The sequence below is a fragment of the Python bivittatus genome, unplaced genomic scaffold (genome assembly GCF_059951505.1).
Source record: "Python bivittatus isolate LINGU-HERP-01145 unplaced genomic scaffold, Pbiv_v1 ctg000810_np1212, whole genome shotgun sequence".
NCBI lineage: Eukaryota > Metazoa > Chordata > Lepidosauria > Squamata > Pythonidae > Python > Python bivittatus.
Genome location: NW_028277111.1, coordinates 2677044 through 2747258, shown reverse-complemented (window position 1 = coordinate 2747258; position 70215 = coordinate 2677044). Strand labels below are relative to the sequence as shown.

The 70215-nt window shown below is 45.9% G+C and overlaps 3 protein-coding genes and 1 long non-coding RNA gene across 14 annotated transcripts in view; 2 read left to right on the top strand and 2 right to left on the bottom strand.

Moving 5' to 3' along the window:
• Positions 1 to 12995: 12995 nt before the first annotated feature.
• LOC103054471 (class I histocompatibility antigen, F10 alpha chain-like) lies at positions 12996 to 29985 on the top strand. The gene is made up of 5 exons (XM_088129318.1): positions 12996 to 13233; positions 18122 to 18397; positions 19322 to 19603; positions 29285 to 29377; positions 29924 to 29985. The coding sequence occupies exons 1-5, from the start codon at positions 12996 to 12998 to the stop codon at positions 29983 to 29985; spliced, it is 951 nt and encodes a 316-aa protein (XP_087985444.1).
• A 3550-nt stretch (positions 29986 to 33535) lies between these two features.
• Positions 33536 to 42690, bottom strand: LOC148213933 (uncharacterized). Its single transcript, XR_015793664.1, has 3 exons — positions 42537 to 42690; positions 41685 to 41844; positions 33536 to 38006 (listed from the first exon to the last, which is right to left on the bottom strand). It is a non-coding gene; the product is annotated as an uncharacterized LOC148213933 (long non-coding RNA).
• A 5389-nt stretch (positions 42691 to 48079) lies between these two features.
• LOC103049931 (uncharacterized) lies at positions 48080 to 58636 on the top strand. Of its 5 annotated transcripts, none has more exons than XM_088129495.1 (7): positions 48080 to 48623; positions 48702 to 49173; positions 49413 to 49494; positions 49660 to 49742; positions 54595 to 54733; positions 55472 to 55726; positions 55832 to 58636. In XM_088129495.1, exons 2-7 carry the CDS (start codon positions 48772 to 48774, stop codon positions 57040 to 57042), a joined length of 2172 nt encoding a protein of 723 aa, XP_087985621.1. In that variant the 5' UTR covers positions 48080 to 48623; positions 48702 to 48771; the 3' UTR covers positions 57043 to 58636. The 5 variants fall into 5 exon arrangements, with proteins under 5 accessions (XP_087985621.1, XP_087985623.1, XP_087985620.1 ...); XM_088129496.1 differs by having other exon boundaries at positions 48084 to 48199; XM_088129497.1 differs by having other exon boundaries at positions 48080 to 49173; positions 55475 to 55726.
• A 6869-nt stretch (positions 58637 to 65505) lies between these two features.
• LOC148213932 (uncharacterized) overlaps positions 65506 to 70215 on the bottom strand; it is an 8585-nt gene continuing 3875 nt past the window's right edge. For 3 of the 7 annotated variants that reach the window (XM_088129622.1, XM_088129621.1, XM_088129623.1), the window contains exons 3-4: positions 70127 to 70215; positions 66003 to 68728 (exon numbers count right to left, since the gene is read on the bottom strand). The exon at positions 70127 to 70215 is cut by the window's right edge and continues 38 nt beyond it. In XM_088129622.1, the coding sequence (XP_087985748.1) occupies positions 67398 to 68728; positions 70127 to 70215 (1420 nt within the window). In that variant the 3' untranslated portion in view covers positions 66003 to 67397. Of the gene's footprint in view, positions 68729 to 70126 lie in introns of all 7 variants that reach the window. The other 4 variants (XM_088129620.1, XM_088129619.1, XM_088129626.1 and 1 more) reach the window with 4 other exon arrangements.

Genomic DNA, 70215 nt, shown 5'->3' with positions numbered 1-70215 from the left:
CAAGGTTGCCACTAACCTGGTGTGAGAAGGTTGTGCAAAGGTACCTCCCACTGGCCCTGTTAAATCTGCTGTGTGAACCCGGCCTCCGTGGGCCTGGAGAATCCCTGGATAACGAAATGCCAGCTGCTTCCAGAACCAGGATGTTGGAAGGAGCCAAATGTGAGACAGACCGAAGCCTCTCAGGGCTCTGCCCAAGCACTGGGGGCCTCTTTCTCCAGGCACAGCCCCCACATGAAGCTGCCTCATCTGGGGAGACCCTTGGCCCCTCTGCCTGCCCCCCCCCCAGCCCCTCCAGGCACCTTCCCAAGAATGCCCAGAATTTCCAGCTTGAGCCTGAAATAAATTTCACCAGCCTTTCTCTCCAGCAGTTGATGACTTCAACTCCCATCATCCTAGGAAGGGCCATGCTGGCTAGGAATTATGGGATATGGCAAGGTGTCTGGTGAACATGTTCATGTCCTTAAAGACTACAGTACCATGTTTATTAAGGCATCTCCTCTGACGCTGTGGTTGCTGGTAAGAACCAGGTCTATCTTTCTGCAAACCAACAGCCTGTGGTTGAGTTCCACCTCTGCAGGGCAGGGGTCCAAATATTCTCCTTCCGTTCCTCTCACAACAACCCTCTAAGGTAGGCCAGCTGGGTGACAGCGGCTAAAGCCTTCCCAGGGACAGAACAGCCAAGAAAGAGTCGCTCCTCCGTCCCGCGCTGGAGAGTTTCCCATCGGCCGTGGCTCTGGCTGCATCCCCTTCCCTCTCTCCGCCGCCCCATGAAAGAACCTGAAAGAACCTCGGAGTCAGGCTCTCTGACTGTGAGAGAGACAGAGAGAGAGAGGCTTTATTTTGGGACGCTGTAAATTTAGTTTACTGAAACCAGGGGAAGTGTTGGGCTCTTTTGGGACACACCTAAACGGATGCCTTCTTTTCCTCCCCACCTCCCAGTCGAAGATTTTGTCATCTTGCTTAGCTTTCAACAATGTCAGCTTCCAGCCAAGTTGGCACATCAACTAATCACACTTCTCCAATTACACGCTAGAGTCACGCGCCCAACAGAGAGAGAGAGAGAGAGAGAGAGAGAGAGAGAGAGAAAGGGAGGGAGGGAGGGAGGGAGAACCTCTCCCAGGGCTGCTTCCTCTCAACTTGCTCGTTTGAGGTCCGTGTAGATGAATATCGTGCAATGATGGAAAGACTATTTCAACATTGCAGAACTCTCAGCGTGTTTGCAAGACTGCAGTTCTTGACTTAATCTGCCACAAGGGCCAAGCACAGCCTGTATTTTGGGAATTTGTAAGTTTAGTTTCCTCAAACTAGGGGAATTGTTGGGCTCTTTTGGACACACCTGAACGGGCTCCCTTCTTCTTCCTCCCCACCTCCCAGTCGAAGATTTTGCCATCTTGGTTCGCTTTCTGCAGGGTCAACTTCCAGACCTGTTGGCACTACAAAACTCCCAGAATTCCCAGCAGCCCTGGCCTTTGGCTATGCTGACCGGGATTTCTGGGAGTCGCAGTCCCAACCCCCCTGACCAAGTCTGATTTGGATTTAGGCAGGAAAGACACCAAACACCATTTTCTGTATTCACTGCTTGGAGTGGTCTTGTCCAAATTATTCCCTCCCCTGGAAGTTATTTGCCCTCAAAAATGCTGTTTCCAAAAATATAACTTTGGCGGGCATTTACAAGATAGGGGATTTCTGTCTGTTTGTTTGTTAGTTCTGAATCCCTGGAAGGGCTGTGAAGACATTCCAGATTTCGAATCGGATTCCCGTGGCTTCTCTTTTAAAAACATTGTGGCCACTTGAAACCCTTGTGAACTGAAACCAGCAATTTCCACAGAGGTTGGTTCAAAGTTGCAAGATGGACTTGACTGAAACTGGAGTCACGCCTTCAGGGAGCAAAGCAACTTGTTTTCTGGGATTCTGTTGCTTTCCAAAGCCATTTAAAAGAGCCATAACATCCACTGTGAAAAACATGTTTTCCTTTTCTTTCCCTCCTGAACTCCTCTTTCTCCATTTCTCATCCAGCAGGAGGCAGCTTCTGCTCCCTGGTGTCAGCAAGCAGGGCTGGGTCTGGTTGATACTTGGATAGGAGACCACCTGGGAATCCTGAGGTGGTAAGCTGAATTGGGAAATCATCAAAACCTCCCACAGAAGCTCAGGCCAAGTTGCCATGGAAACTGCAGGGACACATCTGCCTGGTCAGCAGGAGTCCAGCTGGACTTGAGCGTATCTTTAATGTTGATCCTCTTCCCCAAGGCAGCTTCCTTCAAACACAGAAAGAGACTGCAGGGTGCCTTTCAAAGGAACAATTAATATCCTTAAGATAATCTAAGTATAATGCTCTGGACAAATGCACTGAGAGAGATCCGTGACTGTGAAGAAGTTCAACTTCTCATTCAAACAGGGCTTTTGGGTGTTGCCATGGACCTTGATGCTCAAAAACAGAGTAGCGAGCTGCATATAATTCTTGCAGAGGCTCTCATGTCTTAATGCTGCTGCCCCTCTTTTCCCCCCACAGACCCCGATGACACGTTTGGGGATGCCCTGAGCACCGTGGGAGCCACAGAGAAGGTCTTGGAGTACCTTTGCCAGGAGCCGTCCGTCTGCACAGGAGGGACGCTGTCTCCGGAATCCATCCGCGGACACATCTGCTTCCCAAACGTTTCCTCCTGCTATCCCTCTTGCCCCAACATCCAGGCCTTGAAGGTACCCTGTGTGGAGCTGAAAAGCTCGCGGGCTGCTTTATATGGTACCCTAACAGCACATCATTGCTAAGGCTTTAACTAACTTGGTTAAGTGGGTTGTGCTTTGTACAAACCTAACCAGAACCTTTTCTCCTTCATGAACATTTCTAGAATGTTGAGTCTTAAAAGGCCTTTAAAAAAGAAAGCGCATTTCTGTACTGAACTGGACTCAGAGCGTAGGATCTGCACCTGTGTTGATGAACGTTGCATATTCCTGCCTCATTTGCGAGCATTTGCATCCCTTTGCCTAGAAGGTCTCCTTTGAGCTGCGCCCAGGAGAAGCGACGGCGCTGGTGGGCCTGAACGGCAGCGGGAAGAGCAGCTGCGTCGCCCTCCTGGAGCACTTCTATGAGCCCCAGTCCGGGGAGGTCCTGCTGGACGGAGTCCCAGTCGGGGATTATGGGTACAAGCATCTCCACAGGGAGGTGAGGGAGGGAGCAGCCTGGTGGGGAGCAGCGGGGGAGGGGCGGGCACCCTCCAACTTTCTCCTCTTCTGGACTGAAGCCTTTGGGGCTCTTGGTGCCAGAAGGGCAGTGACGGTCTTCACAGAAGGGGGCTCGTTCAGCAAGGAGGAGAGCGTGGTTGGGAGATGGAGGGGGCTCTGCTGCCGCTCTCCCCCCCCACCCGGAGAGCTGTTCCAGGAGCAGGTCAAGGTGATGGTCAGTGTGGGTGGGCACAGGAATCTGGGTCTTCCTGTTCCAAGTCCAGCACTTTCACCATTGCTTCTCCCTGGCTCTTGGACTGAAGAAGTAGGACTGGTGTGGTACCTTGAGCATCCAGAGGAAATGCAGTGAAGAACATTATTCTGTAGCCGTTTTCTTCGTGCCCAATTTGTTACGTGCATCTGATTCCAGTTCAGACTGTAGCTGGTGACTGTCTGAAGACCAGCTTTACTGAAGGGCCATCTGCATGCAACTGAATTTCCTTGGAACCCTTTCTTACATCCCTCCCCACCCAGTCAGATCAAAAGGTGGATCCTCTCAGTATCTATCCTTGTATTATTTCAGATTGCTGTTAATTAAGGTGAAGAATGTGATATTCCATGTTGTGGCAATGCCTCTTGTGTTCTGACTCTGGAAGCAAACCTGGTTTTATGTTTCTATGATGTGGGTTTGGTTTGACTTGATCTCACAAGCTGTCTCGGTTGGACCTTGCTAAGGAACCAGCCTACAGACCCCAACCTGAGTTCTGGATTCTCCCCTTCTTAATCGTAGACCAGGCCCAAGAGAGTCTAGAAAGACCAGGAAGACCAGCTGTGCAGGACATGGGAGGGGGTGATCCATGGGGCTGTTTTGATGAAGGGGAAACCTATCCTGACCAGCTCCTTCCAGGCCTGCATAACGGGCCGGTTACTGCCGGGGTTCACTTATTTGGGGGGTTTCACTTATCATGACGTGTGAATGAAGCTGACATGATTTATTCATCAAATTATACTTAAAGCGCATCACAGTTTACCACATTTCTGTTCCATCTTGGAGAAATGTTAACTAAAAAGGTTGGGGGGGGGGGGCTCCTGAGCTGAGCTGGCTTTGTCTGCCTGTCTGTGAGAAATTGTTGGAGAGGGTCAAAAGAAGGAGAGACTTTCCCATGAAAAGGGGCTCCGTTTCATCTCCTCTGCTCAGGGGGGTCCTTTTGCGGTTTCCAGGGCAGAGCAGCTGAAGAGCCAAAGTGGAGGGGGGGGGCTGGGCCCTCTGGATTTGCCAGCAATAATAACAGTTTATCAAATTTCTATGCTGCCTGACTCCCAGCCACTCAGATGGCACAAAAGAACTGGGGGAGCTGATGATCTCCTGGCACAGGGCTTCTCAGCCTTGGCCACTTTAAGATGTCTGGAGTTCAGCTCCCAGAATTCCCCATTGCCAAGGGTGAGAAACACCCTGTTAGGAGAGAAGACCTTCAAAATGCTCTCAGAGAGACGAATAGCCTGAAAATAACACAGCAAGGACTTTTCTGCTCTCACAAGCACCTTCCATGGTTACTGCCCCTTGAAGAGCTGCCTGCCAGGGAGACAGTTTTAACTCAGGTTAAACTTTTGATGGGCTGGAGCATCTTAACCCAGAGCAACTCCCTTTTCTTCTTGTGGATAAACTCGCTAGAAGTTTTACATACCAGCCTTATTTGGCTAGAGAAAGATAGAAGGGAAGAATTATTGACTGCTGTTTGCCTATTGCTTGCTAATGATCACGTGCTTTTTTCACACATGTATAAAGGCTATACTAATTTACGTATTGTTGGCCACAAAAGAGTGTCAGGTTTGTCCACCCGACTCATTGAGACGGGGAATCCTTTATTCTTTTTATTGAAGCGCTTCAGCAAAATGGGTCCCATCTCTCCAAGGAGAGGAACCCTGAGCAAAGGGTTACATCATCTTTGTACTTTTCAAAAATAGGGAAGTAAGCATGTAAAAAAACATGATTGGTCACATTGTTCCGCAGAGGCACTTGATTCCATGTTACCTACTAACATCTCATAATAAGTTTAGGATGTTGAATGTTTTCCAAAGTTTGCACCTGAGGGGTGTGCGTTGTGCTATGTTCATTAGCTTTTGGTTACACGAGGGTCGTAGGGGGTCTCATAACTGGGTCACTCGGCGGTCTCCGAATCCCTCAGAAGCAGCCCTCTCCCCCTTTTGAAGGGGCGGCTTCTCTCCTTGCTGCCAGACATGTGCTGCGCAACCCACATCCTCTTGAAGCTCAACCACAAGCGTTTTGCAGGGTGCTCTGGTAAATATGCACTCGAACAATTCGGTGCTCTCCCCCTTCCTATTTAACATCTACGTGAGGCTGCTGGATGAGCTCACCTGTCGCCATGGGGCGAGGCACCATCAGTATGCTCGTGATACCCAATTATATTCTCTGCCCCTGGCGAATCAAGCGATGCTGTGAATGTCTTATCCCGGTGCCTGGAGGCTGTGAGGGGCTGGATGGGGAACCAGGCAAGACTGAGTGGCGGTGGGTTTGGGGGCCTTCTGGTGCTAGAGCTTTGCCGTCTTTGGTACTGAATGGAGTTGCACTGCCCCAGACAGACCCTGTGCGCAGTTGGGGGTCCTCCTGGACTCACAATTCCTGCTCAAAGAGCAGGTGGCAGTTGTGGCTAGGACGGCCTTTGCACAGCTTCATGTTGCATGCCAGTTGTGCCCATTCCTAGATCAGAGGGACCAAATCACTATCACTCCTGCCTTGGTCACCCCTGATTTGGATTTCTGTAATGCGGTCTACATGGGGCTGCTCTCAAAGAGTATCCGGAAGCTTCAGCTGGTGCAAAATGCAGTGGCATGGGCAGTTATGTGTGCCACAGGGTGGTACACGTTACACCTCTGCTTCGCGAGCTGCACTGGGTGCCAGTTTGCTTCCAGGCCTAATTCAAGGTGCTGGTTTTGGCCTTTAGAGCCCTTCATGGCATGGGGCCGGGTTACATGAGGGACCGCCTCTCCCCCATCACATCTGCCTGCCCCATCAGATCTGGCAGGGAAGGCATGCTGCGGATCCCGTCTGCAAGAGAATTGCATTTAGGGGGTCCCAGGAGGAGGGCCTTCTCTGCCGTGGCACCCACCTTGTGGAATCTCCTCCCCCCAGAAGTGCGATTAGCTCCATCCCTCTTAACGTTCTGCAAGTCCCTGAAGACCTGGCTCTGTGATCAGGCCTGGGGCTCCCAGGGGACCAGGGAGATTTTTCGATGGTTCCCTTATTAATTTTATCCCCTCCTGTTTTGTGTGTTTTTATAGTTTTTTAATATGTAGTTGTATTTTATGTATTTATTTTTTTAAATTGTTATACCTTGTGTGAGATAAATATGACAGACAGACAGAGGACTGAGTATTAAAGACAGATTTCCAGGGCAACAGCAACTTGCAAGACCCAGAAGGACAGAGTTAAGCCAAAGCAGTGGCCTGCTGTTGGGGAAGTTGCGTGCTGCAGCAAAGCCCCGTGTGCAGAATTGCTACGCTGTGATGTGTCCAGTTCTTGGAAAGTAAAGAATACTCACAAGCCCCCGCCCCCCCATGCAGAATCCCTGCAAGGGGGTTTTCCGACGGAACTTTCGCTTCCCTTTTCCAGCCTCTCTGGCAGGCGGTGCCTGGACATCTGCCCAGCAACCACTGACGACACCGGAGTGCTTTTTTTCTACTGGCCAATCGCTCTGAATTGCTGTGTTGTGGATCACCCGCCGCTCCCCCTCCAGGTCCTGCTACTTTCAGAGCGGGCCCCAAAGCGCGGATGGGGCTCTGCTGCCGCTCGTTCAGTGGATTACGCCTCCTTAGACTACATACCAAGATTAAAAAGGGACGTGTTGAAGACTGCACGAGTTGAGGAATGTTGGACCTGCTCAATGAGGGTTTGGGTTTTTGTTTTTTTTTAAGAGTAATGTCAGTGACTGTTAACGAACTTTGTATAGAAACTCCTGACTCCTTATGGCGCGTCCTTTGAGGTCCTGCTCTGCAGCACACCTCCAGCCCCTTAACAGGAGGGATGAATCAATCACGGCCCCTGTTTTAGCCCTGACGCATCTGGAACCGGAAAGGTCTTGCTAAGCTGTGGCACGCTTAACCATGCTCCACAGCAGGGGTCCCCAACCCCCGGGCCGTGGAGCAGGAGGGAGCGGCGGGCGAGCGAAGCTTCATCTGCATTTGCAGCCGCTGCTCGTCGCTCGCGCTCCCGCCTGAGCTCCGCCTCCTGTCAGATCAGCGGCGGCATTAGATCCCCCGAGGAGCGCGAGCCCCACTGCGAACTGCGCGTGCGAGGGATCGGAGTTGCGCGCTCAGAATCCGACGCTTCTTTTACTCCGCGCGTGGCCCGCCCGTGGTCTGGTTGCCGCTCGCGTCCGCGCCTCTTTCCCGCACTGCGCGCTTGTCCCCGCCACAGTTTTGGCGGCCTCACAAGCTTTTCTTCTCTTTTTCGGCCGTTCAGTCGTGTCCGATTCTCCGGAGACTGCCTGGACAAGTCCCCGCAGTTTCCCGGCGAGGCTCTTTCGGAAGCGCTTCGGCCTTGCCTCCCTCCGAGCGCTGAGCCCAGCTGGCGGTCGCAGGGGAGTCGCGTCTGGCGGGACTGGCAACCGATTCCTACCCCGGGCAAGGCGCCACCAGTGTTTCCTCCCACCGAAATATAAATAAGAATAATAGCAATAAGAATAGCAATAATAGTAATGGAAATAATAACAATAACAATAACAGAAATAAAGTGCACAGTAAATGTAATACACGTGAATCATCCCGAAGCCATCCCCCCCCCCCCCCCGGGTCTGTGGAAAAACTGTCTTCCACGAAACTGGTCCCTGGTGCCAAAAAGGGTGGGGACCGCTGCTCTACAGCACAAACGTGTTCGCACGCCATCCTATGCCTAAACAGGGCTGATAAACCAGCATGGCTGGGTCCGCGCAGCACTAAACCACAAGCCAACACAGCAATGGCTCCGTTGCAACTGGGAGCTGTCTGCGGTGGGTGACTGGAGCGTGCAGCTCAGTGGGTATTGCCTGGTCCATGGGAGAAATGCGTATCGGTCTTCGAGGACCAGCTGCCCCCTCTGAACCAGGACCTTCTTCCCCAGGATCTCCTGGTAGTCTCCCGACCCTGCCGGGGGCGTGGCTGGGAGGTGGGAAGGGGAGGAGCTCCGTGCCCGAACCCCCGGATTCGCCGCTACGAAACTGAAGTCGGCCGCCGCCACTGTGAGCTCTGCCTGTCCTAGTCCAAAGCCCCCCCCCCCGGACCCATCACCCCTTGCCCGGTCCTTAGGCCGGAGCCCCCAGGCCCATGTGCCCGCCCCCGGTCCTGGGCGCTGGCAGGGTGCGCGAGGATGACGGTTCCCACCGTCCCCAGCCCCTCCTGCCCACGGGGCTCGCAGGCAGGACCCCCCCCATAACCCTCGCCCCCCGCTCTTCCCTGCTCTCCGGAGGGCAGAGCCTCTGTACCCCCGGTTAGGTTCAATGGGACGGCGGGGCGGGGCGGGAAGACGGACGCGAGGACTTTGCCTCGGACCGCGGAGGGAGGGAAGCAGCCCGGGAGGGAATGAGCAGCAGGACTCCGCTTTTCTTTCTCTGCGCTGCGCAGCTCCTCCTTTCTCCGCGCAGACCCAGGTTGTGCGCAGGTCAATCCTGAAAAGGGTCTTGAGAAGGGAAGAATTTCCCATCCGAAGACCTTCCGAAGGGATCGCGTTGCCGATTGCGATGAGCAGCGCCCCCTGGTGGCCGTGCGGACTTTGCAGTTCAACCGCTTTCTCGGGAGCTCCGTATCTTCCTTTGATCCTTTCAACCGACTTACGAGCTGTTGTTTTCCTGTTAATTGGGCAGCCCAGTTACTTCCATGTTTGTCTTTTCACCTTTAAAACTAAAAAGTGACTTGATGGACTTTATGTGTTCCTTTTTTGTAGTTGTTAGGAAAAGTTGGCATTGTTTATGCCTTGTGAGTTTGGTCTGTCTCCCAGGGAAGGACTGGAAACTCTTTTATGCTCCAGGTCAGGAGTTTGCAAGATGGAAATTGACATATTTTTCCATGTTTATCTCTGACTCGCCAGAAGGAGTATAGAGGACACCAGGTGAGCCACCATATCCCCGCCACCAAAGATGGGTGGTGGCAGCAGGAACTCCCAAGCAGCCTCAGCTGGGCAGGGGGTGCGGCCAGGGTGGGGAGACCCCATGGGCTTCTGGGAGTGAGGGGGAATTCTGGGAGTTTAAGTCCACACTGAAGTCCAAGTGGCTGAGTTGAGAAACATTGATCTAAGCATTTATGTTGATAGTCATTGATCATTTGGAGAGTCAGATAGCCCAGGTCCCCATCCTCCCAAGCTGGCTGAGGGGTTTTTCTACCTTTCTTGTTGCTGACAACGCTGCGATCCTCTCTGGGATCCCCACTGGCCCTAGGAGGCATCCTGAACCCAGGGTCAATATTGTCAGGACCCTCAGCTGGAGATGAAATACTCAAACCACAAAATGATGGTGTTTGCCAGAAGGCCAAAAACCTATTCGTGGCCCATGAATAAAATTTGCATTGTGCAATTTTCATGCTTTAAATACTTGAAGTGGGGAGTATTTCATGCTTCGGGTAGTGGAAGAGCACACCCAGCTACGTTCCTGTTGTTGGAAGAAAAAGTTATCTTACCAAGTCCGTTTTTGAGCCGGGAGTAAAAACACTGACGAATTGCATGAAGTTAGGAGATTTATTCTTCACCCAAGTGCAGAAGCAATGACAGCAAGCAGTTAGGTGGGCGGCCACACTGGACCCCCGCCATACAGCATATTATATACCTTTCGTTACAGTCAGACCTACATTAAGATGTCATGACCCTCTGATCCAATCAAAGCCAGTTACCTCGATCCATACTCCTCCCTTTACCCAGGACCCCTTTCTCTGGTCCTGATTAAGATTCTCCCTTCTTGTATGTACACTAATTTCTATCACCTTGATTGTTTACAGCCATATGTAAAGCATCCTTTATCACTCTGCTTGTTCACTGAGCGCTGTCCTGATCTACATCCCTAAGAAACAAGGTCAGGACCGCTTATCTCTCTCTGTGAAGGGTCATCTGAACAGGAAAGAACTATCAAGTCAAGATAGTTTACCTGCTCACATGAAGTGTCTTCTTTCCAGTCAGGAAGAAACAAACCATGAGAGCAATTATCATATCCTTGAGATATTGAGAAGTGTTGAAGGTCACACCCTTAAGAATGCAACCTTTTGATAATTTTAATAAGGTCAATTACTGTGAGGTCAACCATACATACAGGAAAGGGAATATTGGCATATTGCTGGACCTGCTTTTACTTCATGTTACACAAGCAGGTAAAGGCAAGTGTTTAAAACATCTAAATGTCCAAATATCCAAAATATCCAAAATATATATAAATATATATAAAATGCCTATATGTCCCAACCTTCTAACACTGTGACCGCCAAAAATTTCAGCAGGCATCTTGTGATTCTAGGGAATGGAGACGTGGGGGGGGGGAGTGTTTCATGTCTCAGGTAGATGAAGGGCACATCCAGCTATCTTGACTTGACTGCCTTCTAGGAAATGTGGGGGCCGGGGGGGATGATGCCTTCCAGTGGCTCTGAAATTATTCCCTTCTTAATCTTTGGCCTGGCTCACTTATGGGGCGCAGCTTGGACCATTTTCCAGCTTTGGCTCTTTGGAGCGTGTCCAGCCCTGATTCCTCCAGGTGGTGTTTCAGGCGCCTTGTTCTGCTTCTCAAGGTCCCCGTGCCTGGAGTCGGGGCTGATGAAGGTCGAGGGCAGATTCTGGCTCCTAATTTTTGCCTGTTAGCTGAAACCTCTTTTCCTGTGGGGAGAGACCTTGGCCCCTGGATTCTGTCAGATCGTTCAAGCGTTTTGGGACGAGCTGTCTCAAAAACAAACCCCAGATCCCTTGTTTTCCCGCAGAAGAGGTACTTGATAAGGACTATGATCAGGCAACATAGCTTCTCAGGCAGTGCCTTATGGACATGGAGCACCAAACCTATCTAGGCCAAGCCTCTAAAATGCCAGTGGATCAGTGCATAAGCACCTCCAGAGATCTGCCTCTTGCAAAGCCCCTTTACCTCAGCATGGCTAGCAGACGTCCCAAGAGTTTCTACGCATCTCTCCTGGTGTCTGAAGGGAGCTCTGCTGTCACGCAGAACGTTGCCCGGTTTTTCTCCTCAGCTGGTTTCGTGTATTTCAGAAAGGATAATTTTATAGTAGTTTTACCTTATTTATTTCTGGTGAGGTGTGGGTTGCTTATTATATATCTTTATAGACTTGACTCTCCTGTTACACTGTTTTTTCTACTTATTGTAGTAGACCTGATTCTATGATGGTGGTTTTGTATGTTGCCCTTCTTCATCCTATTACTTCGTTTTTTTAGTGGTATTATTATTGAGTGCTGATCTTTGGCCATAACAAAGTTTCCTTTCAATTGAATTAGGAAAACCCAATCCAATAAGTCATAAACTGATGGATTTAAGAGAGAGGGATGCAGGTTCTGGTTGAATCTTTTGTTAAGAGCGGTTTGACCAGGGAACCCATCGTCCAGAGAGTTCGGGGGCTCCCCTTCCCTGGAGAGGCTGAAGCGGAGGCTGGAGCCATCTTGGGGGGAGGAAGGAGGCATTAATTGGAGTCCCTACACTGGGCAGGGGTGGACTGGATGACCTCCGTGGCTCTTTTCCACTCGCGGATGCTGCGATTCTGCTTGTGGAGGGTGATTTCCAAAGTGCTGCTGGAGAAAAGATCAGCCCAGAAGGAGGAAAACTTCCTGAACATGTTTCCTGGAAACTGAACAAAGTGTTTTAGATCTAGAGTAAACCTGGTGCATTGCAAGCCCCTGGGAAGAACGGTTTCTAATTGCTTTCACAATTGCTAATTGTGTTGCTGAACTTAAAAAAATTGGGATAATCAGGAATATTTTCTGTGGAATGATGGTGAGCGCCATTTGGCCCTGGGTTCAAAGCCAATTCCTGCTCAGATGCCTTAACTCTGGGACAGGAGGGGGAATCTCCCAGCCAGGGCCGAGCAGGAAGATCCATGGGGTCTGTGTGGCTTCATTCCTGCCCCCTTCGCTCCCCCCTTTGACTGCCCACATCTCCTTGGCAAGCACTTTGGCTTTGCCCCCAAGGGTCCCATGGCCTCTGGCCTCATCCAGATCCCTCCTTCCCCCCTTTCCCTCCCCCATTTTATAAAATCTCCCCTAAAATCCACACCTATTAGCAATCCATTATGGCCCTCATGAGATGAGAATGTTTTTTTTTCCATTAATGGAAAGTTGGGGTGACAAGGTGGGGTTTCCTGATGCTTTTGAGCTTCTGGGGTGGGTGGAACCCCCCGTCTCTCTGTGGGGTGACTGCAGTCTCCTTGGGGCAGAATCTCCGCAATCCAGAAGAGGGTTTCAGGGAGGCCTTGCTGGAAGGGGGGAGGGAACAATTTGGGGGGGCAGATACGGTTTGGGGCTCCTGCTCTCCCTTTGGCCCTGCTTCCCCTTCCCTTCCTCTCTCACCCCCAACTTCTCTCCCCTCCAACCCTTCAGGCCCTCCAGAAGCTGCTTCGTTGCTTCTCAGTCACTCCCTCTTTCCACCATCTGCCTCCTGTCCCTCTTCCATCTTCTCCCCCTTCCTTTCCCCTTCTTCCTCTGCCCTCCAACCCCTTCGAGGTCTCTTCTTCCTCCTTCTTCCTCCCCAGACCCTCAGATTGGGGCCTGCTGTGCCCCATAGGATCAGGGTCCCTCAGCTGAAGTCCCCTAACTCTGCCCCTCTGGGTCCCTTCCAGGCTCCACCTTGCACTCTGTGAAGTATTTGTACACTGCCATGTCAGACCCCAGTCAGGGGCTGCCCCAGTTTGTCGTTGTGGGGTACGTGGACGATCAAGTCTTCATTTACTACGACAGCAACAGCAGGAAGGTGCAGCCTCGAGTCTCCTGGGTGGAGGAGTTGGGGAAGAAGCACCCCCAGTTTTGGGACACAAGCACCCAGAAAGTGCGTGGCACTGAGGAGGTGTTGAGAGCAGACCTGGAGACTATGAGGACTTGCTACAATCAGAGTGAAGGTGAGTGATGGGTCGGGTGGCTCCTCCTGCCCCATGTTCCCCCCCAGGAGCAGGAGGGGGGAGAAAGGGGGTGTTTCTGAAGGGAAAGGCCTCTTCCACACTTTTTAAAAAGGTTATTTTAAAGTATTTTTATTGCTTTAAAAAAATTAATATAATTTTATCCTTGTCCCGTGGCTAAAGTTCTCTGCATAGATGACAGTTACTAAAAACATTTTTAAAGTAAAAAAAAATATATAGCACAGGAGTGATATAAAGGTAAAGAACAGACCAAAATCTCTCCCCCCCCCCCAATTCTCCCTCGGGAAAGATGGAGAGCCTGGCTTGATCAACTGCTGTGGGGGAAGAAGGGAATAACAGGTCTGCCCCCCCAGAAGGCAGGTGGATCCTAAGAAGATCCTGGTGGAAGCTGGTCCTTGTCCTTCTGTCTGCTTCCACCCCAGAGAAATGAGGGATCAAGTGCAGATCCAGGTGGGGGGACCAGATCCCCCCCAGGCTCATTCCCTCAAAGGAGAAGCATTTCTGGCGCCCCCTTTTTGGAGGGGCGAGTGGGGCCCAAAGGCCAGGAGCCTCTTCTCTTCCTCCAGTTGGAAGAAGCGGCCAGGGATGCCAAATGGGGTGGGGGCTCTTGGAGGGGGCACAGGACCTTCCCATTTTGTGAGGGGAGGAGAGAAAAGGAAGAGACCCCCCCCCATTTGGGCCCTTCCTGAGCCGGTTGGACTGCTGTGTCTTCCCACCCATGGTGCACCAGGGCTGGACTCCTGCACTGTCCTCTCGGTGGGGCTGCCCTTAAGGGGGGAAGCCCTTCCTCGGCAGCCCCCCCCCGACATCTTTGGGGGCACAAGATTCAGTTTAAAGGAGTCTTATTTATGGGAGGGCTGTGAGCAAATGTGTGTGTAACTGTAGACTGTTTTTTGCTGAGATAAATCTTCTGCACGAGCATAAGCCGTTTTCTCTGTCCTTACAAGGACCTGCTGCCCCACTCCTGCCCTTTTTTTACCCCCACCCCCCAGGCAGACACGAGAGCTTTGCTAGTTCTGCCCCTGCTCCCGGGAGGGTCTCCCCAAATCCCTTCCAGGTCCCCTCTGGCCTCTCAGAGACCCAGAGAGCAGCCAGAGCTCCCCCTGGTGGCGGTCGGAGGGAAGCCCAGAAGACTCGTGGCGCAGTCCTGAGTCTGTCAAAGTGGAGGACAGAAGAACCTCAGCAGTGCCCTGCTGGATCGGACCCCTGGCTCCTCTAGTCCAGCAGTCTGTTCCCCCAGTGGTCCACCAGCCGCACCAGGAAGCCCACTGGCCTCCCAGCAGATGGCCTTCAGAGCCAGACCCACTGCCATGACGGCTAAGAGCCATGGATCCCCTCGACTTGTATGAATTGGTCCAACCTTCTTTTGAAGCAGCCCAGCTGGTAGCCATTGCCAGTCCTTGTGATAGGAAATGCCAAAACGTTTGTCCTGATTCTTCCAGGATTCAATTTAATTGGGTAACCTCTGGTTCAGGTCTTTGGGGAAGGGGGAAGAAGCTTCTCCTTGTCCATTTGATCCACACCATGCGTGGTTTTGTATGCCTCAGTCAGGTCCCCTCTTGTTTGCCTCCTTTCGAGGCTAAAGAGCCCCAAATGCCACAACCTTTCCTCACAGGGAAGCTGCTTCACCCCTTTCATCATCTGAGTCACCCTCCTCCAACCCTTCTCCATCTCCCTTGGATCCTCCTCTGAGCTGTGGTGACCAGAACTGCAGACAATATTCCAGATGTGGTCATGTTCTTGATTTCTATAAGGGCATTATGATATTAGCCTCTCTGTTTTCAATGCCTTTTTTATCATCCCTGACATACTGTTGGCCTTTTTCACAGTGGATCCACACTGTGTTGACACCTTCATTGAACTGTTTCCGTTAATTCCAAGTTCTCTTTCCTCATTTGTCCCAGCCAGCTCTGATCCCATTAGCTTCTATCAGGAGTTAGGATTTTTGGCCCAGCGTGCGTCACATTGGCTGACCTCTACCGTTTTGATGCCCACTCCCCGAATGGGCAGAGAACCTTTGGAGCTCTTCACGGTCCCTTAAGGTTTTTACCACTCTGAACCCTTTAGTGCCATCAGCGAATTCCATGAGTCATGCCCTGTTCCAGATCATTTAGAAATCTATTAAAAAGAAGCGGTCCTAGGAGAGAAACTTGAACAATCCACAACAGGGCCTGCCCTTTTATTCCATGGCCGAGAAATCCATGCCAAGGGACTTTATCGAAGACTTTTTGAAAATCGGAGTAGGTGATGTCTAGTGGCTCGGCCTTATCCACATGTTTATTACCACCCTCAAAAACTCTAGCAGGTTAGACAAGATCTTCCTCTAGTGTAGCCATGTTGGGTATCCTTGAACAAGACCTGGGTTTCCAGATGATTGGTAATCCTATCTTTAATAGCAGTGTCCACTATCTTCCCCAGAACAGATGTTAAGCACACAGGAGTCCTGGATCTCCACATGAGCCCCTTAAAAACTGGAATTACATTGGCCACCTTCCAGTCCTTAACTCTGGAGGCTCTGCAGGTTGCCTATTTTGATAAGAAAGTCCACAATCTCAGCTCTGAGCTCCTTCCTAACCTCGGGTGGATCTCATCCAGGCCTGGTCATTTGCTGAGGCTGAGTTTGTCCATAAGGCCCAGCGCTGCTTCTCTTGTTACTGCTCTGAGGCTCAGCTCAGCTGGTTCCCCTCCCGAGAACAGAGCAAAGGCTCAGGGACTCCCCCAGTTTGCCTCCCATGAAGACGCAGGCAAAGAAGACCCAGCCGAGGGAGAGATGCAGAGGGTGGAGGTGCAGAAGTTCAAGGGGGGGCCTGCAGTAGAAGCCTGGAGGGAAAAGTTGTGTGAGCCCCCTGGGGGGCTTTGGGGCAGTGCCACCTTTCGATCCCAACCTACCTCACACGGTTGTTGTGGTGGGGAGGAAGGTGCACTCTGTGTGCTGCCCCGAGCACCTGAAGGAAGGGGTGGTCTTTAAAAAGAAGCAAAGGAATAAATAACGGACAGATTCATAAATGAGTCCTATAAGACACAGAAATAGTCTCGTTATACAGACCTAGAAATAAGGAATAATTCTATAAGAACGTTATATAAAATAAGCAGATATCAAATATTTCAACTGTAAAACCAAACCCTTTATTAATTTAAGAAATTTTCCCCTGCATTGAACGTTTCCATGACTGGGCTCCATCCGGCCATTTTTGGTCCGAAGCTCCTTCTGCAGCTGGTCTCCCAGCCGAGGAAGCGGAGTCACTCCAGTCGCTCTTTCTTGAACCCGATTCTCAGCTTCCCGCTTAGATCTGAGTCCCGAAATCATAAAACTTGTCAGATTCAGCTGGCACGGCATGGCACAGCCAACGCCACTGTTCAGTTTCACCACCCCTAGTCAGTTTCACTGCCTCAGGCGCAGGCGGCCAGGGAAGGGGGACGGGACGAACCGCAAGTCAGTGGCCGGCAGGTGGCGGCCATTGACTCAGGGCAGGAACGGAGGCTCCGTAACAAAGCCGGCTTCCCCCGAAGGCCCCGGGCACCGCCAATCGCAACCGCTGGGAAGCGCCGCAATTCAGCAGCGACCGGTCAGCAATCAAGGAGCCCCGGCTTGGCCCGCAGGAGAAAGCCCAGCGAACGCAGCGATCACACACACAAAGGGCGGCAGTGGGGAGACAAAGAAACCCGGCTGGATCTGCCATTAAGGCGAGGTGAAGAACCCCACTGACCCAGGGGACCGGGGTAAAGGGCGGGCACGAGGGTAACTCCTGGTCAAGGGGGGAACCCTATAAAACCGCTGTATGTAACCGCGCCAAGCCAATCCTGGCTTTGTCTGTAACCGCTACGCATTACACCCAAGTAAACTGCTTTCGTACGAGCCTGTGTCTCAAGGAGTCTTTATTCAGCGCTGAGTGCAGCGATCTTTACACTGGCGAGGCTCCTGCTAGAGGGCAGGGCTCCATCCCGGGAGAGATGCAGGGACCCAGGCTGACATCGAGGGAGGGGAGAAAGGGGGCAATTGGGGGGACTTTCTTTCCCTTGAACACTAGTGAAGAAATGGGGGTGTTGGTTCCCCTTCTTGGAGGGTTTGGGGGCAACCACGCAGACATGGAGGGCCCCTGAGAGAGCAACAGGGGCCATTTTCAGGGGGCCAAGCCCATATGGGCCCTAGACCCTTTTCCTTATGAGCCAGGAGTTTCCCCCTTTTGGGGGCAATGGATGGAGGGACAGAGGCCAGGGAACCCCTTGCCATCCCCTATTCCTTTGGGGAGCAGAAGAACTGGGGAAGGGCCCCTCAGTTGGCTTCTCTCAAGCAAAAGGAGGTTGTGGGGACTGGACTCTCTATACTTTTTAGAGGGGGAACCAGAGCCCCCATCCTCATGATGTGCGAATGCAAAAATCTCAATGGGGGTCTGATCAGGGGACCCCAAGGCAGATGTGGGGGAGGAGGAATGGGGCTTTTCCTGAGGAAAAAGCTTCTGAGGAGTCTCTCTTGGGGGGCTTGGCATGGGGGTTGGGGGTCCCCTCTGCCTCTTGCCCCCCTTCTGGCCTTTTGTCTCTGTGTTGAGCCTCCAGACGGAGGACTTTGGGCTCTGTCCAAGGCCAAGATGGCGCTGCTTGTTTTGCCTTTTGCCCACAAGACTTTGGGGGAGGGAGAAGATGGAGGGAAACCGGGGAGGATTTCAAGTGGGGGGCAGCTGGGTCTGGAGACCCTCAAGGTCCAATTTGGCGGCAGAATGAGGAGCTTCATGGGGGAAAATGTATTTCTTTCATTTTCCAACCATTATTCATCCCTTTTCTCGCTCTCTCCCTCCTCCGTCAAAGTCCCTGCAGGGAGGGGTCTCTCTCTCTCCTGAGGACTCCCCAAACCATCTTCCTCTCCCTCCTTCAGGCCTTCACACCTGGCAGTGGATGTGCGGCTGTGAGCTCAGGGAAGACGGGAGCAAAGGAGGGTTTTCTCGCTATGGATACGATGGGAGGACTTTCATCACCTTTGACAAGGAGACCCTCACCTGGGTGGCTGCCAACCCCCAGGGCGAGATCACCAAGAAGAAATGGGATGCGATTCCAGGATATAATCAGGGATGGAAGATCTACCTGGAAGAGGAATGCATTGAGTGGCTGGAGAAGTACCTGTCCTACGGGAAGGAGATGCTGCTAAGGACAGGTGAGCATCTGGGCCCAGGCTGCACTTTCCTCCTTTATGGCCGGATTTCTTGCACACATTCGGCCCCCTTTGGGTCCCTGGTCTGCAGCCTGGATGCCCGGGAGGGAATCCCCCTCCTCCCCTTCCTGCCTCTCCAGGACGCGGGAAGCCCTGCTTAGTTCCCATTGCCAGGCAGCCATTACATGGACCAGGAACCGCAGCCTTTGCCCTCCCAAGCCATAGGTGTGGCTGGCCAGAATCGAGGGCTTGGCGGGTGTCTGTGTGGGTCAGGCAGCAAAAGCACTTGGGGTGTCCTGTGCACAGCCCACGAGGAGGCAACAGGGCCACTTGGGGTTCTTCAGGGAAGCCACCATTAGCCAAAGTGTGGCCAAGTGTGATGCGCGGCCTTGACTTCCTCCCAGCAACTGTCCTTCCCTCCCCATCCCACAGGGGGCTCCCTCCCTCCCTTGCACCCCCCACCCCCGGCTCTCCTCCTCTGGAGGTTTTGGTGTCCCTTGAAAGGGGCCTGGAGGAGCCCAAGGTTTGGGGGAGCGGAAGAGGAGCCAAAAAGTAGGGAGAAACTTCTGTGTTGTTCTTTTGAAAGGGAACTTAAAAGAGCAGCTCCGGTACCCTCCCCTGAAGGGAGCAGCCCAAGATCAGTCAGTTCAAAGCAGCCCGTGTGGACTTTCCTCGGACCCTCAATTTGCTGGCAGAGATTCTTCAGACTGAGTCACTGGGAAGGACTCAAAATCAGGATTCCTTGTGGTTGAGCCTTTTCCAGATTTGGAGCATTTCCCAAAACTCTTGGAGATGCTGCAGGTGTGGAGTGTTAAATCCCTGCATTAAAACTAAGTATTGGGAGCCTTTCCTGCCCGTCAAATTTCTCGTCCCCCTTCCGGGCTCTGGAGGGGCTCAGAGTTAATTCCGGGGGTGCCGTTTCTGCAGAGGCCCCAGTGGTGACGGTGAGCAGCAGGACGGAGGCCGACGATGGGACGGAAACTCACGTCTGCCGCGTGGATGGCTTCTACCCCAAGGAGATCGATGCCTCCTGGAGGAGGGACGGGGAGGTCTGGCTGCAGGACTCCTTCCGTGGGTCTGTGGCCCCCAATGCAGATGGGACCTACCACTACTGGCTCAGCATCCGGATCAATGCCCAGGAGAGGGACTACTATCGGTGCCACGTGGAGCACGACAGCCTGCGGGAGGCTGTGGATGTGGCCTTGAAGGGTGAGAGGCTGCAGAGAGGGAGAGGCTGGGCTCTTTTTCAGGGTGGAGGATTGTGGGAGAGAAATTTCACCCCAGCTGTGTCCAGATGTGAGCACCCTTGAGCTTTAATCCAGTGGTTTTTCCCATGTTTGAAGTTTGTGGACCTGCAGGGAACAGTCCGTAGAATCGGCTTCCGGTTCTTGAAAGGAAGCAGCGGAGTCCCACCCCAATGCTTGTCCCATCCTGAGGAAATGCTCCCAGATCCTCCCTTAGCCTCTGACCCGCCCGTTTGCTGCCTCCAGCAGAGCAGGAGGAGTTATGCTGAGCCCCAAAACAGGTTTCCTTTTATTTAGAATTCCTCAAGTAAAAAAGTCAGGAGGAGTTGGGTAGCCCCTTTTCTGAGTACCAAATTGTATTAAAATTTATGAACAGCAAATTTTCCTTCAGGAAATGCATAGAGTGGCTGGACCAGTGCATCAGTCCTCAGAAAAGGGGCTGTCAGTCTGATTTTTTGCCATCGTAGATGAACACGGCTTTCCTCCTGTAAAGAACAAAACAGAGGTGTATTGCTACTCTACGAAAGAAGTGCAGATGTTATTTTATGATCAGTGATCGATTGGGATTCCTGAGGCTCAGCCTAAAACCAAAGGAAAAAGCCTTGTGTCAAACAACTCTGTGTATTCTCATAACTTCCACTGACTTTTTTTACCCTGGACTTCCAAAACTACAGAATACCAGTCTTTTATTGATGATAGCATCACAATTATACAAAAAATGGTCAAATTTTATTTTTATGCTGATATTCCAGGTACAATAAAATACTCCTTTGGTTTCTTTACCAAGCATCAAATCACAAGCCCCATGGCTGCTATTCAGTGAGGGTTGCGAGTTTTGTGCAAGAGGAATTTAAAGTTTTTATTCTTTTATTTGTTGATAAGAATGAAATAGAAAACAGATTAAGTGATCTCTAAAGGATGACAAGATCATCTGGATGTTACATGAAATTAATTTTTAATGGTAAATCAGGCATTTTGTCTGGTAAAAGCTCCATCTGGACACAGTCAGGGGCCTCTTCCATGAATTAAAGGAGGTTGGATGGTCTCACAGTGAAGGGGATCCACAGCTGGCTGGAACATCTTCCTCAAGGAGTGTCCATTGATGGTTCCTCATCAGGTTGAAGATGTCAGATGGGGTGCCAGAAGAATCAGCCCTGTGTCCTCTATTCAATATTCTCTTTAATGACTTGGAAGAATAGGTAGAACAAGGAGTTATCAGATTGGCAGAGCATCTGAAACTGGCTGAGTGAGGAGATATCGTCAAAGAAAGAAGTAAAATTCAGAATGGGCTGAGAGTCACAGAATGAAATGGAAAAGAGACTTGAAACGAAACAGTGTCCAGGAAGGATGGGAAATCTCAAATGAGATAGTAAAGATCCTGCACTAAGCAGGCGGTTAGACTAGTTGACCTCTTAGGTTCCTTCCAGTGTATGATTCTAAGTACAATGTTCCTCGCTTAGGAAACAAAAATCAAAGGTCCGGGTATTAGGTGGGGAATCCTTGGCTTGCTAAAAAGATTTTGTAATAGGGATTGATTGGAGACTGAATATGAGCCAGAAGCACGAAGTACCTTGAAAGAAGCCATGTGCAAGTTCAGGCTACATCAAATCAAATATAACTTCCAAATTCTTGTTGGATAATGAGATTAAGAGGAGACAAGGTATATAATATCAACCTTTATATCTACTTAAAATATACAAAAGGTAAACTTAAATAAAATACATCCTCAACAATATATAAGTAACAACAAAGAATATAAATAATACAATACAAAATATATACCAGACAGCAGGTAAAAGCAGTGAGCATAAAAAGGTAAAATCAGGAAAGCAGCAGAACAAGTAAGAGGAAGGATACTTCTCTTATACAGAGTTTGCCAGCTGATTCTAATAGTTCACAGCCAAAAACAATCACTATGGTTAATACTGTTAAAGGTGTAGATCTCGCAAATGTCCAACACCCCTTTCTCAAGATCTTATCACCATAATCATTATTAACCAGGATTAAACATGTTCAACATTTCACAAAAATGTACAAATCTTTCTCTTGTTAATGGCTTAGTTAAAATGTCAGCGACCATTTCATCTGTAGGACAATATATAATATCTATTAGTCCTTTCTGATATAAATCCTTTACAGATTGACACCTTAATCCAATTGCTCTACTTCTCGCATTGATACTTTCTCCTTTACATATAGTAATACAGGCTTGGTTGTCTTCAAACATCACAACTGGTGTAGCTTCATTAATACCGAAGTCCTTTAATAAGTGAAGAATCCATTCCAAATTGTTGCATGCATTCGCTGCTGATATACATTCTGCTTCCGCTGAGGATTGAGCCACAACAGTCTGTTTCCTACTAGTCCAATCAACAAGATTATTTCCAAAGTAAAACAGATATCCACTAGTTGACTTGTATTCCATTGACTCTTCTCCCCAGCTAGCATCCATGTATGCAACTAATCTAGGATTTTCACAAGATGATACCTTTAATGTTAAGTCCTCTGTTCCTTTCAAGTATCTTGCCACTCTCTTTACAGCATTCCAATCATGATGGTTTGGTGAACTCACTTTTCTACTTAAAATATTAACAGCTGCTGCAATATCAGGTCTCGTGGTTTTACTCAAATAAAGGAGTTTACCTATAGCTTCTTGGTATTTACCATGATTTGTAAATAACTGTCCATCCTTCAACTTTAAATAGGTTGATTCTAATGGAGTACTTACAGGTTTACAATTTTTCATGCCAACAGATTCTATAAAGTCCATGATCTTCTGCTTTTGACTTAAGAGAAAACTTCCATCATTAAGTTTTTCAATTTCCATTCCTAGATAATATTTTACTTCCCCAAGTTAATTTCTATTTCAGTCTTTAATTCATTAGGTATTTCATTAACATCCTTCTTGTGTTGACAACATATTAATAAGTCATCTACATAGGTCAGGATATATTGATACTGTCCATTCTTGAATCTCATATATAAGCAGGGATCAGCCTTTCCTTGCTTAAATCCTTGATGATATAAAAGGTCTGTTAACTTATCATACCAGCTTTTGGCTGATTGTTGAAGCCCATAAAGACTCTTATTAAGTTTACAAACAAGATTTTCTTGTCCAATTTTTTGAAATCCTTCAGGCTGCACCATATAAATTTCTTCTGAAAGATCTCCATTAAGAAAAGCTGTTTTAACATCTAGATGTTCTACAAACATATTTCTTGAACAAGCAACATTAAGAAATGTCCTAAATGTTGTGTAATTAACCACTGGTACAAATGTATCAAAATAGTCAACTCCATATCTCTGGGAAAAACCTTTCGCAACCAAACGTGCCTTATATTTATCTATACCTCCATCTGAATTATATTTGATTTTATATACCCATTTATTTCCAATGGCCTGTCTGTTAGGAGGTAATTCAGTAAGAGTCCAAACATGATTTTGTTGTAAAGACTGATATTCCTCCTCCATAGCTTCTATCCATTTTTCTCTTTCTAAAATAGGTAACTTACTAATTTCTTCCCAATTTGCTGGTTCTTGCAAATTCTCACAAAATCCATACCTTTCTGGAGGTTTACCTTTATTACTTCTATCTGATCGTCTTACATTAGTTGTTTGTTCAGTTTCACATGGTTTAATTCTTACTTCCCCTTCTGTTATAACAGCATCTCCCAAAGATGGACTCCCAAAGATTGATCAATGGTCTCTATGGGTACCCCAGTGACCAATTCTTGTGGAACAGTATCTATGCTCTGTAAATCAGTTGTTAATATAGCCTCAACTGTCTTTTGCATTATACTTCTCTCATCCACATATACAACATTGCAACAGTTCGCTTCAAGAGTTTAGGATCAAAGACTCTATACCCTTTCCTCCCAGGAGGATATCCAACAATGATTCCAATTTCAGCTCGTGGATCAAGCTTCCCCCTTTTTTCTTTTGGAACGTAAGAATATGCTTTAGCACCAAAGGTTTTTATCTGCTTTAAACTTGGTTTCTTTCCAAACCATAGTTCAAAAGGTGTTTTACCTGTCACTTTACTAGGAATTCTGTTGTGCAAATAAGCTGCTGTAACTATCGCTTCAGCCCATAAAGAGTCAGGTAGTCCAGCTTGCATCAACATAGATCTAGACGTCTCCTGTAACATTCGATGCAACTTCTCAGAACATCCATTCTGTTGTGGAGAGTAAGATATGGTTACTTTACGTTCTATGCCCTCCTGTTCCATAAAGCTCTTAAGATCTGCATGACAATATTCTCCACCTCCATCAGTACGTAGTGTTAAAGGTGCCTTACCAAATCGGTTCTTAATTGCGGCTACATAGCATTTAAACCTTTCAAGGGTCTCATCCTTGTTTCTAGGTATATATACATAAGTATATCTGCTTTTAAATTCAGTAAAAGTAAGAAAATATCTGTTCTTGCCTGCAGATAATGGCATAGGACCCACTAGGTCCGAATAAACCTCTTCCAGAAAATCCTTATCCTGTACATTGGATTGTCCTGAATAACTAGGAGCCGTCCCCTTTGCTTTTATACAGATTTCGCACCTTTCTTTTGCTGTATCACATTTAACAGCATTAATTCCACTTTGTCAATAATTTTTCGATACTTTGCATATTCCTATCAGCTAACTTCACATGCCATGAATAAAGACAAGTTTTATGATCACAGATATTTTGCCTAGTTTGACATATAGGCCTCCCCTCATTTATTATAATATTATCATTAACATCAATGATATAATGAAATCCATCCTTTTCATCAACTTTAAGCACCAGACCAGTCCTATCATTAATAATGTTTCCTGTATTAGATTTAAGTATTGTAAGGTCTGCAACCCTGAATCCCAGAGAAATCCAATGCCAAGAATTCAGGAGGAGGCTCTTAGAAAGAAACAGCTTTTTATTCGGCCGAGTAAAGGAAGCTGGGTGCTCAATAACCCAACGCATAGGCAGCAACTATGCCAGGGTTTTGCCACCCCACCGGAAATGCAAGCTGAGTTTTTATCGTTTACAGGGACAAAGCAGTTTGAACAGCAATTTGAATAGCAGTTTGAACCGGTTTAGCTGTAGGCCTTTTCCTGGAGACCCTCAAGGTACACAAGGCAGGTTGAACCAGTTTAACTGTAGACCCTTCCCTGAACACCCTCAAGGTTTCCTGCGTAAGTGTCCCTCCCGCTTTGAGCTAATGGTCTCTTTCTAGCGAGGCTGCAAAGACAACCCCCCCCCTTCAGTATTACAGTGTAACCATTCTTCAGGATCCTTTTAGTACCAAGCAGATTATTTGAGGCTTCAGGAACAAAAGCACCATTTGTTAATGTAAGGTTTACTACCTCACCTGTAGAAGTAAAAACTCTTAAAGGCACAGTTCCAATTCCAAGAACATTTAGCCTTTGTTGATTTGCTTGCAATCTCTCTGGTCTATTTTCTGTATCAAGTTCACTGAAACTTTCTCTAAACCGGCAAATATGGATAAAACTACCACTATCAAGGAGAAAATGCCTTCTATCATTTACACCTTGACAATCAGATATTTGAAACACTTGATCATCATTGCAAGCATTTATACCATTATTAAACCTTTGATTATATCTCTTATTTGGTCTACCATTTAATGGTTTAAAGTCTCTGTGGCTATTAAAATGTCCTTGTTTACTAAAAGACATTCTTTCTGTAGGAACATTTACTCCTCTGGACTTTTGACCTTCTACCCCTTTAAACCTACAATACTTAGCAATATTCCCAATCTTCAAGCACACATAACATCTCCTTTCCTTAAGATCAGGTCTTGTTCTTAATACTGACATTTCTCCAGGTGTGTTATCCATTACCTTTTTAAGGCCAGAGTCTCTCAAATAAGCAATTGTATAATCTAAATCCACTTTTGCAATAGACTCAAGCATAGCCTTTTGGTTTGCAAAGGATTGTGCTAAGCTAAGTAATATACAGGTGTGAAACTCAGATATCTCTGCTCCTGCAGACTGAAGCTCTGAAACAAGCTTTAACATTTCATCTAAGTGCTTATCAATACTAGTTCCTTCTTTCATCCTCATACTATACAATCTTTCTTTCAAAAATATCACATTCTTATCTGATCTAATGAAATATTTTCCCTTAAGGGTATTATATAAACCTTTAGCTGTTCTATATTTAGTTACTAATGGACTTTCATAGTCTTCTATACAGGCATATAATATCATTAAGACTTTTGCTTCTCTCATTTTATAGTTCTTTTGCTCTAATTGGCTTTCAGGCATATCTTTATCTACAATGTCTAAACAGTCCTGTACTTGAAGGGAAACTCTTCACCTTGCATCCCACATTTGAAAGTTATTCCTATTTAACTTTGGAATTACAAATACACTGTTATTACTTACACCCTGTTGGAAATCTTGAGTAGATGTAGTAGCTCCATCTGTTAAAGTGCCTAAGGTTACAGACACTTTAAAATTACTCTGTGCAATCTCCTCTGCTAAATTCTCCTTTAGTTTAAAATATTTACTATCAATAAAACACTTGTATAAAACAAGTTATCTCTTTAAAAATTTCTTACCGTTAAAAAGAAAAAAAAAAGGCTCTTTGCTTTGCTGTCTGGATCAAAAGGAAAAACGCCAAACTTAATAATAACTTCCTTGTCTCCTCTTAAAGAGGTTTATTGGCTTCTCAAGCCCAACCATCGTCTGCTACCAATTTGTCGGGTAATGAGATTAAGAGGAGACAAGGTATATAATATCAACCTTTATATCTACTTAAAATATACAAAAGATAACCTTAAATATAAAATACATCCTCAACAATATTTAAGTAACAACAAAGAATATAAATAATACAATACAAAATATATACCAGACAGCAGGGTAAAAGCAGTGAGCATAAAAAGGTAAAATCAGGAAAGCAGCAGAACAAGTAAGAGGAAGGATACTTCTCTTATACAGAGTTTGCCAGCTGATTCTAATAGTTCATAGCCAGAAACAATCACTATGGTTAATACTGTTAAAGGTGTACAACTTGCAAATGTCCAACAACTCTGAGGGTAATTTCCTTACATGTGTTCTGGGCAACACCCATCAATACAGATTCCGAGCAATTGGAAAAGGTTCCCAGTAGAGCAACAAGGCTGATCGGGGATAGAAACCGAATCCTCTGTAGATGAAGAGAAGGAGCTCAGCATGTTTAGTCTTGAGAAGAGGGTGCTGGGGTGTGTGACAGCATTTTTCGAACAAGCGGAAGGCTGTCACAGAGACGGAGGACAAGATCTCTCGTCCCTCATTCCTGAATGCAGGGCATGGATTTAAATTACAGAAAGGCCTTCCCGGGGTCCTCCCCCACAACCCCGGGGTGTGTGTGAGGCAAGAGGGTTCCCACATCCTGGGCTGCCTTCCTGGCAGTTAAAAGCTCCAAACGCAAAGGCGGAAACAATTTCTATCATGCCACTCCCTGGCCAGATGACAGAGTGTAGAAGTGAGGATTCACTCCTTTCTTCTCCTTTGGAGGAGAGACCAATCTTACAAGAGAGGAACAAAATGAAACTGTATACAGTGGGGCAAAAAAGTATTTAGTCAGCCACCAATTGTGCAAGTTCTCCCACTTAAAAAGATGAGAGAGGCCTGTAATTTTCATCATAGGTATACCTCAACTATGAGAGACAAAATGGGGGAAAAAATCCAGAAAATCACATTGTCTGATTTTTAAAGAATTTATTTGCAAATCATGGTGGAAAATAAGTATTTGGTCACCTACAAACAAGCAAGATGTCTGGCTCTCACAGACCTGTAACTACTTCTTTAAGAGGCTCCTCTGTCCTCCACTCGTTACCTGTAGTAATGGCACCTGTTTGACCTTGTTATCAGTATAAAAGATGCCTGTCCACAACCTCAAACAGTCACACTCCAAACTTCACTATGGCCAAGACCAAAGAGCTGTTGAAGGACACCAGAAACAAAATTGTAGACCTGCACCAGGCCGGGAAGACTGAATCTTCAATCGGCAAGCAGCTTGGTGTGAAGAAATCAACTGTGGGAGCAATAATTAGAAAATGGAGACATACAAGACCACTGATAATCTCCCTCGATCTGGGGCTCCATGCAAGATCTCACCCCGTGGGGTCAAAATGATCACAAGAACGGTGAGCAAAAATCCCAGAACCACACCGGGGGACCTAGTGAATGACCTGCAGAGAGCTGGGACCAAAGTAACAAAGGCTACCATCAGTAACACACTATGCTGCCAGGGACTCAAATCCTGCAGTGCCAGACATGTCCCCCTGCTTAAGCCAGTACATGTCTCGGCCCGTCTGAAGTTTGCTAGAGGGCATTTGGATGATCCAGAAGAGGCTTGGGAGAATGTCATATGGTCAGATGAAACCAAAGTAGAACGTTTTGGTCTAAACTCAACTCGTCGTGTTTGGAGAAGAGAGAATGCTGAGTTGCATCCAAAGAACACCATACCTACTGTGAAGCATGGGGGTGGAAACATTATGCTTTGGGGCTGTTTTTCTGCAAAGGGACCAGGACGACTGATCCGTGTAAAGGAATGAATGAATGGGGCCATGTATCGTGAGATTTTGAGTGAACACCTCCTTCCATCAGCAAGGGCACTGAAGATGAAACGTGGCTGGGTCTTTCAGCATGACAATGATCCCAAACACACTGCCCGGGCAACGAAGGAGTGGCTTCGTAAGAAGCATTTCAAGGTCCTGGAGTGGCCTAGCCAGTCTCCAGATCTCAACCCCATGGAAAACCTTTGGAGGGAGTTGAAAGTCCGTGTTGCCCAGCGACAGCCCCAAAACATCACTGCTCTAGAGGAGATCTGCATGGAGGAATGGGCCAAAATACCAGCAACAGTGTGTGAAAACCTTGTGAAGACTTACAGAAAATGTTTGACCTCTGTCATTGCCAACAAAGGATATATAACAAAGTATTGAGATGAACTTTTGATATTGACCAAATACTTATTTTCCACCATGATTTGCAAATACATTCTTTAAAAATCAGACAATGTGTTTTTCTGGATTTTTTCCCTCATTTTGTCTCTCATAGTTGAGGTATACCTATGATGAAAATTACAGGCCTCTCTCATCTTTTTAAGTGGGAGAACTTGCACAATTGGTGGCTGACTAAATACTTTTTTGCCCCACTGTACTTAAAAGAAAAAAAAGATAGGTGATATGAACCCTTTTACTTTAAATAGTAAAAAGCCAATATTCAAGCTTAAGAAAAAAGATAGCTGCCCAATTACAGCCAGAGTCATGACAAATCAGGACACCCTATAAAAAAAGAGAAGAAAAACGTTTTTATGGTTTCATTAATTTAGTTTATATTATTGTGTTGTTGATGCTTTTATTTCTGAGAGTAAATTCCTGAGAGTCACAAGACTGAAAACTGCTGCTTTTGAGCCGAACAGCTAAAGATGCACGTCAGCTGCCTTCGGCTGGGCTGGTGTGAGACGAAGGCAGCATCATGAGGACACGTCCTCTAACCATGGTTAGCAAGGCGTTTTCATGCCACAATTAGAGGGACATGAGGATGAGCCCTTAGACTTTTTAATTTGGGGAATTCTCAGTCTTTTAGCTGTGTTAGCTCTCCCCTCCTTGGGATGACTGCTTGGCATTCTCCTTCAATTAACTGCTCTTTCACCCAATTCAGTTCCAGAATCCAACCTGGGGCTGATCATCAGCTGCATTGTGGCTGTTGTTGTCCTGGTGATTGCTGGGATTGCTGGGATCTTGGGGTATCGCAGTAAGTGTCCTGTAACTACCTTTACTGGGGGGTTGTGAAGGAAGGTGGGGAGATTCCTCCCAAGTCTCTCCCTTTGGGAGCTCCTTCTGGGCTTCCTTCTTCCTGGTTTTCCCAGCCCTCTTTGGGAGCATCTGAAATGTCAGCCTCTTGCTGGGACTCCAGTCTTGGCTCAGCGGAGTCTGAGATTCAGACAGTCCTGTCTTCTTCTTGGCTGGGAGGAGGCATCGTGGTTCTGCCCCTTCCAAAGGCTTTGGTCAAAGACCAGCAGAGGAGGATTTCAATGACAATCTTCCTCCTCTCGCAGCTGCTGCTGCTTTCCCCATTTCCCTCCATCCATCTCAGAGGCAGAAGGTCTCTCCTGGAGCAAATCTGGTGGGGTCTTTGCAGTCTGAAGATCTTCCTGTGTCTCTTAAATAGTAGCTTCCAGGACAGGTTGTGACTAAACAACTGTGAAAACATCTCCTGGGGCTCTTCCTCCTACTGAAGGAGAGATTGGATAATCTCTGGTGGATTCCATATAGCTTTGACTGATTTTTGTCCTTGCAGAGAAACATCAAGAAGGCTACGAGGAAACATCAAGTGAGTGGTTTGTCCTCTTTACATGTTAGCTGCAATTCAGAGCGGGGGTCAGAGTGTAACATCAGTTGAAGGGTGTGTGTGTGTGTTTGTGTGTGTCCAAACAGAAAAGCAGCTCATGAAGCTGCAGAGTTGTGCTATCTTCCTCTTCTTTCCAAGAGTTAAGTTGGGGGAGGTGGGTCCCCTTTTCATTACAGCAAGGCTGTCCCTGGGACTGGAGACCACAAGGAGAAACATCTGGTACAAGGAACCCTCAAGAAGGTGAGAAGACCTGGCTGGGTGGAAGATCCATCTGATGGAGAAGCTGTTCTCTTTTCTAAGCATGTGGAAAGGAAAGGCTTGGCCATAATCTGGTCAGGAAGCTCCATAAAAGTAGTGAACAAAGAAGGGATTTAGGAGAAAAGGAGCTTTGGTAGATGCCAGCTGGATCTCCTCTTGTTCTGCCACCACAAGGCTCTCAAAGTATGAAGTGACTGGAGAAAGAAACTTTGGAGCCATCTGTATCCTCACCTCAGCTGCACCCTGTGGCTGTAGAATTGGTGGAATGTTGCTCTGTGTGGATATATGTATATATGTATATATGTATGTATATATGTATGTATGTTAAGAATTCTTTCCTATGTCTCTTAGTTAAAGCAGTTTGGTTGAAACTCTGTGGGTGTATTTGTGCATGTGTGTGTGAAGGGGAGAGGGAGCTGGGGTCAGAAAGAGCAGAGTTGCCCCACCTCTTCCCATCCAGCAAAGGGACTGACCTCCCCACCTTCTTTTCTTTCTTTTCCAGCGAGTGACAAAAGATCTGATAGGAGCTGCTCCTGAATGAGGAGGAGCAATTCTGCCTCTTAAGAAGGGGGGGTGGTGGTGAAAAGAGGGAGAGCCCCCACCCCGCTGTTTTTAAAGGGCCCCCTAATGTGCACTCCATGTGTTTCCTCTGTGTGTGGCTGTGGTGAAACCAGGATTTATTGGGACAGAACTGGAACCCACCCAGCTGATTTCTCTCCACTGAGGCTGCTGATTCTGTTCTTTGCTTGATGATCAGCACTGGTCCTCCAGCCTGGACCCTGGGATTTCTCGTCTTGGCTTCCTCTCAAACTAACCCTCCTGTCTTTTCTACCCTCTTTGTAGCACAACTTTGGGGCTGCAGACTCCCCACATGGGGAGAGAGGAAAGAAGAGCGAGCAACCTTCTGCTGAATTACGCTGTATTGTTAGGAGGACCTCTTCAGGCCCTTCCAGCCGGCTGTAACTAGGACGTATTTTGGGTCCTTCATGAGTGCCCTGGTGCAGATTTTTGTCTGGGAAAATCAGGGTTTTTTCATGTGGAGGAGTAATTCTGGGACCTCCCCTGAAGAGGAAATGTGGGTGGTTCATCTGAAGAATGAAGGAAGGCTTTGTCCATTGACGGGAAGGGAAAATGCCTCTTTAAGCTGCTATTTCGAAAGTGTGCTTTGAGATTTCTTCCAGAAAAAATAGTTATTTTTTTAAAAAATTAATATGTTGCCCAATTAATTGGATTATATATTTGATTAAAAGTTTGACAAATAACCAATATGCCAACTGAGGGCAGCCTTCAGACGCAGAAAATGGTACATCTTTTCTAGAACTCAGTTAATGGATTTAATAATTTAGAAAAATGGAAGATGACATCAGCAGACGAAGGCTGCTCCCTTCCTAAGCGCTGCAGTTCCCTTGAGATTTGGGGGGGATCATTTTGATTCATCACAATTGTTCAGCTTTGCCCAGTCAAGAAAGCAAGTAACGTCTCTTTGAAATTGCGGTTTCCTGTAGAAAAACATTAATATGCATTCAGGTATTTCTTACCCTCTTTTAATAACTCTGGTGGCTAAGTCATTTGGAGTTTTGCTTCATATAATATTTCTTTACACACACATTGTAAGATCGCCAGAATTGCTTGCTGAAAATAAATGATTTTGTTTTCCTTTCACCTGAGTTGCTGCCTGTTTTGGGAGGTTGGAAATGGGAGGGATGTGACCCACCTTGTTGATCAGAGACCCTGATTTCACTTTGAGCAGTGTAGGAAGTGGGGGAGCCAAGGTGAACCTGGAAGGAGCAAGAACTGCGGTGGCTCCTGCCTGCTCCTTTATCTGATGTTCAATGACCGGCCACAGCCATCCCGGTCTCCTTGCGAAAGGGCAGATTCTCCTGCTCTCCTGTTTCTGAGAGATCCCACTCCGTGCTCTTCAAATGCCCAATATGACGCTGTGGCCCAAAAGTGGGGAGACCCTTCATTTATGGGAAAGACGTCCCTCATACTACAGTGGATGCTTTTTGGGCAAGGAGGAGTGACAAGGGTGGGGTCTTTCATCCCCTTGGGCTTCCCAGATGCCCTCAAGAGCTGGCCATCTTTGACAGCCTAAAAAGGAGACTTCAAAAGCATTTGGTGAGAATTCAGTAGGTATTTGAGCCTCTTCAAAATTCTTAAAATTTTATTATTTGATTTCTATGGCTGCCCATCTGACATACCCAGAGTGACTCTGGGCAGCCAACACAATAAAAACATTAATACAATAACAGGATGCAATAAATACAACACACGAAAATGGGCACCAAGGCTAAACCAGTCAGCCACAAATTGATCTCCCAACTCCCGTGCCTGAAAGGAAAGCCACATGTTTACAGGAGGTGTTACAGAAAAGGCGACAGTCCTATGTCTCACCAGATGACACTTGAATCAACAGGACGCAGGGCATGGCCCTTCTGATGGGTGGAGACCATAGGGGAGAGGTGGTCCCCCAAATAGCCTGGCCCCATGCCCTGAAGGCCTTTGTAACTAACAAGCAGCACCTTGAGTTGCACCCAGAAGCCTGCTGGGAGCCAGTGCAGCTCAGGAACCCAAAATAACATGGGGATGCCGGACAGGCCCATAATTGCCGGTGCTGCTGCATTCTGGACCGATTGCAGCTTCCGGATGTTCTTCAAGGGCAACCCCATGTAGACCACCTTGCAGTAGTCCAATTGGGAGGTGACCAAAGCATGAATGACTCTGCAGTGCTGCTTGATCCAGGAAAGGGCACAATTGGTGCACAACATGGAGTGGTGCAAGAGCCATTCTGGCCGTGGCTGCAACCTGCTCCTCAAACAGGAGTTGGGAGTCCAGGAGGGTCCCCAAATTGCTCATTGGTTCTGTCTGTGGCAGTACAACCGCATCCAGAAGTACAGATGGAAAATCACTGGATCCAGCAAGGCTAAAACCCAGAGCCACTCAGGGTGAACTGAAGCCAGTTCTTCTCCATCCAGACTCCCATGGCCTCCAGACACCAAGACAGAACCTCCACAGCCTCCCTTGGCCAGGCTGGGACGGAGATGTTACAACTGGGGATCATCAGCACACAGATGGTGCCTCACCCTGTGCCATTGCATGGCCTCACCCAGCAGCTCCCCAATCAAGGCCACCTGGAATCGGCCCCAGAGGAAGGAGGAGAACCCGGGCAAGACGGTTCCCCCAACTCTTAATTCCCGGAGCTAGTCCTGAAGGACACCAAGATTGATGGCATTGAAGAGATCAAGAAGAGAAGATATTGGATTAAAATTCACACATGGTTGGAAAAAATGACAAAACAACACATAGACTTTAAACCAGAGACATTTTTACTGGGAATTATACCGGAAACATACAGTAAAGAATTGAAATATCTGATTGTAAATGTCTTGACAGTGGCTAGAATTGTATTTGCTAAGAATTGGAAGAATGAAAAAGTACCTATGCAGGAGGAGGTTATTAAGAAAATTATGGAATGTGCTGAGATGAGTAAATTGACATTTGAAATTAGAGAGCAAGAAGACAAACAATTTTATATGATATGGGATTTGTTTTATCAATGGTTGGATGAAAAGATACAGTAATGTAATAGATTAGGAAATTTTACAATAGAAACTCGATAAGCTGATATAAATTATATATATATATAAAATCAATGGACAAAAATGATACAAATCTTATAATGAAAGCTATAATTTCTCGTAATAAATGGTGTTATAGATTAGTCATAAATGATTAATAATTGATAACTGATAAATATACAAATATACATTGGATAGATAACATGAGAATCTATATAAATGGTGAGTGAAGACTATGAAAGGATGGCACAAGTGATTGGTAACTGGCTGACACACAGTATAAGATGGAAGATGGTTTTTATGTTTTTTATGTTTTTGTTTGTTTATGTATGTTTGTGTTTGCTGTAAAAAAAAAAACTCTAAAAAAAAAGAGATCAAGAAGAGCCAGGATGGATGCGGTATTCCCACCCACTCCCTCCAGAGGTGGCCCACAGGTGTGATCAATGCAAGAGAATATCTAAAGAAGAGGCATCGTGAAACCCCTGAAACAACTAGTGATGGCTGTGGTGAGATGTGACTAATCAGGGCAGGGAGGAGTGAGGAAGAAGCTCCAGATCTGAGTGAGGCCTCAAGGCTAAAATTCTTTTGGACAAGGATTGCAGGGAAGGGGAGACCAGGGAGTTAATCCAAGCATGTGCTTAACCAAGGAAGACTCTAAAGATTTGTCTTTTCATGATGAAAGATGGAGAGAATGAATGAGGAATACAAGGATAATGAGAAATTCTGAATGTGGAGATACAATTTTGACAGTGCCAAGAATGGATCTAAAGAAAAAATGGATTTTATTTATTTATTTATTGGATTTCTCTCCCGTCCATCTCCCCTACAATGGATTTGTTGTTCAGTCGTTAAGTCGTGTCCGACTCTTCGTGACCCCATGAACCATATCGCGCCAGGCCTTCCTGTCCTTCACTGCCTCCCTGAGTTTGCTCAGTTTCATGCTCATTGCTTCAGTGATGCTATCTAACCATCTCATCCTCTGCCGTCCTCTTCTCGTGAAAGAAACTGTAGTGAAAGTAGAATGATTTCAGGAATAGAAAGCCCTATGTGTGTTTCTGTGTGTGTGTGTGTGTCTGTCTGGGTATGTTTTGGTGCCTTTGAGTCAATCCTGACTCCTGGTGACTGCCTGGACTGACTGTTCCTGCCAACAGTTTCCAGAAGTGGGTTGTCCTGACTTCCTCCTTCCTAAGGGTGAGAGAGAGAGAGACTGGCCCAGCTGGCTTTGCGAATAAGGTGGGACTTGAACTCATGGCCTCCTGGTTTCTTGCATCGTGCCTTAACAACTAGACCAAACTGGCTCCCATCAATAGTATCAGAAGAAGATAAATTGATCTTCCCAGGGAATGAACAAAGAAACAGATTTAGGGAAAGAAGGAAGCTGCCTGGAAGGGAGTGCAAATCACTGTATGGCGTGCTGCAGAGGTGCACAGAGGTGTAAATGGGAAGTGTAGAAAAGGAGGCTTGGTGGAATGAGGAGGTGAAAGAGTGAGGATGAGAAATAATAGGTACAGTATCAGAGAATGAGTGTTGCAAAAATGAGATATATCTAAGGTGCGTATCGAAAATGGGGACCCAGGAAAGCTTCAGTGATGATACATTGGAATTTAAGGTGCCCCCAGATACCATGTTGTATCCACACTTACTTGGGGAAAAGCTCGGCTAAATCCACGGGATTAACTCCAGAGTAGACTCCCCTGTGGGGCTGGTGAGCAGCGATGACAGAATTCTGCGTCTCCTATGCAGATTTCCAGATATGGAGTCTTTGCTTCCTAAAAAGCCTGGAAGAGGATATTTCCTTCAGCCAAACCCCCAGGAGAGCCCAGTGTCCGTCCTTCTCTCCAGCACAGGGAGCAGCCCAGCCTTCTGGCAGCCCCATTGCAGGACCTTGACCGGAAGGGGCGGGTCTGTTGGGTGAGGCAGCCCCTCTTTTTCTCACTGCCCCCCAGTACGTTCATAGAGCCAGGAGTGGGACGTGAGAGGCCTGAAACAGGTTACCAGCTTTCAGTGCTGGCAGCAGGTCTGCACCCCAGATGTTCTCCTCCGTTCCTACTTTGGACGGCTTCAGTTCTGGCTCCTTGGCCGGACCGTTCTGCCAGCAGCCGGGAGAGGCAGCCGGGAGAGCTGGGCGGCCTGGAGAAGCAGGGCCTGCAGGGGGAAGGAGGAGAGCAAGGAAGCCCTGGGCTCTTTCTCGGCCTGCTCTCCTCCGCCTCTTGCTGGGAGAAAGGAGAGCTTCCTGCAGGCAGCGCAACCTATCTTGCTCCTGTCCCAGAGAAGCAGATGGCCCAGAGCAGATGGGGTGGCAGAAAGGCTGGAAGGGTGGAATTGTGGTACTCACCATTGTGAAACGCAGGCCACGGTGCTTTGGTAGCGCCTGGAAGATGGGGGGCTTCCTGGACCCCCACCCTGAATCTCTGGACAGAGAGGGCTCTTTCCTTCCCTCTTTGGAAATCTCACAATGCAGGGTCCTCTTCTGGGGGGGGGACAGCAATAGATGTCTTGGGTCTGTGGACAAAGTTTAGGTGGGAAGGTTCTTTCCCCTTTCCTTCTTTTTAGTGCTGTTTTATTTTTAATAGTTTAATAGTTCAAAAATAAAACTATATATAATGGTTTTGTGCTTGTATTATTTGTGTTGTTGTTTAAGAGTCCCATAAAAATAAAAAGTTAAAACATCCTTATTTTTCTTTCAATAAAATTCAGCGGGTTTTTTTGGTTCCTGTGCAGAAGAGTAGAAAGAGATCAACATGTTGAGCCTGGAGGATATTGAAGGAAGGCCATGAATTCCTGACCTCAAGCACCCAAAGGCTAGTCCGTGCGCAAGAGGAGGGCGGAAGTGGGTAGAGCTGGCAGGAGGGGAAACATCTCCTGGCAGGGGAGGTTCCACAGCGGAGGGTCTACCTCGCAGGGAGGTTGTCACAAGCAAAGGCTGCAGAATCATTTGAGGGGGAAATGGGGGCCATCCCCCACTGCGCATTTTGCCTTAAGCAGGACGTTGGACCGAGTGCCGCTCTCTGGTTCGGTAAAAAAGGAATCAGACGAAACGGGTGGAGATCTCCCAATCTTTCATCCATCTGGCACCAGCCTTCCTCTCTGTCTTTGGCTGCTCTTTCCAGGAAAAAAAAGACACGGTGTTTTGTAGGTTGTGCGAAGGAGACTCCCAGGCAGCCAGCGGAGAAAGCACCGCGGGCCCCGCGCGGCCTCCCTCCCCTCCCATCCGAGCCCCCCCGCCCCCCAGCTGAGCCCGGCGGAGGAGCCCGTGAAGCCGCGGCCTCGCAAGAGGCGGGAGGAGCCCGGGGAGCGCGGCGGGGCCCCGCGTGGCTCGGACGCGCCGCAGCAGGAGCCGCCGCCGGGCGGAGGACGGCGCTTCCCTCCCCGGAGACCGGCCGGCCCGGAGGAGAGAGAAGCAGCGCGGGAGGGAGAAGGAGAAGGCCCGCAGGAGAGCCCGCGTGGAGGGGCGCAGGCGCTCTGCAGGCCGGCCGGGAACGGAGGGGGAAGTGGGGCAGAGCGGCGTCCGTGGGGAGGAAGCGTTGCCAACGTGGCCGTAGAGGAGCTGCGCAACAGAGCCTCGTGCAGAGGAAATACCGCAACAGCAATGGAATAGCAGGAGAGTTATTGTGACGGTAGCAGTAATTAGCATAGAATTAGCGTGTAGTATAGGAATAGTAGTAGAATGTAGAACATTGTGCAGTGTTATTAGTAATAGCAGCAGAGTGTAGGAGAGAGACAGTAGAAAACACAGAGAGACTTACAGGGTTTATATTTCACTTTTGTATCTTGAATAGTGTTGTGCACAAATCGTGGTTTCAGCCCAGCCCTTTAACCCGATGAAAGACGACTCGAGAAACTCAGTCACTCATTTATTAAGGCACCTTAGTAATTGAGGACTCCCTCCCAAGAAGAGAGCCCTGAAAATAGAAAATATGAGTCTTTTATCTCTTTTGAAAAACAGCATCATTATCAGAGATTATATGATTGGTTACATAGTTGAGCATCCGCACTTAATAACTAACATCCCATAATAACATCACACATTGTCAACCCATAGGTGTGACAGTGTCCATGACGACTTGTGCTTTTCCGCCTCTGGGACACCTGCTGGCCTTGGAGCCTTTGTTATTTTAGGTCTTGCCTGGTTTTAAATCTGACTTTTCCCGCTTTAATCAGTCCTCATGCTTAATCTCTGAGCTTGTTGAGATGTTCTGTGGAGAAATGCAAGTCTGATGGTTTATTGCTGACATGTTCAGGTGAGGAGTGCGAGCCTGATGGTTTATGGCCCCAATCTGACTCCCATTTCATTAATTAACTCCACTTTTGCTAATATCAATAGTTTTTTTTTCTTTAATGAAGCACCTCCCCAGGCCTTCTAGGGAGATACAAAAGTCCAAGAGTCCGGGGCCCAGTGCTTTTCGGGGCTCTTTGGGGTCTGCGTCAATCAGATCAGTACCTGACCTGTTCCCCCTCCCCCCGCTTTTCCCCTGTGCAGAGCGGAAAGGTTGCTTAGACCAGCCATCTCCTCCTGCGCAGCTTTTCTCAGGGGCGCAGGGCTTCCCTAGGAAGGGAACAAACTTCTCTGAGACCTATTTGGTTGATGGGCACCCTTTGCCCGTGTGAATCAGTGGCAGGCTGCCAGGCAAACAACAGGCACCAGCACGATCCCCTTACCGTGCGTTCCCCACCGTGCGCCCGTGTGCTCACTCACGATCCCTTCCTCCTCAATCAGCATACACAGAAATACGATTTGCCCTCTTGCTGATCCTCCCAGCGCCGGGGTGAGCATTGCAAAGGGCCAGGAGGGGGAAAAGGGCCGTCACATTTGCCCTGCAGATCCGGCTGCCTCTTGAGCCGAATCCCTCAGCACTGTTTGGGCTCCCCCAGCTCTTTGGGGATGGACTTCCTGGCGCTTGGAGTAAATGTGGGTGTAATTTCTTAATACATTTTCTTCAAAGTTCGTTGCTCTCCTGGCATCTGTCTCGGGGTTCTTGTTCTTTGGTATCCAACCCACAAATCCTAAATTTATTTATTTATATTTATGTGGCATATTTATATAGCCGCCATATTACAAAACCCTGGCTCTGGGTGGCGTACAACATAAAAACAGTTAAAAACTCCACCAATTAAGCCTTGACGCCCAAATCAGCAGCAACACCACGTCAGTACCAATCCAGTTCATCTCAGGGTTTTCTGTCTAGTCTTGCTCTTTTTCCTTCCCACGTAATTTGTGTCGTCTTGACCTTTCAAAATAATTTTTAGGGAAATGTAATGAAAAGACAAATTATTTTGACTTAAAATATTAGCAGTGATAGCTGAACTGGCCAAATCTTAAGAAAGCCTCCCTCTTTAATTAGTAGTTTTTTCTGTACCATATCTCTTTTTTAAAGTAGCTTTTACCCCATTAGTTAGTAGCTTCCTGCTTAAGTCATGGACAAGGCATTTCTAAATAACCTTTAATTATGTTTGTTCCTGTATATTGTCTCCTGGAGAAAGGTGTAACTGCTGAACAGAGAAGGTGATATTTATATTTAATTTAATTTTGCACAATTACTCTGTAACAATTACCCTGCAGAAACACTACTGTGTGACTTTCATTCAAATACAGATTTGACAGAACTAAAAGCAATCACACAGAGATTTCATTTACACAAGAACTGCTAGACAGGCGACTCTGTCCTTTCGGGTCACCCTCTTTCCACAGAGGGGCTCTGTTGTCTAAAACCAACGGAGAAAGGCAAAGACTCCCAGAGTCAGCTCGACTCCTGGTGAGGCATCAATCTGGCAGCCAGCCCTGGGATTTCCTGCTGGTCTCCCATCCAAATTCCAACCAGGCCTAATTCTGCTTTGCTTTTTTCCAGATTAGCCAAAGTCCCTGGGTGCTACCATGAGCTGTTTCTTCACTCCTTTTTCCAGACTCTCTGTAGCTTTCTTGGTAACAGGATGGAAGCGCTTTGCCATTGCCTCATCTGGGGTCTCTTTTTGCTTCCCAGATAAATTTTCTTTCTTGGAAAGAAAAGAGGCAGGGGACAGAGAGACGGGAAGGGAAGGGAGTCTGTATCCATAATCTGTCATCTATAATCAATAATCTAGCAGAGAGGAGGAACTCCCCACCATTTCTACCTCCCTCCCCAGCACCACAGTCCTGTGGGCGTCACTGGCAGGGAAATATTATATATCCAAGTAATTTATTTCATCCTGTAATACTGTTTGTTGCTTGGCTATTTTTGCTGTTTAATTTTGTTTCTGTGTGGTAGGGTTTTCCGCTGCTCGGAGTCGACAATTGGAGCGGCATGTCAGGCTGGTGAAATCAATAAATATATTTATATCTGTATGAAAAAACTATTCTTGTGGAAATAGGCACAAAGTTCACTTAGATCCATATTATCTGTCCATATGGTGGTATTGTCAAATAAAGTTTTATTGTTTATAAGCCAGTAGCCCCCTGAGGAACTGAGAGATAGATCATAATAACCCCCAGAAGATGAGCTGATAAAAGAGAAAATAACCTCAATATAAGAACTCTAAACTTATCATGAGGGTGGTGACAGCTAGGTTTTAAACTCTATTCACCACCAGCTTAAACTTGGAAGAAATTACTCCACTTCCTGTTGAATAAACCTAATTTCCCTGGACTGTAACCTCACAAAAAACCCAGATTAAGCCCTCTCGGGGCTCCTGAAGAACTAACCCCACCAGGGTCCTCTTGCAGCTCCCACTCCCCCGCCCCCCGTGGCTTCACTGTCGGAGTCCAGGGTCCTCGTGGCTTCATCCAGCACCAAGACTTTGGGGGTGCGGATCAGGGCCCGGGCAATGGCCAGCCATCGCTTCTGCCTGAAGGAGAGCTGGCCCCCCTTCTCCCCCACGTCTGCAGGAAGGCAGGCGAGGAAAACAGGGGAGGAAAAGGAGAGTCCCCTAAATCTCATTGCCCCGAAGAGTTGGTGAAGCCACTGGCTGAAAAACAAGGACGGGGCTCCCAAGGAGAGGCGGGACCTGAAGCCCGGCACTCTGCAGACTGGGAGGAGAGGACTGCATTAGGACTCCCAGCTCTTTGACTTTCAGTGCAAAAGGTCTGGAGGAGGGAAAAAGCCCCCTGCGCTTTTAACTGCCGTGGAAGGGACTTCAGGACTGTGTTTTGTGAAACAGGACAAGGATGCAATAAGCTTTGTTTGACTTTTCTCTTCTGCACTAGTGCTTTAGTGATATGGTTACGGTTAGAACCATCGGTGTACCTGAAGCTTTAAAGGTAGTCCTTGAGTTACGACAGCAATTGGGACCAGATGCAGTTGTAAAATGTGATGACACGTGACCTCATCGCTGCAGTCCCACTTGCCGTTGTTAACTGAATCCCACTGGTCATTAGGTGAGGACCTCTGTGCAACTGCCTGCCAGCTTCCCACAAGCAAAGTCAGCGGGGCAGCCAGCAGGAACTTGCAAGTCCCAGGCAGTTTGCAAGCAGGCCGGCAGGCAGGCAAGTGACTGCTGCCCAGCGGGGGAGATACCCCAGTGACTTGCCACCTTCCCTGCCGGCTTCCCCATTGACTTTCCTTGTGGGAAGCTGGCAAGGTAGGTCACAAATGGTGATCAGGTGATCATGGGGTGCTACAACTGTCATAACTGTGAGCCAGTTGCCAAATGCCCAGATTGTGATCACGTGACTGCGGGGGTGGTGCGACAGCCTGAACTTCATGGACTGGTTGTAACCACCATTCGTTCAGCGTCATTGAATGGTCACTGAACAAATGGTCGTAACTCAAGGACTACCTATATATGTTGCAACAGAGGCAAGCAGGATTTAATTTCAGGGGAGCCAGGTACCAGGACCGGTGGGTTTTCTGGGAGGAAAGTGGGCCTTTAGAGGATGAACCGAGGGGACGGATTTTGCCCACCTGCAGTGAAGCCTCCTTCCAGCTCCCAGATGAATCCCAAGGCACCGGCTTCTGTCACTGCTCTGCTTGCGTCTTCCTCGCTGCAGCCTCGCAGGCTGTAGGTGAGATTCTCCCAGACGGAGCCAGAGAAGAGGACGGGCTCCTGGCCCACCAGCGCCACCTGCGATTGGACAGGAGGCCTATCAGGACAGGGCTGGGCTGAGGGAGAGACTCCAGCCATCCTCCTCATCAGGCACCTTTCCAGGGTGGGGCTGGGTGACGCTCAGGGCGCAGCTGTTCCAGATGTAAGATTCACCAGTCTCCCAACTGAAGAGGCTGAGCTGTTTTCTGCTCTTTTTAATCTGGGGGCTACGTGGGAGCACCCAGCCAGCCTTGGCTGATTTTGAGAAGCTAAGCAGGGTCAGGCCTTGTTGGTCCCTGGATGAGAGACCACCAGGGAATTCCAGGTCTGTGGCTCCCAACTCATGAAAAGTGCAGTGTATGCCATAAACATTGGAATTTTAAAACACGCACACAAAGAAAACTGCAGTGCCTCCCAAATGCCAAACAATTTCAGCTTTCAATAGAAGCAAATATGTGTAGCTCAGGGTTGAGCCGTGGAGTCCTCAGAGTTCTCTGAGCTCAGACAACTCCAAGGACCCCAAACTTTCAGCTTTGTCCTTGGTCCTCCCCACCCTGCATTGTTCCCTCCCCAAAAAGTCACCAAGTGTACATTCAACCACCCAAAGGTACCCAGGTGATGTGGGTGTGTGTGTGTGTGTGAGAGAGAGAGAGAGAGAGAGAGATTCCCTGGATGAATTCCCACCAGCAGAAAAAGGGACTGGAACCCCCGACGTCCCAGAAGGGACTCACCGAAGCAGCTCTCCGGAAGGGCGACCGCCCCCAATGCCAGAAGCAACAGGGGCACAGAGCCCAGAGCCATCCTGTCCGCAAACCTCCACCTGCGCTCCCCCCCCTTCAGTCGCGGGCAAAGAAGGAAGAGCTTCGAGTGTTCAACAGCTCAGCAATTCAGAGCGATCCGGAGATTGGCCAGTAGAAAAAAAGCATTCCGGTGTCTTCGTTGGTTGCTAGGCAGACGTCCAGGCACAGCCTTCCAGAGAGGCGGAAAAGGAAAACGAAAGTTCCTTGGGGAAAACCTTGCAGGAATTCTGCGTCTTGGGAGAGGGGCGGCACTGCGGGACTCCAAAGAGCAGGTGCATGATCCGGGCCGGGCGGAGGGGGAGGGTCGCGTCCCTTTTGGACCCCGCAGAGCCCTCGCAGGCGGGGAAGAGGCGAAGGTCGGAAACCCCGAGTGGACTTGGCTCTGTGGCGTCCTTGGGGTGCTCTGAGCTCGGTGGTTTTCTTGCAAACCCGGCTAGGTAAGATCTTCAGTGCTGGCACTGAAACGTCTGCAAGAAAACAGCCGAGCTCAGAGCACCCCAAGGACTCCGCAGTTCAGCCCTGAGCGACACATATTCGCTTCTGTTGGAACCTGGTTCTGCTCCAAACGCCCAGCGCCTCTTGGGGCGTCTTAAAGGCGAAGACGCGTCTCTCCTCTGGGAAAAGGCCAGAGGTGCAAAGAACCCCAATAATCCCCCATTTCTTGTCATTCTCCAGCGCAGACATGAATCTTCACGAAGCTTCAGCGCTCCTCGGGTCTCCCGCAATAAACCAAGCTGGCTGCTGCCTCCTTTGGCGGTTCTTCTGGGGAACGTTGGATTCAAATAATGAATCCCTCTTCCGGTTGTGATAGTTATGATGATTGCCAAATTTAGTTGATAATGAATTGTTGCTGCTGCTGCTTCCTATGATGCTTCCTATGCTGAGCAAAGTGTGAGTAAGATGCAAGGGTCTTTTCAGGTCTAGAACCATCTCCTGCTCTCTTCTGTGGTTAGCCTTCCACCGAGCATGTACAGAGTGGAAATTAGGCTGTGCCTGTGGGCAAGAGGAGTGAGAGTCTGCCTCCCTTTCACGTTCTATATTTATAAGGTCCTTAGAGGGACCTTCCAATTGCTGGGTGAGTCTCTGGAAACTGCCTTTCTGTGTATCAGCTGCACCTTCAGATACTCTCTTTCCTGTCTGGTTCACAGCAGGCTTAACCTTGTTTGTTTTCAGAGACTGGTTAGTTTCTGGTGCAGCATCGTGTGCAAACGGGGATTCACACACAAAACACTTGAGTCCCAGAAGGGAAAATTCACCAAGGTTGCCACTAACCTGGTGTGAGAAGGTTGTGCAAAGGCACCTCCCAGGCGTATCACTGGCCCAGTTAAATCTGTGCGAATCTGGCCTCCGTGGGCCTGGAGAATCCCTGCAGACAAAATGCCGGCTGCTTCCCAAACCAGGATGTTGGAAGGAGCCAAACGTGAGACAGGCCGAAGCCTCTCAGTGCTCTGCCCAAGTGTTGGGGGGCCTCTTTCTCCAAGCACAGCCCCCCACATGAAGCTGCCTCATCTGGGGAGGCCCTTGGCACATCCAGATCCCCCACCCAGCCTCTCCAGGCTCCTTCCCAAGGATGCCCAGAGTTTCCAGCTTGAGCCTGAAATAAATTTCACCAGCCTTTCTCTCTAGCAGTTGACGCCTTCAACTCCCATCATTCTAGGAAGGGCCATGCTGGCTAGGGATGATGGGATATCCAGTCCCACCCATCTGGAGGGCACCTGTGTGGGGAGGGCTGGCCTATCTGGAGAGGCTGGGCTTTGAGCCAGTCCTCCAATCCCGAGGCTGGTGATCCTCTGTTTTGGGGGGACAGTTAGCCTCCCTTCTGTGTGGGACCAGTTTCCAAGGGGGGAAGGGGCCCCAGCTGCAAAATGGGCCCCTGAGCATTTACTCCCCTCCAGCAGAAAGACATTGTTGGCTGCCCCTTGCATGCATGCAGGGACACAGAAGCACATGCACACAGTCAAAGTTTAACAAGACATCTGCTGAACATGTTGATGTCCTTAAAGCAGGGTTTCTCAACTGGGGTTCCGCGAGAGGTCACAGGGGTTCCCTGCTAGATCAGAGTGATGAGCAGAGGCTGAACAAACCCCCTCCAACCTCCAACACTGGGTTGACCCACCGGAGTGCGCACAGACCCCGGGCAGGGGTGGGGATTGTGCATACAAGCAAGGAGGCATGCAAAGCGTGACCCAGGAGGGGGACTTGCCACTCAGCCATAGCTGCTCATGCAAGAGATGCCGCCAGGGCCTTCCTGTCCACTACGCGGAGCTCTCCTTGCCGGCATGCACCTCCCTTTCTGCAGGAGCAGCGGCCCAGGGGGTTCAGGATGGGTGCAGGAGATCTGGGGCTGGCCTGGCCTGGCCTGGGCGGCAGCGGCAGCAGGAGCCACCCACAAATGAAATTGGACGATGGCTTAAAATTAAAAAAGATATACACATAATAAATCAGAAGAGCGATGTGGGTTATTTTCTTATACTGGAATTGCAAAAGGGATTTCTTGGGGTTGTCACACGGGGGCCTGACAAAGATAATGACAAGAATTTTGAGGGAAGAGAGGAAGAGGGTATGAGAAGGCAGATGTTAGAACTTCCTTTGAGGAATTTAAAGATTGTTGGGAGAAAAAAGAAAGAATTCAGAGTTGGTTTATCTGATCAAGGTTAAAATAATGGGTTGCTATTTCTGGTGATGTTTAATGGCTTCTTGATTGGGACTGGACTTTAGAGGAAATAAGGGGGATCTGTTTAAATGGAAAGGAAGGATTCAGATTGGGCTTAATAGGTACAATTTGTAATACTTTTGTTGTTATTTCTGATAACCCTTCCTGGACTTTTGCTGTTTAATATGGAGAAATGATGTTTTAGAGACGGGCTTATAAAAAATGGGATGAGGTATCAAATGAAGAGGTGTTTGATTGTATTTTAAGAGATAGTGATAAGTTGTTAACGTTGATTATACCTGTTGGGGATGAAGGGGGGGGTTCTTTTTCCATTTTTCTTTCTTTCCCTTTTTTTCTTTTCCTGCACTTTTTAATTTTTTAAATGTATTTCTGTATTATGTGGTTGTATTAGTTTGATTGGTATAATATAATTTTTAATAAAATTATTGGAAAAAATGAATTCTCATAAAAGTTCTCAATAATTGTGTGCCATCAAATCATTTTCCACTTCTAGTGACCACACAGATAGACTTTCTCCAGTACACTAACCTGTTATTTCAGGACTCCCAATGCTGCACTCGTTGCCATTGTAACTGAATCAGTCAATGAATGCATACATACATACATCTAAACATACATACATTTTAGAAAAATTCCCCTCTCACCCCTATGGGTGGTACGTGTCTTCCTCCATCTCGGGTCCTCTACCAGGGGCCTGGGAGTTTGGGGGTTCTGCACAGTATCTGAGCTGCTCCTAGCCCTGCACTCTTCTGCACAGAGAGCTCTGATGTGGTTCCTGAGATCTGTTGGAGCCATTGCCCCAGCTTAGGAGTCACGGCCCCGAGTGCTCCTACCACCACTGATGTGATGGAATGGAATTATGAAGGCCACACTCAGGGAGGCAAGCATCCTCTTTCGTCTCCAGAAGGGCGAGGAAGAGATAAGAGGATGAGGCTGGCACCTCCCTGAGTAATTCACTCTTTTCACAGCTACTGTGGGAACAGAGTTTCAGTCTGGGAAGATTCTTGATAGAGGTTGTAGCTAATAAACATTGCTGAACTGAATCTGCATGGTCTCCTGGAGTTCCTTGGGCTAGGCCTGACAACTGGGACCACTTTGGCCTTGACTTTCCACATCCTCTCTAGTTCCTCCTTCAGGCCCTGGTACTTCTCCAGCTTCTCATGCTCCTTCTTCCTGATGTTGCTGTCACTTGGCACTGCTACGTCTATCACTACTGGTGTCTTCTGGTCCTTGTCCGCTGCCATGATGTCTGGTTGATTGGCCTGTCCCTAACCCTGCCTGTCTGTCTGGATCTGGAAGTCCAGCAGGATCTTAGCCCCGTTATTCTCCATGACCTTCTGTGGAATCTCCCATCTGGACTTGGGGGGGTCTAGCCCATACACTGTGCAGATGTTCCTGTACACAATGCCAGCTACTTGGTTGTGTTGTTCAGTGTATGCTGTTCCTGCCTGCATCTTCCACCCTGCCAATATGTGTTGGACTGTCTCTGAGACCTCTTTGGACAGTCTACACCTGAGTCCTGTCTAGTGTGGTAGACCCCTGCTTCTGTGGATCTGGTGCTTAGTGCCTGTTCTTGTGCTGCTACGATCAGTGCCTCAGTGCTGTCTTTCAGTCTGGCCCTTTCCAGCCACTGATAGGGTTTCCCAATGTCAGCCACCTCAGCTATCTGTCGATAGTACATCCCATGCAGGAGCTTGTCTTGCCATGGCACTTTCTCTGCCTGAGCCTCCTCCCCTGTTTGCTGCTGCCTCAGGCATTCTTGCAGCAGCTCATCTTTGGGTGCCATCTTACTGATGTACTCCTGGATGCTCCGGGTTTCGTCCAGGACAGTGGCTTTGACACTCACCAGACCCCGCCCGCCCTCTTTGTGGCTGGTGTACAGTCTCTGGGTGTTGGACTTGGCGTGGAAACATCCATACATTGTGAGGAGCTTCCAGGTCTTCACATTGGCAGCTTCCATATCCATACATACATACACACATACACACACATACACATACACATACATACATACACACACACATACATACATACTGTATGTGTGTATGTATGTGTATATATATATATATATATATATATACACACACACACACACACACACTCACACATACATACATACTGTATGTATGTGTGTATATATATATATATATATGTGTGTGTGTGTGTATGTACACATGTGTATATATATATACATATATATATATATACACACATACACATATGTATGTATGTATGTATGTATATATACACACATGTATGTATGTATGTTTATTCTCATAGATATTAAATAATATTTGGTGAGCTGGATGGAGGGTGAACCTGTGTTCCCCATCTGCCTGTCCAACACCATACCTGCTGCATCCTTTATGCAAGTGCCAAGCAAGAAAAAAACATCTACTTAAAAAAGAAATAATTGAAATAGTAATTATGAGAATAAGCAAACGGGATTTTGAGGGTTGTCTTCACTCGTGGGCAAACACAGCTATTTGTTAGTGTGCCCGTTTGCTTAGTTTGTGTACTACTGTACTTTCCTGTCTTATCTCCCCCGCCTCGCACTTATTTTCATTCTCCCATCATTAGAACTTCAGTGTCGCACACGCGTTTGCACTCAAGTTCTGCAGGAAACGGCCACCAGGGGGCGCCCTGGGCACCTAGCGGCTTCCAGCTTCAAAAAAGAACACAATTCGATCAGCTGTTGCAGCCCTTGGAAGTTTAGAGGAAGTGGTGGTGCTTGCCCAGAATCTTGCCTCTCTAGGAAGGAGCACTCTTTCTCTTTAACCCTTACACAGACAGGGGAAGAGTGCAGAGGTAGATCGTTTCTCATAAAGAGCAAAAGTAGCCATGGTTGCTCTCACCAATAATAACAATAACAGAGGCAGCGCTCTGTGTAATGCTGCTTATCCTGAAGGGGCGTAGTGTGGTGGGTATATATGCATGCAGACCCCCCTAAAGCAGGAGACAATGACATCATGTTATTCCCCCTTTGCTCGCAAGAGATATCTGGTGCCTGCAGTCCTGGGGAGAGGAAGGGGCTGATCTGGGGAAGCTGTCCCCCTCCTGTTGCTTGGAGGAGTCTTGGGGGTCTCCGGGGAGAGAGGGAAGTTTCAGCCGCAAGAGAGACATTTCTGTGCTGGAAAATTCCCACAGGTGGGCAAGGAAGCCTTAAGAGAGGGGTCTGGGTGGTTTTGGAGAGCTGGAAAATGGTTCTGGAGCATCCTGCCCTAAGAAGATGGACCTTAGACCTCTTTTGCTCCAGGACTGCCTAACCTGCCCTAACCTTGTAGGTATGCTGAGAAAGATGGATCACAGGTAGATCCTGATGATGCCTGTCTTGGGAGAGGGAGGTAAGTAGAATTTCCCTTCATCTGAGAGAGACTCAGATGGTGTTACTCCCAACTTTCCTCCTGCTCTGGTTCTTTCAGACAAAGCTGCTTTGGAGGTCCCAAAGCTCTCTTAGAACTGCTTTGAACTGGGCAGCAGCCCAGAGAGAAGATGGATGCAAAAGAGCAAGAAGGGAAGGGAGCAGGAAAATGCCTTCCTACTGTTCAGGCTGAGAGTGGGGGATTTGGTGAAAGAACTGGGCAGATGATTCTGGAACAAGACACCTTCACTTTGGCTGTACAGCACCAGCTGTTCAGGAAGTTCTCCTACCAGGAGGCCAAGGGACCCCGAGAAGTTTGCAGCCAACTCCACCAGCTTTGCCATCAATGGCTGAAGCCAGAACAGAACACGAAAGCTGAAATGCTGGACCTGGTGGTCCTGGAGCAGTTCCTGGCCATCCTGCCCACGGAGATGGCGAGCTGGGTGTGGGAATGTGGAGCTGAGACCTGTTCCCAGGCGGTGGCCTTGGCCGAAGGCTTCCTCCTGAGCCAAGTAGAGGACAAACAGAAGCAGGTGAGAGTATTTAATCCTGTACTAAACATTATTCTTGATTTTTTAAATGCTTCTATACCAGGATTTTTTAAAAAAAATTCCTAGCATGAGCAGACTTTACTACCTTTTCCCAGAAGAGATAGGAAATTGAAAACTTACTCTATCCCCACTTATGGGATGGATTCTTATAATAAAAGACAAGAGTGTGTTCATTCCTGTGTGCTGTGCTGCTAATCCTCCTTGCTGGTATTCACGTGCAGGGAAGGCCTGTTGAGGGAGATGCAGAACATCCAAGGCCAAGGAGGGTTTCCTGGGAGGATCGACCTCAGGATGTCTTATCAGGTAAGATGAGGTCTCCTGTTCCCCAGACAAAGCTCAACTCTGACTCCTCTCATCTTCAGGGACTGCTTTTGCAGCATGAATTTGAACCTGGATGAGTTTGTATAGAGTATCTCCCCAATAATATTTTTTGAAAGTCTCCTTCCACCCTCTTTGTCTCCCTCACAGGGGAAGGTATGACATCATTTGTACATCTTGAAACATCTCCTTTTCATGGTGGAGCAGAAACTGCAGCTGTGCCCCCAGCTCAGGTAGGCGGACTGTCAAGAAATGATATGTGCTGAGTTGATTTGTGGGCTTTGGGTTTATAAAAACACTTGGGATATAATAATCCCATTGCAGGAATTGAACCTGGTCTTAAGTATGACACAGTTAGACCTCCTCAGCTCAATCATGGACCTAGTGGAATAGAGGTAACCAAGATAGGACTCTCTTTGTATCCTGATGAAAAATGGTATTCAGGAGACCACACCACCACTGCCCCAGAATGCCAACATACATTTTAAGAGAAATAAAACCTCCTTCAGGTCAAGCTGGTAGCTTCATGGACCCATCTTTGCCATTTTCTTTGCAATTATAAAGGGGTTTCCCATTGCCTACAAGCCCCCATTGCCTACACACCCCTTCAACACTAACCAGGCCTAGTTCTGTTTAGCTTTGAAGCCCAGACAAGGAGGCCAGATGTTTCTACCTGCTGAGATAGCTCCGTCTAAAGCTGGCAGACTCCCTATTGTGGTATTAAGCTTTAGTTTATTAGCTCTCATCTAGCCAAATATTCATATGATAAACAGCTTCCTGGAATGCAAAAAAGAATGAAAAAGAGAGAGAGGGAGAGCACGAGCAAAATTTGGGCTATATGTTGTCTATTGATCCCACATTGCTTGACCACATTAAGGTTCTAAAGCTTTGGATAATCTCAACTTTAGCCCTTCAAATGGTTAAAAGTTGGCTTTTCTTAACTTGCACTAAGGATGGAGGTAGTTGTCCGTAAAACCTCTTGAAATATGCACCAGACCATACTTAGTGCTTTGTAAGATTTTGGGTAATCAAAGAAAGTTTCTGGTCTCAAAAATAAATTCAAGATAAGTTATTCCAGATTATGCTTAGCCTGTATTTTGAGAGGAGATAGGATCAAAATGTCAGATTTGAAGTTCACAGTAGAATATATTTGGTCTTGCCATTTATTTCTTGTTTTACAGTCTACGGTGAGGTTTTGAAAACGAGAGCAAAAAGGATATTTTCTTCCTGCTTTCTACAGAAAAAGGAGAAGGTTTAGACATTTTCTGTATAGACTTTGATAGGTGTAGCTTTCTTCCACCATAAATGTTCCACCATAAATATTTCTGATTTCTAATTTCTCCTTGAATTGTACAATTCTCTTTAGCTTCCTCTGTGCACCCAGAGAATTCTTGCTTGGATTCATCTTCAAGATAAATGTTCATTCCTCCCTTAGTTGGAGATATGCAGGAAGGAGTTGGGATTCCCCATCTGGGCCTTGAGTTTAAGGTTCCAAGGAAAGAGTGAAACCTTCTCAGAGGGACATTGTAGGAACTTGAGAAGGATATCAAACAGGGTGTCCAGGAAAAAATTGAGATATGAGTTGGATGTTGCCTCCTAGACCTTCTCTGGCCAGGTGATCCATAGGATATTATGGATGCTGGCTCTGAAGCTCCAATAGAATTAATAAAGCTAATAATCACAGGGAGCTCGACCTATTTTCTTCCACAAAATTTGGTATCCCACAAAGAAAACGGCCATTGATACCATTGCAAATATCTGACATCCTGACTTTGTGTTCGTATGTTGCATGGACCTCCAGACTGGTGGGACATGAGCAACAGTATGCTGCTTGCCAAGGGAGTTTCTGGCTCAGAGATCCTAGCTTGCATAAAAGATTGTGAGCAAGCTTGGGATAAACCTGGATTTTGGTTGAGCTTGAGTCATATTGGCCAAGGTGTGTCAAAAACTGGGCAGTGCTTATCAGGGAATGCCAGAAGTGGTATGGCTATGTCGGATGCTAGTAACCTAGTCTATACCTTTCTCTATTACTAAAATATCTTGACTTTTTTGACACCCCATTCTACCCCCACAGACACCCTTGTCTGAGCTTAACAGTGAATCAAGAATGTTTCCTCCTTCTTATTTGTTGTTCAGTCGTTAGGTCGCGTCCGACTCTTTGTGTCCCCATGAACCATATCGCGCCAGGCCTTCCTGTCCTTCACCGCCTCCCTGAGTTTGCTTAGTTTCATGCTCATTGCTTTGGTGATGCTATCTAACCATCTCATCCTCTGCCGTCCTCTTCTCCTTTTGCCTTCAATCTTTCCCAGCATCAGGGTCTTTTCCAAAAACTCCTCTCTTTGGATTAGGTGACCAAAGTATCTGAGCTTGAGCTTCATTATCAGTCCTTCCAATGCGCACTCAGGGTTGATTTCCTTTAAGATTGACTGGTTTGACTTCCTAGCAGTCCAGGGGACTCTTAAGAGTCTTCTCCAGCACCACAGTTCAACCTCCTTCTTATAAGAAGCTACAGTAAACCAACAGGCTGATCACAGGCAACCCAACCTTTGTCATGTTGGCTACAAATGTGAGATTAGATTAGTTTCTTGCGTACCTTATTAGGAACAAACAGTGGTTGATTTAGGAAAAGAACAAACTTGTGCTTGACCACCCATAGCCTTTTCTTTTTTCTATAATAGTCTTTATTAAAGCTTAAAAATACAAAGATAAAACACTAATATAAATGAAGAAAAATTTTAAAAAGAAAAAGAAGAGAATAATGAAAAGTGCAGAGAGAAAAAAAGGGAAGGAGAAAAAAGGGGGAAAATATAAAGAAAAAAGAAAAAATATATACAGTATATAAAGAAATGACTTTCCCTTTCATCAGGACAAGTGCAAACCATTTCAGTAACTTGTCACCTTCTCTAACATTTCAACTAAAGATCTCTTCATTCCATATCTCATCTTTTATCTGTTAACAAATAATAAAGCCTCATCATTCAGTCTTAATCAGCAAGTCTATTGAGTTACCAGAAATTAATTAATTAATTAATTAATTTATTAAAGTTGTCCCCTGCCCATCTCCCCCCAGTGGGGGACTTTGGACAGCTCACAACACATTAAAACAATAAATAAATATACAATTAAAACCTATAACAATATACATTCATAAAAATAAAAGGGAAAAAATAACAATGTATATATTTTAACCTTAATCACATAAATCAATTTCATATTCCTTTCCTTTTGTTTACACAGTAACTTATAGTTATTTTAAAAAAACAACAGCAAAAAGTATCTTCTTCCCATTCTTTATCTCATATCATAGCCTCGTCATTCAAGCTTAATCAAGAAAATTCTAAGAGCTACCAGAAACAACATATTGAAAATCTTGATTTTTAATCCCTTCAAATAGTATCCCATAAGTTAGTTTCTTATCATTTTCTCTTTGTCTCCTCTCAGAAATTCCTTCACAAGTTTAGCACTCTCCTTCAATTTTAACACCATAGCTTATCACTTTCTCTAAAAATACAACAAAAACCCTCTTCTTCCCATATTTTATCTATAAACAAATCTTTAAAGCTTCATCCTTTAATCCTGGTCAAGAAAAAACCATTAAAAGCTACTAGAAAAAACATCATATATATTTTAACCTTAATCAAATAAGTCAACTTTATATTCCTTCTTTTTACTTTTAAAAATCTTGATGTTTATTCCTTTTAAGTAATATCCCAAAAGCTGATTTTTTTTCATTTTCTCTCTATCTTTTCTCAGGAACTCCTTCATCAGTATAACACATCTGTTTTGTAAGTCCAAATAAGAAAGTTGTCCAAGTCACACTTCTGAGTTGAAATCCACACATCCAAGTCACTCTTCTGATTTATTATTTGTGTGTCCTTTTTAGCTATTAAACATTGGCTAGTTTCATGTATAAGTCCTGTGTAACATCTTTGTCTATATCATTCTTGTAGCCTGTCAGTTTTAAATCCATATCCAAAACAGCCTGATTCTCAGTGGTATCCTCTTCTATCCCCTCTTTTATACCCATCTTTATAGTAGCAGACGATCTTAAGAGAAAGTTCTGAGTACATTGTTGCCAAATATCCTTGAATTCTTCCAGAGTTAAAATACTTTTCTCCATTCTGTTTAGTGGGTCTTTTCTCCTTTAACTATAATCTTTAGTTCTAGTTGTTTCTAGTGACCAGCCTTCAAGGTCTTCTCTTATTATGTTTTTCTCTAATCCACAACATTTTCCCATGGAAAGATTTCTTACACCTAGATTCAAAATCTTCATTTATTTTTAATAGGATTTTAAACAACCCACAGGAAAGATTCTTATCATTACTTTCAAAATCTTATTTCCAGTCAATCTGGCCCCTTAGTCCATTTGTAACTTTCCAAAATCAATGATCTAATCACCCTTTTGCTGTTTATTTCAGAATAAATTTTTTTTATTTAAGTTCTTAAACTTATTTGAAACTTCTTTTGCTGAGAATTGAAGAAGCACCTGGTATAATGAAACTTGCCTTTCTGAAGGTTCTTAATATCCGAAAAGCAGTTAACAAGCCATTTCCAGAAGTGATTAAGAGAGGAAGTGGGCGAACCCAGTGTCTGTTTGAAGGCTCCTAACCACAGCTTAGGCAAGATGACTTTTTCCCAGCTTCTAGAGCTCTGAAATCCACCGGAGACTGCTGTTTTACTATCTCCTCATGGGGAGCCTCTGTAAGGAGCACTTGTGAGTGATCCTGGTCCTCCCCTTGATCCGGAGAGGAGTCTGGGAAGCCAATCCATTTACCAGCTCCTCTTTTTGCTGAGGCCATCGGTTCAACTCTTTGTGGATCCATCTTCAGTCTGCCATTGCTTCCCCGGAAGTCACCACCCATAGTCTCTTCTAACTTACTTCTTTTTCTGGAAATTGCACAGAGAAAGCAACTTGAACAAAGACAGCTTCTATACAACTTGTATAGCCTGTGCTATTACTGATTCCGTTCCCTATTAGCACTTAGTTTAGCACACCTCATCTCCTATTGTCACGGCTTCTAGTTTATTCCACTGCACACCCAAAATATGGTTTTGGGTACATCTGCTAATGTTTGCTGGTTTCAGGGTCCTGCACCAAGTCCCATGTCCCTGAAGGAGGTGGCTGTCAATTTCACGGAGGAGGAGTGGGCGTTGCTGGATTCTGGCCAAAAAGCCTTGCACCGGGAAGTCATGCTGGAGAATTCCAGGAATGTGAACACTCTGGGTAAGGGCCCCTCTTTGCTGTGGGTTCAAATAGCTGGCAGAGGCTTTTTCTACACTGAAGTTCCTAGTGTAGAATTCAATATTCAGGACATATTAATACTTTACAGGTAATCCTTGCTTTAGAACCACTCATTCAGCGACCATTCAGAATTATGACGGCACTGAATGAGCGGGACTTAACGACTGGTCCTCAAAATCTGGCCTGTGGTCACATGATCGCAATTTGGGCACTTGGTAACTGGCCTGCATTTCTGTTAGAGTACCCTGCAGTCACATGATAGTCATTTGTGACCTTCCCTGCCAGCTTCCCACAAGCAAAATCAATGGGGAAGCTGAAAAGAAGTCATAATTCATGGTCACATGAGGTCCTTGCTTAATGACCATGTGGGATTCGCTTAACAATGGCAGCCAGAAGTGGCAGAACTGCCATTGTAAGTTGGTGTGGTCACATAATTTTTCATTTTACAACTGCGCCGCTTAGCGATGGAGTTTCTGGTCCCAGTTACCGTTGTTAAGTGAGGCTACCTATAATACAAAATCAGACATCAGCTCTGAGATGGTTAGGTGCTTAAACTGTAATATACTGTAACTTTCAAGGAAGTATACAGAGAGGAAACAGGGAGTAATAGAGCAGCTATTCAATTTCTGTTAGAATTAACTAATTAACTAATGGGAATTTTTTCTCGGTGTTCCCCTCAGATTCAGCTTTAAGGTTTAGTTTTATTCTTTCTGTCTCAAGCAGGAAATGAGAAGGAAGATGAGAACTACCAGGAACCTGATACGGTGATGTCACCAGCAATCCACCCTGAACTGAGGAAAGAGACATTTGGGGTTCCGTGGAGATCACAAACACACCAGGAAAACCACTCTAAGCATGAGGAGGAGAAATCTTCAGGTTCTGGATGTGCTGCAGTCCAGGCGTTTCTCCTGACCAAATGCGTTCAGGGAAGAATGAGAAAGGGGAATTGGCTTGTATATAAAAAAATACGCAAAGGTAAATTGGATTTTCTCCCCCAGTATGGCATTGTGACCAGAGGCCGCCAGTATGAAAACAGAAAGCATGGAACCTATTTTAACCAACATTTCCCTCTCACTTTAGGTCAAGAAATCCACACTGGAGAGAAGCCATGTAGATACTGTCAACATAGAAAGGACTTTGGGGACAGCAGTCATCTTCCTTCCCATAAAAGGTTCCACCCTGGGGGGGAAATATATATGTGTGTGGAGTGTGGAAAGAGCTTCAGTGAAAAGAGATCCTTTACTGGTCATAAAAAGAGCCATCCAGAGGAGAAACCACATAAATGCTTGGAGTGCGGAAAGAGTTTCAACTTGAGCAGTCAACTTACTTCTCATAAAAGGATCCACACCAGGAAGAACACATATACGTGTATGGTGTGTGGAGTGAGTTTCAGAATGAGGAGTTCCCTTACTTTCCATGGAAGGATTCATTCAGGGGAGAAACCATATAAATGTATGGAGTGTGGAAAGAACTTCAGGTGGACCAGTGATCTTACTTCTCATATAAGGATACATACAGGGGAGAAACCATATAAATGTATAGAGTGTGGAAAGAGCTTCAGCAGGAGCAGTTCCCTTACCTATCATAAAAGGATCCACACAGGAGAAAAGCCGTATAAATGCCTGGAGTGTGGGAAGAGCTTCAGTGATTGCAGTGCTCTGTGTTCTCATAAAAGGATCCATTCCTCGGAAAAGCCCTATAAATGCACTGAGTGTGGAAAGAGCTTCAGCAAGAACAGTTTCCTTACTTCCCATAAAAGGAGCCACACAGGGGAGAAACCCTATCAGTGCACAGACTGTGGAAAGAGCTTCAGCCAGAGCAGTCACCTGACTTCTCATAAAAGACTCCACACAGGGGAGAAACCATATAAATGCACTGAGTGTGGAAAGAGCTTCAGCCAGAACAGTCATCTTACGTCCCATAAAAGGCTCCACACTGGAGAAAAACCCTATAAATGCACCGAGTGTGGAAAGAGCTTCAGCAACAGCAGTTCCCTGACTTCACATAAAAGGAGCCACACAGGGGAGAAACCCTATAAATGCACAGAGTGTGGAAAGATCTTCAGCCAGAGCAGCCACCTGACTTCCCATAAAAGGCTCCACACAGGGGAGAAACCCTATAAATGCACAGAGTGTGGAAAGAGCTTCAGGTTGAGTAGCGAGCTTACGTCACATAAAAGGATCCACACGGGGGAGAAGCCCTATAAATGCTGGGAATGTGGAAAGAGTTTCAAACAGAGCAGTCAACTTACATCTCACAAAAGGATCCACACTAGGAAAAAAAATGTATAAATATATAGAGTATATATTTACTTTAGAATTGGCATATATTGTTGGCCTCAGGTCTGCTGTATTGTGGTGTGTTTTATTATTGGTTCTTTTATGTTTTCAGCCCCATGTGAGCCACCTGGAATTACTATTTGCAAATTGAGTGGCTATATAAATTATTTTAATAATAATAATTATGATAACAATAATAATAATAATCAGCAGCTTCAGAATGAGGATTCTCATGACTTCCCATAAAAGGAGAGAATCCATATAAATGTGACAAGTGAGGAAAAGCCTTCGGTAAGACAGCCACCTTAATTCCTATAAAAGGATTTGGTCATGAGAAACCTACAAATGCATGAAATGTGTAAAGAGCTTCTTTGTTTCTAGTTTCCTTATGTCTAATAAAAGAATTCCTAAAAGAAATGAATTATAATTTTGCTACAAGAACTCATCCTATTTTCCATAAAACACTCCACAAAGGAGAAAAAATATAAATCTATACAGTATGGAAAGAATGGCTGAGAAGCCATCTTACTTCACATATATATTCACCTAGGGAGTAACCTAATTATTTTACTGTTTTTACTCTAAATCAAAGAAGGGGATATCATATAAAGCATGGTACATGAAAAGAGAACGAACACTTATTTTTACTCCCTTTAAAAGAAATAAAACAGAGAAGAAACTAGGTTTGTGCAAACATTCCATTTCTGGAGATGAAACATTTTGGGGAATTTTGGAATATTTCCATTTTTCTTGGGACCATGTGGGTCCAGCTAACTCAGCAGTTGACAGGAAGTAACCCTTCTGATGGTGCTTTGGGATCTTGGAAGACATCAGAGAGCCTGCAGAGGGGAGAAATCAAATCACTGTTTTTAATTTAAAGGAAACTATCCACACAACAGAGTAATCATTTAGATCAGTGTTTTTCAGACTTGAAGATGTGTGGACTTCAACTCCAGAATTCCCCAACCAGTGTTTGGAAAACACTGATTTAGATGGATGGAGTGTTGACCAAGCAGCACTGGTAGAGAACTTCCTGCACTGGAAAGAAACCAGAGAAGAAGATAAGTTTTGGAAATATAAAACTTAGGAGGAATAGCTTTCAAATCCTAGAAGAGCTTATCAGAAAACAACTGACTCAGAGAAGAGCAACCTCTATAAATGTCCATTATTTCTCTTTTAATCGTATACAACATATTGTGTGTTTTTATGTATCATAAAATGTTTTCTCTGGTTCTCAACATTTTCATATAATTTAAAATGTATTTATAAGCTGGCTGTTCTTTAATCCCTCTCCTAAAATCCACCGGGATATTTTAGACTCAACCAAACCATGGTAAATAGCCAAATTTACTTGCTAGAATTCAAAGTAATTCTAAGCTGTAATGATCTGTTTCCTGCTGGAATTTGCCTTTCAAGCTGTTCGCTTGATCACCGGCATGCATTTGGTTCACCACCTGAAAAGAGGAGATTGAAACATTTTGGAATACGGGTAGGTCTCAGTTAGTGTGGTTAATGAATCCCACGAAATGGTTGCATTATTTGAATTCACACTATTGTATTCAAAGTGGTATTTCTATGGAAAACGGGGTCACTGGTTCCAGCTTGAATGGAAGGACGCAATGAAAATTTTAAGCATAATTTTTTAATGTTTATTAATGAAATACTGTATAACAGTAAAAGAGGATAAACCCATATCCAAAGGGTGCCTGCTGTCTCCTGTATTCTGCTGTACTTCTTCCAAATGATGATCTCTTCTTTTTTGAATGGAACCTGCCTTTCCTCCATTTTGCACAAATGATGATTAGGGTCTAAACCCCAATGGCAACTCTGCATGTGCTAGCCTCAACTGCGCGTGTGCTAGCCTCGCGCTAACTGAATTTTGGGTTCCGTTAAATGCGACCTAGTATCAATTTATAACTTGCACGAAATCGAATTTCACGCCATTCGAACTCACACTAATCGCGGCCTACATTTCCAGCTTCAGGATCTTATCTCTTTATTCTTGAGGTATTATTCTTACCATAATACCCTGTAATTTAATATGTCTGATTGTTTGGGCTGATTGGGAATAGGGCATTCCAGCCTGTTCCTCAAGTTATTATTATTATTGTCCTGTTATTTATTTCATTTGGAATGCCAGCGTTCTGGGGAGTTCATAAGAAAACGCAAGTGAAAAATTGAGACATTAAAAACAGTTAAAGCAACCAATGCATACATGCTGATGACAAAAGCAATTCAGCATCAGTTCTTTTCTGAACTTATTCCATCAGTAGAGTCTCACTCCTGCCCAGAGAAAGACCTCTACCTTTTAAGGGAAGAAAGGGTGAGATAAAACACCTGCAGGCCTCAAGATGAGTCTGCAGGTTTCCTTGAGGATAAAACTCCTCTGGTCTGGATGTGAGTTGGACACAACCCATTGTGGTGAGGTGGTGCTTTGTGTTATGAGCTAGGATTCTTTTGAAACAGATTACAGGTAGTCCTTGACTTACAACCATTTGTTTAATGACTGTTTGAAGTTATGACAGCGCTGAAAAAAATGACTTTTGTCCAGTCCTCATGCTTATGACCGTCGCAGTGTCCCTGCAGTCATGTGATCAAAATTCAGGCACTTGGCAACCAGCATGTATTTATCATGGTTGCAGTGTCCCAGGGTCACGTGATTGCCATTTGCAATCTTCCCAGGGTGCTTCCAACAAACAGAATCAGTGGGGGAACCCGGATTCGCTTAACAGTTGTGTGATTCACTTCACAACTGTGGCAAAAAGGTCATAAAATTGAGTGCGACTCACTTAACAACCTCATTGCTTAGCGATGGAAGTTCTGGTCCCAACTGTGGCCTAAGTCGAGGACCACCTGTATCTAGATCCCTTACAGTCAGGATGCAGGTCTTGTCGTGAGAAGGAAGTGGCTTTGGTTACTCTGGCAAATAACCAATCAGTGAGTGTGCCCCCTCCTACTCCTATTAGATGTCTTGACAGCATTCATTATGATTGATCATAGTATTGTTTTGGACACATGCAAAGATTGGAGCATAGTGTTAGAGAGGTTCTGCTCCTGGCTGAGTAGATAATTCCAGTTGGTCATCATGGGAGGATAGTGTTTGAGCCCTTGAGCACTCCAATGTGGGGTGCCACAAAGCTCAGGGCTCTCCCCACTGGATGATGTTATCCATCAGTTGGAGGTGAGATGTCATCAATATGCTGAGGGTGCTTAGTGATATCACCATCCCAGGCAGAACTAGATATGAAATCCTGAAGCAGTGCCTGGAAGCTCTTAGGGATTGGATGGGGCAAAAGAAATCCTCAGATTAAATCCTACCAAGACCATCTTGCTGTTTGTCTGAAAACATCTGGGCAAGCTGGTAACACTGGTCCTAGTAGTTATTCTGGATTCTCTTGTATAGCTGGAGTTCCAACCTTGCTTAATTAGCAGAGCTGATGCCCTCTGGTCCCAAGGAGATGTGCCCGTCTTCACTGATCAGGGCATATTTTAGGACCTGGCACTCTTAAGTCCAGGATCTGGCTCCTTGTTATCCAGAACAACAGCCACCTGTGCTGGGTCTGAGTCATTACTCTCAGGTGGCTGATAACTTGTCTCCCTTCTCAACTGCTGCACCCTCTGTGTGGGGCAGCACTCTCACAGATACTTGGATGGCTCCCACCTTATTGGTTTTTAGAAAAGTAATTAATATGTGTGTGTTTTAACAAAACCTGAGTGCCAGAAAGTTGTGATGCTATCCCCTCTTATAGTAGCAACAGCTTTGGTTTAACTGATCCATGTTTCTGGCCCTGTATGTGTGATATACGATGTTGATATGTTTTGATTTGATTGGACAGTACTTTTATGAAACTAACTATAACCCAACTTATGAATATTAGGGTATGTGCTGCTCAGAGTTACTCGTGATTGGAGCAGCTTAGAAGCCCAGTACAATAAATCAATAAATAAACTAAAGGCTGATTGCCAGGTTCTCCTCTTCAGCCTCACCATCAGTGGAGTCTATAACTTAAGAACTCCAGAAGAACAAATCTTCTCTTTGCAATCAGAAGACAAGCTCTGGTTTGGCTATTTCTTGGAAGAAACAAGCTGGTTATTTCAAATGGTCTTCTCCAATCGTCTGAACCCAGAGAAGCCACATTTCTGGAATTTCTAGTATTCTTTCCCATACAAGTGTTTTAGTTGAAACCACTCCCCCATAAAACACAAAGCTGCCTCCTTGAAGGACACAGGAGTGGAAAGAAGAAGAAAACATTCCTGATTAACACCAAAGCACTGGAAGGATTAACCCTCTGCTTCCAGCATCCAAGCAAGGTACAATGCTAGGTTGTTTGATGTGAATAAGGATATCTGATAGATCTATGCACCTATGTCTACTTGAAGAAGGTGTGCGTGTGTGCAAAGTTTGCCCAACCTCTTCAAGACTTGATGGCTGTGTGAACCTAGATCCTAAGCAGGGAAGGGACAGGATTTCAGTGAGAAACCCAAACCCTTTGCCAACATGGCTGGCTGGGGAATTCTAGGAATTGAAGTCCACCCATCTTAAAGTAGCCAAGCTTGAAAAACACTCTACTAGACTTTCCTCTCTTCAGCATCAATCATCTCCCTTGAAATTGTCACTCCTCATTCTGCCCACTTTCTATCTGGAAGCTGTACAACTTACAGGAAGGGGCTCCCTTTATAACTTCACCCCCCCCCCCCAAATGTTTGTAGTCCCTGCTCAGATAACCATCAGCGTCCCCCTCCAAAGCCCTCTGCTTTTCTTGTTTTCCAGACTTGAACAAGCCACTGGCATCTGCTCTTTCAATCCAGGACTTTCTGTTGTGTTATAAGTGCCCCCCTCGCCCTCTGTCTACCAGCCTCCAAGCAGTGTGGAATGCTAGTTGTAGCTAAAAGAGCCCAAGCCAGAATGCAGAAAAACCTATTCTCAGAGCTACTGTATGTCTATTGGACTCTCCAAGTGGCAGGACTTTGAGCAAGGTCCCCAGATGGTCACTGAGAAGATACTTAGCTCCAACTTCATACCACACTTAGACTACCAGTTGTAGATAAATGCATGGCTGTGCTATTCATGAGATCTAATCTCCATATGATATAGGTCCAAATTACATTGCTTAGTTTGAAACAATGGGTTTATACAGTACTGTTCATATACCACATAGTAAACTGTATTGTGGGCTGTAACACATACAGTATATGTCAGCCTTCTCAGGTAGACCAGATAGGAAACATGACCAGATGAGCTAATTCTACTTTATTGTAAGGCTACATTAACAGAATCTTGCAAGTCTGAAGGTACAAATCTCCTGCCATCTCTTTTTACTGCCTGATAAATTAGGGAGGTTCCTTCCCTTCCCTTCCCTTCCCTTCCCTTCCCTTCCCTTCCCTTCCCTTCCCTTCCCTTCCCTTCCCTTCCCTTCCCTTCCCTTCCCTTCCCTTCCCTTCCTCTTCCCATTATGCAGCTGTGGGCTATGCCATCTCTTATCTGACCATTCCCTAGGCAGCATCTCTTCCCCCGGTCTCCCGAGGTAATTCCCACATACCATTACAATATGACACAATCTGGGTGCTTTATAGTATGACCACTACCCTTGTGGGTTTGATCCATGCCCATCTCGGCTTTTTCACAGGGCTGGGATGTGTGCCAAATTGGTTCAATTGTCCAGGGATAGCTTCTTGAGGAGAGTACACCATCCTTTCCTTCAAGGCTGGTGTATACAGCCCCACTCCCAATGAGTTTTTTGGGAAGGCTGTGAAGATTGTGGTGAGGGAGTCGGCCACGGAATACACTTGAAGAAGCAAATTATCTAGATCAGTTTCAGTCTGCATTCAGATACTGTCATGGAATAGAAATGGAGTTGGTTGCTCAGGATCTAGATATGGGGAGTGTACCTTTCCTGACCCTTCTAGACCTCTCAGCAGCATGTGATACCATCAACCGTGGTATGGTCCTGGATCACCTGTGAGGGTTGGGTGTTGGGGCATGGTATTTCAGTGGTTCTACTCCTGAGTGGGCAGTACCAATCGGTGGTAGTAGGGGAGGGGGAGGCCAGCCTAGTCAGCCCTCCCTTGTGGTATCCCACAGGGTTCAGTTCTCTCACCCTTGATGTTTAATATTTATATCACCCTGGAGTGAGATGTCGTCAGTACTCCAATAGCACGTGTTCATTTCCACCCTGGGCCAAGTCAGAGATGCCGTACATCTGTAGGTCTGTAATTCTGTAGGTCAAGGGGAAAAAAAGCTCATTTAACCGGTAAAGCTTTTTGAAAAACTAAAAAAAAGAAACAAAAACCTACGAAAACTGCAGCTAAAAACATATGTAAGATACTGAATAATTGAATTATAAATTGAAAAGAAAAAAAGAAAATCAGATCCCAGACCAACACAATTTTCTGTAGCCACCTAATTTAAAAAAAACGCTAAAGAACTTAGATAAACTATTGTTGAACAACCAAAAAATTTAACCCCATTTATTTTTGCTGCCAAATGAGATTTATTGCTGAAAGTGAATACTTTCATGTGTAATAAGGTGTGGATTGCAAGCAAAGCATTTTCCACACACCAAGCACTTATATCCTCTTTGTAGGTGCATGTATGTCAAAATTCTTTTATATTTAATAAGGTTTGGAGTACAAGCAAAGCATTTTCAACACTTAACTATTTTAGGACTTCTCCTGTGAGTTCTTGCATATTTAGTAAGATTTGGACTATGAGAATAGCATTTTCCACACTCCAAACGTTTACAGGTTTTCTCCCATGTGAATCCTTGGATGTCTGTGTAGGTTTGTAGTACTTCAACTGAAGCATTTACTGCACTATTTACATGCTTTTTACATATACTGCACTATTTACATGCTTTCTTCCCCAGTGTGAACTGTTTTATGTCAAATAAGATCTGGACTGCGTGCAAAACCCCTTGGGCACTCTGAGTATTTATAGGGTTTCTCCCATGTGAATTCTTTGATGTCCATGTAAGCTTCCATTCAAACAGAAGCATTTCCCACACACTGGGCATTTATAGGGTTTTTCCCTGTGTGAATTCTTGATAAAGCTGGGATTGTGAGCAAAGCATATTCCACACTCCAAGCCTTTATAAGGTTTCTCCCATGTGAATTCTTTTATGTTTAATAAGGTCCAGATGGCATGCAAAGTATTTTCTGCATTCCAAACATTGATAGGATCTCTCCCCTGTGTGAATTCCCTGATGTCTACGGAGGTTTGTATTCAAACGGAAGATTTTTCCACATATTTCCAAGCATTTATAGGATTTCTCCCCAGTATGAATCCTTTGATGTGTAATAAGGTTCGCATGGCGAGGAAAGCATTTTCCACACTCCAAACATTTTTAGGGTTTCTCCCTGGTGTGACGTTTTTGAGGTGTACGTGGAACTCCTTCATGCTTAATTCTCCATTTAGCACCTTCAGAATTAAGAGGAGGAAATTAGTAGTGTTTTAAGTCTCAAAATGCCCTCCAGTCACTAAATATTCTAAATCAATAGTGGTGAGAAAGCACTTAAGATGGCAATGAGCAAATTTTGCCATACATTTAAAAGGCGCCAACATAAAACTGACAATGTATAAAGCAGCAAACTCAGCCTGTGCCTCTGGGCGCCACTCCAAACTCAAGCATGCTTTCTTCTTGAAATTAGTCATTCCCTCTTAAACCTTCCTGTTACAAAGTCTGTACTGATAACAGAAGCTACCTGATGTAGAAAAGGAATAATTGAGAAGATAATTGGAGAAATAAGCCAACACATCTGGAATTTGTTAAACTGGGAACAAGGACTTAATAGCAAGTCTGGGTCCCAAATCCTTTCTAAGTCCAAAAGAAGAAAAATGAGATTAAAGTCAGATTTTCCAAACTGTCAGTGTTCTAAGAACATCTTCCTCTGATCTTACTCACTTGTTAAGAACTTGCCTACTTGCTTAGACATTCTACAGACATTCTACACACGGTCAAACTTTATCATCAGAGCTTCTAAGTCTCACTCTTTCTAAGTATTTTCTTCTTCTCTTTTGTCTTCTGGACTGTTGGACATAATTACCCATGGCATCTCCCTCGTGTTCAGAAAAGATTCTTTCCTAGCTCTTTCCGGGATATTATACTGAAGAGTAACAGGAGCTTCCAGATCCCCTTCTTCAGGGGTCAGCCAAAGAGGAAAGATGGGGCACCATTTCAATCAGGTGTCCTGGCAAGGCAGATCCTGCCTTTCTAGGTTCAAAAGCCTTAACCATCTCAGAGAAGAGTTTTGCCCATTTCTGGAACTTCAATTACATGGTCTAGAGCAGGGTTTCTCAACCATGGCAACTTTAAGATGTCTGGACTTCAACAGTTGAAGTCCGGAGATCTTAAAGTTGATAAGGTTGGGAAACACTGGTCTAGAGTTTTCCCACAGGAAGGAGAAGGACTTCTAATGAAAAGTGGAAGAAACTTAATTTTGGTGGTCCTCTGATCTTTCTAGGGAATCCCCACCATGTTTTTTTTCCTGCGCAAGGTGGCCTTGTCCACCTACTGCCTTAAGCTTGCGCTGGCAGGACACGATTCCAGGTGAAGTGGGCCATCCTCCAGGGTCCTAGATAGCCCCCCCGCCAGAAAGGGGCTTGAGAGAGTATCACTCCCTGACGGACCTCCCCCCCATCATATTCATGATAGGCCAACTGTTATCAACACCATTTTGGACAGACTCTGAAGGTGGGGTTAGTAAACTCAACTCTTGGCAAAGACTAAAGGAGTAACAAGGTCTATTTGCAGGGCTTCTGTTTTAGAAGCATGAGAGTTACAATCCTGCAGACATTTGCACATTTTACTTACTGTAACATTCAACATGGAAAAAGAAAGCTTTTTGGTCAACCTCCTTTTCAGAGAGTAAAACAATCAGATATGTGAATTTCCCTTGAGCCCGAAGGTCCAGGGCTTTTATTCTTGAAGAACATCTTCTCCCAAAGGTTCTAGCAAAATCCCAGGGAGATAATTAAGTTATTCTTATGATTTTGCATAAGCCACAGAAAATTGGCTCACAATAGATGGACATTTTAAAATTTCAGCTTTAACTCATATTTCCCAAACTGCTGGGTCAATCATGAACAGCTTCTTTCTTCCAATTAGAATTCAGAGGAGTTTTCAATGCAATCTAATACCACTGCTTTCTCAAGAGCATTTATTCCCACTATACTTCAATTTTTCTCCACCATCATCACCCAGCTTTTCCCCATTATTTTCAGCCACCATGTCTGATGAAGTCTTCTATGAGAATTGAAAATGCTGGTAGACCAAACCTTCTAGCAGTTGAATAAATATATTTTAATATGGATATTATTTTTTATGTTTTATTGAAATAGTAGTAAAAGTGAAGGATCAATGCAAAGCTTTTCACTTAACTGTTCTGAGTAGAAACTATGCATTAACTTCAGTAAATCAATTCTTACACACTCAGCTGACCATATGAACCTCCTACAGGAATTCAGATGATATTCAAAGCAGTCTAGAAACTATACAATACAGACTCATTTAAGCTGCTGTTACTTGTAAAAAGGCTTTTTTTAATATTCAACCAGACTCTGTGTTCCTACCCCACGTCCTAAATTCTAGGATAAAAGATAACCCACAACTTTTCTCTTAATGATACCATTTGAGTGAGGTGCTTTCTTTAAGGCAACTCTGCATCCACGTGCCTTCCAGAGACATTTTAAAGCTTGCTAAGCGTGACAAGAAGTATGGCCAGAATATTGTCTGATTTTGCTAATGGTATTTCTACACGTACATATTTTTCTTCTGTTTTCTCAAATTAATTTTTTCCATCTATGAAATTTTCAGCTAAGATATGCTTCACTTAGTACAAGAGAGACGTTTTTGCTTCTTCTTATAAAATCATGTATCATTTGAGGGAGAGTTGAGTTTTGTTACAGGGTTCAACAATCTACTTCAGGAAGCTATAAAACTACTGTAGTCCCTAAGTTATTACATGGGGAACCAAGGGGTTTAAAGTTTGCAGTGATACATTTAAGCTGCTTTAGGCTGTCATGATGCACAGATGTCGCAATATATTCTCTATTTCTAATCAGTATATGGCTCACAAGCCAACTTATCTGTTGACATACATTTGTTTCTGTTCCTCTAAGCAATCATCTTCAGTTGCAGGAAGAATGGGACTTTCTTCCTTGCACAACATACAGACCATGGTCAAACATATATATGGGTATTTCCCTAAAGGTACTTTCCCCACATATTAATGCATTCTCAAAATAACTTCCTATCGGTGAGAGAAGTGTTTTTCTTTTTTTGCTTCTGGTAGAATCAGGCATCACTTGAGGGGAGGAATGGAGTTTGGCTAATGTAGCTTTGAAAGTGCTGCCTTAAAAAAAAGCCTTTTTAGGATTTTAGCATTTCTACGATTTGTCCTATGTGAGTTCTTTGATGAGAAATAAGATTTATCCTCTGACTAAAACTCTTCCCACATTCCAAACATTTAAAAGGTCTCTCTCCTGTGTGGATTCTTTTGTGGGTTCTAAGATTTGCCTTTGTGATGAAGCACTTTCCGCACTCCAAGCATTTAAAAGGTCTCTCTCCTGTGTGAGTTCGTTTATGGGTGTTAAGGTTTGTCCGTGTAATGAAGCCCTTTCCACATTCCGAACACTTATGTGGCTTCTCTCCCCTGTGAATCTTTTTGTGTGTAAGAAGCTCAGAACTGTGAGCAAAGCATTTCCCGCATTCTGAGCATTCATAGGGTTTCTCCCCTGTATGAACTCTGTAATGAGAAGTCAGGGAACTGCTCACAGTGAAGCTCCTCCCACACTCGGAGCACTGATAGGGTCTCTCCCCTGTGTGAGTCCTCCGATGTATTCTGAGATGCGTGTTGGAGTTGAAAGACTTCCCGCATTCCAAGCATTTATAGGGTTTCTCCCCTGTGTGAATTCTTTCATGGGAATTTAAGTTTGCCTTTGAGCTGAAAGACTTGCCGCACTCAAGGCATTTATAGGGTCTCTCTCCTGTGTGAGTTCGTTCATGTATGCTCAGCTCTGTATTACACGCAAAGCACTTCCCACACTCCAAGCATTTATGGGGTTTTTCCCTTGTGTGATTTCTCTTATGTATCACGAGTGCAGAATTGCAAAGGAAGCTTTTCCCACACTCTAGGCAGGCATAGGGTGCCCCCCCAGCATGAGCTCTCTGATGTCTACTAAGGTGAGGCTTTGAACTGAAATACTTCCCGCATTCCAGGCACTGATGTGGTCCATCCTGTATGTGAGTCTTCTGATGCCTTGTTAGCTGCGAGTTCGAAATGAAGCACTTTGCACACTCCAAGCATTTATACGGTCTCTCCCCTGTATGAGTTCTTTGATGCGTAGTCAGATGTGATTTCGAACTGAAACATTTCCCGCATTCTATGCATTTATACGGTCTCTCCCCCGTGTGAGTTCTTTGATGGGTATTTAGATGAGTTTTGGAGCTGAAGCACTTTCCACATTCCACGCATTTATATGGTCTCTCCCCTGTGTGAGTTCTTTGATGTATAGCAAGGTTTCCATTCCGATTGAAGCACTTTCCACACTCAAAGCATTTATAGGGTCTCTTCCCTACATGAGTTATTTGGTGATTATTTAGTTCTGTCTTCTGACTGAAGCTGTTTCCACATATTAGGCATGTATAGGTTTGATTGGTGGGCGGTTCCCCATCATCCTTGATTTCCCTTTCATCTCCTTCTGAAATAAAGACAGGAAATTGATAAAAAGCTCAGATTTAAAATGACTCCCCAAATCACTGAACTCCCTAAATGCACAGCTGTGATTAAGGGAAGAACAGAAAATTGTTTAGACTTAGATGCAGAGGCCTTACCATGCATTTCAAAAGCATTAACAAAAAGGTAAGATGCCCTGGACTGGCAGGACTGAACTCCCAGCATAAATGTGGTATGTCCTCTGTCATTCCAATGTATCCTCTAACAACTACACTAGGACCCAACCTCTTTTAGAAACGAGAGGAAATGTTCCAGATAAGCTCTGAATTCTCAAATGACCTGAGCTCTTAATACATGAAGAACGTCTTTGTACTTGCTTGGTTCTACTCCCATGTCAAGGTGTTTCCTTACTGCCCGCTGCCTCCAACATGTATCATCCAGGAAATGGACTGCAGGCCTTCTCAGCAGTGGCTCCAGCGCTCAAACTCTCCCTAGAAACCTACCTTTTCTTTTGTCTTCCAAACTGTGGAACAGACTGACTCTTTTTCATTCTTTCACTCTTTTTTTTTTAAAGAGGCAATACTCTTTCTGGGATAACACAGAGGGAATCTGGGATTATCTCCATGCAAAATCGATGCTCTACTATTAATATAGCAGTGGACAATCTTCTGGTGGCCAAGGAGGATGACTTCACATTTTGGGAAGGGACATTTATGGGCCATAAAGAGAGAGGGATCATATCAAAGATGGAGACAAGATTAGTTTTACTGCGGGGTGCATGTATGCAGAGAGTTTTCAACGGAAAGATTTTTCAAGAGCCAAACAGGGCTCATGAACTACAATGTACAAATCCTTTAGCTATGCCCATTCCCAAAACAGATGGTTTTTCAAGGATGCCTATGTGAAAATGTGGTTGTGTTCCACAGGATCCTGTGGAACTTAGTCCTGAGGGTGACCAAGCTGACCCTGAAGCAGATCTTAGTACTCCCATCTCGTTATGAGAGATGTTAAGAAGAGAAATCCTATTTCTGGCTCCTATTCCAGTCTGGGAAAAGCCATTTGGTGACTGTGGGAAACCTGAGGAACCCAACAAGGTTTGATCTTTAATCAACAAGGCATTTTATAGCTAAAAATGGGACTACCTACACCTGGTGAATTATGCTGTAGAATCCTATTTCGTATTACACTGCTTCAGATGCTGCTGGTTTGTAACATTGGTTACATTACCATTTAATAATCTTGAAACCAATGGTGAACCAAAACTAACTGCTAAAGATATTTGGTAGTTGAGAACTTCTGCTTCGCTCTTCTCATGAATAACTAAATGAGATGAAAGATCTGAAGGGGTAAAATACTGCTCATGGGGGGAAAAAATCCTAAATGAATTGAGTGGCACCTGTTTCTAGGAAAGAAGCTGCATTACCAAGAGAGGCCAAAATGCCACTGATCTCCTCCATGACTTCTCTGTGCAGAGCTTTCTGGTCAGGATCCAGCAACACCCACTCCTCCTCA

Coding starts and splice junctions, on each gene's coding strand:
- LOC103054471 (XM_088129318.1), top strand. CDS start 12,996: ATGTCAGACCCCAGTCAGGGGCTGCCCCAGTTTGTCGTTGTGGGGTAC. Junction 13,234..18,121: donor TTGCTACAATCAGAGTGAAG/GTGAGTGATGGG, acceptor TCCCTCCTTCAG/GCCTTCACACCTGGCAGTGG. Junction 19,604..29,284: donor TGTGGATGTGGCCTTGAAGG/GTGAGAGGCTGC, acceptor CACCCAATTCAG/TTCCAGAATCCAACCTGGGG.
- LOC103049931 (XM_088129495.1), top strand. CDS start 48,772: ATGGATGCAAAAGAGCAAGAAGGGAAGGGAGCAGGAAAATGCCTTCCT. Junction 54,734..55,471: donor CAGGAATGTGAACACTCTGG/GTAAGGGCCCCT, acceptor TTCTGTCTCAAG/CAGGAAATGAGAAGGAAGAT. Junction 55,727..55,831: donor ATATAAAAAAATACGCAAAG/GTAAATTGGATT, acceptor CTCTCACTTTAG/GTCAAGAAATCCACACTGGA.